Source organism: Fundulus heteroclitus, chromosome 19, assembly GCF_011125445.2.
Source record: "Fundulus heteroclitus isolate FHET01 chromosome 19, MU-UCD_Fhet_4.1, whole genome shotgun sequence".
Classification (NCBI taxonomy): Eukaryota; Metazoa; Chordata; class Actinopteri; order Cyprinodontiformes; family Fundulidae; genus Fundulus; species Fundulus heteroclitus.
In genome coordinates, this window is record NC_046379.1 from 32,965,649 (window position 1) to 33,037,737 (window position 72,089).

Below are 72,089 nucleotides of genomic sequence, written 5' to 3' on the forward strand. Positions count from 1 at the left end.
ATATTGCACAATAAAAGCACGTTATACCTTTATAAATGTGTACTAAAATATTAATCAAAGTTAATACATTCCACAATTCCCCCTTTTGAACTCTTTTAAGAGTTCACCTATAAACTATTGCAGTAGAAAACCCTAAATTTACTGGTTTGTTATGACACCTTTGGTAAATACTTGATTATATTGTAATGGTAATAAGTAATAAAAGAAAAACACATATTTTCCCAAAGACAGTAATACTTCTGGTTAAATCTTATACATGCATCAGCTCAAACCCAGTATCCTCGTTCTCCTCCTCAGGTACTGTGACTAACAAAGACATCATGACTCTGGGGTTCTGTTTCAATGGTGGAGGATATGAGGCGGACCGTCAATGAGCAAATGCATTGCATGCAACAACAATCACATGTAATCAATATTGCTACAAATGCTGCAAGAGAGATAAAAAGAGATGATCAGACTTTTTCACTTGCCAAACTCACCAGTCATCCACCCCTCGAACGGGTTAGAGATTCCGGAGTACTCGTGCATGGTTTCTGAGAGCGTGCGCAATCCTTCTAATGCTTTTATTACTGCAGCGTCCCCTATTTCTTCTCATGCATGTTGTATTTTGCGAAGCTTATTGTATCTTAGAGGTACCTCTTTGAATCTTATTAAAACCCTTTGTGGGTTTATTAAACTTCAAAACATATCTATATATGTATTAGATGAGTTAAGTAAAAAGTAAAATCCCTCATATTAGGAGCCAAATCCGAAATATTTTCAGACCAGAAACTCTTGTCCGAATGCGTTTGACCCTCTTATAGCTCACTAATAACAGCTCTGACTTAAAACAATTAACATAATTATTATTTTTTTTTTATTTATCTGCTCCACTGTCCATAATTAATTTTACTACCGCACTTTACAATATCACAAAGGTGGACCTGAAAGGTAGTTGTCGCCCTCCGACTGTAATTTAATTCCACTCCGCCATATTGTTCTAAGCACCAGTCATTGGATGCTGCTGTAATAGCGCGTCTTTGTGGTCTTCCTAGGTGGATCAGCTGGACATGTTCAGGAATGGAAAGTCGCAAAAATACCACAATATACCTGTAACAATAACAACTGATAATAATAAACCTCCAGCAACACAACCCTTAGGGGGTTTGGTTAATGCTATTTTAGTGCCCCTGTGGAAAAACACCTGTGGAGAAACACACAAATTTCAACAAGAAATGCAAAAATACATATATAAAAACAATTTTTTTTTTCTTAAGTTCTCTGAGTCTCTTTTTGGTTTTCTTCTTCTCTCTGAGTGTAAGAGCTGCTACAACACCAAGTGGTCAGGTAAAAAACACTACTTCCGCCTCTTCTGTTTAATGCTTTTTTTTTTTTTTTTTTTTTTTTTTTTCCTGGAGCAGGAGAGCAGCTCACTGCCCACTTCTTCCGCCTCTTCTTCTTTGTTCTTCTGCTCTGTCTCCTTTGCGCGATTTTTGTGAGTGAGCTTAAGCTCACTGAATCTCTCTACGGGTTTTATTATGACCGTGGTTGAGTAGAGGATTCACCGATAGGCTCCCTTTCACAGCGTTGTGATGTTATCCTGTAAATCCTGGCGCACCTGATGTTTGAGAGCGCTGGGGTTCCTCAGTGGCTGCACACTGACTCCAATGATACCAGGTGTCGCCTTTTCCTTTGAGCCTGACAGCGTGCGAAGTGCGTTCCACCATCTGGTACGGGCTGGTCCACCTTGGTTCTGACCACTTTCTTTTGATGACTTTCCCACTCTGGTTCTGCACTGGTCTCGGTGTTTCCTTTGGCACCCTGTGGTGGCACCTCACGGCTCCGCACTCTGGTCAGAGCACCCTAAATCACAACCCCCACCTCTGTCCTTCGTTGACCATAGCGCGCACTCAGCCGAGGTCTGGGGGTTTGTGGACCCTCCTTCACATTCCTTAGGAATCTCCAATATAATCTGAAACTACACAACAATCTTTAGATGTCAAATTTCGTGTGCTACCTGTGAATCCTGGGAGGTTGACGTCGCAACCCCGAAAATCTCCTTCCAGTCAGAGAGTGCATCCTGTAATGAAATTAACTGAACACTCCAACAAGAAACAAAACTTTACCCCATATCAATTTAGTGCACAGATTTCAGCCAATTATTTTTCAGATACTAATTAATCCTTACCACCTTTTATTGTTCCATCTTCATCCTATCAGGAAACCTATTTTTGGAAATGTAATAGTTAATGAGACATTTTATCATAGTTTCTCTGTTCTCTCCTTTCACAGGCCTCTGGTCATCCTGTAAAAGAATTCACGCACGCACACACAAACACTTTTAAACCTCGGATGTGAATCACCGTGTCTGTGGAATCAAAAGTTAGTTAATTGTGGTTTGAAATCAAAGTACATTTTTTCCTATAACGATGTCCAAATCTTCCTTGGATTAAAATGACCACACATCGCGCACACACACTACTTTACACACGACATTGCTGTAACCTCTATAATGTTCTACTCCGGGTGCTTCAGAAAAAGTTCCTGTTTTAATCCTGGAGGAAACACCACGTTTTACAGCACCTGTTCTACTCTAACGCACCTCTGAAACTGCTCTGCTCCACCTACACTCTTCTTGTAATTAATCAGTGAGAATGCTATACAGCCTTCTCACTTATTGTTTTCCTGTTTTTCTTTATTATTATTATTATTATTATTACGTCGATGTCTAACTACTCCCGCATACTTCAACCAATTTCAACAATTTTGGTGTCAAAACGTTCGGCTCGTTCCCGGCATGCCTGCTATATCTCATGGTTATGCTAACGTTTACACTTTTTAAAATATTTTAAAATAATTCCTTCAAATTCTTCCCATTCTTCTAATTGTTCTTAATCTTCAAATTCTTTCAAGTTTTTTTTTTAAATTTTTCAAATTTCTTCAAGTTTTTCAAATTCTTCAAATCCCTTTAAATTCTTAATTCAATTTTTTTTTCAATTCTTTAAATCTGATTTCAATGTTTTCTGCATCTTCTGCTCAATCATTCTGCAGATTAGCATTCTCACTCGCTGTTACGCAGGAACAGCTTTTTCTAGTTCCTCTCTCAGTTCCTCTTCAATAGATGCCATTCTCATGTAAAAAATCCTGCACCCTGTTTTTCTATTTTATCTAATATTTTATCTAACATTTACTGATATGTACATCCCCCTTTTGGAATCAAACTAGTTTTATTCCAGAAACAACAGTAAAATGTAACGTTCTGTTTTTGTCTAGGTTTATTGTTTGGTGAAGTTAGTTCTCTCCTGCCTCTGGTTTTATTTCTTTTGTAGGTTCTATCTTATTTTAGGTTCCTGTTTAGTCTGTGTATGGTTTTAAGTTTTCCGGTCTTTGTATTAGTCCTTATCTGTGTTCTGTGCTTTGTGTTATCCTCAGTCTTAGGTTTATTCTTCTGTCAGCATTGTTATTGCTTCCACCGTCCTATGGTTAATTAGTTCCCTCTGCTCACCTGTTTTATTTAAGCCTCACTTGCTCCTCAGTTATTTGTTGGTCCGTCACACTCACATGCCCATGCTCCTGTTCCTCCTCGGTTACTCTCTCTGTTTTGGTAAGAGCCCCGGCACCTTGATTCTGTTTTGGATTACCTGTTTCAGTTTACTCTGCCAAGTCTGTTCGCCAGTTCCCGTCCACCTTGTTTGGATGTCTGCCTTAAATCTATTTGGATCCTGTTTATGTTCACCTGTCTTCTATTAAATCCAGTTTAAAGGAATAACTGTTCTGCAGAATATCGGGTTCTGCTCCACACCCATCATTACATAAGAAGCTGTCAATAATAGTCAATTCAACTGCATAGGGTAATCTTTGGTGAAGTAAGAAGAAAAAAAAATTCCTCGAATCCTGAATCCAATTCAAAATCTTATTCAACTTTATCATACCTGATATTTTCCCGAGGTCCCTCAAAGGTTGCGTGAGATCAACGTACCCACCATGTAGTTGTCACAGCAGCCATTTAGTCCCAAAACTATAATGTGTCTTCCACGCGCTGTAGTTTAGGTTTGTTAGAACGCTTTGCTTGTTATTGGGGGACACATTGGTTGTTCCTGCGGAAAATAACACAGCCCACGAAAGACACGTTCCTTGGCAAATTGGTATTTTATCTTTACTAACCTTAAATGTAACTGGAACACATGAAAGTATTCCCACCTCCGTGGACCTTCTGCTGATTAATGATGATCAGTACGTTCCCGGCCATGGTAACACTTCAAACTCATGTTTGAAATAAACTTATCAGTTACATCACAGATAACTTAAAAGGTATGAGTATATTTTAAAGCAACAAACCTGCACGCTGGTAGGAGCCCAATCAGTTGCCTGAAGGGAATGTTTAACCATGCCCCTACTTCTTTTTGGTGCTCAACATGGAGAGAAAGACAAATGTGTGAAATCGTTTCATCCGACCTCATATATCGTTATAAATTGTTCAGCAGTAACAGCTGCCAAACGCTCAGGTGCCACATACATATTCCTAGAATGACTGTCTGTGTTTTACCTTAAAGAATCATGATACCAGTCTGTGCGGTTGCTGTCGTAGAACAGAGTGACGTGTGGCAGGTCAGGTGGGAGGAAGAGCAGGAACCCAGACGTTGCATCTTCCATAGCTGGAGAGAACACCAGTTGTAGCAGGCTCTGTTCTCAGTCCTCCATAGATGCTAGCAATGCTTTCTCCCTCTCAGATCACAAGGGCAGACACTGTTTCTTCTCTCAGTATCATATTCAGTGACAGTCTTAGTCCACAACTCAGAGGCCCATATGTATCTCCAGTGTCCACCAAAAGTTCATGCAGTCTTTTCCGCTGACAGCTCAGAGTCTGTAGTGCTCATGCAGCTGGCCATGCTCAGGGGTGTGTCATCAGACGAGTTATCCCCTTGCAGGGGTACTGACCTTGAGGAGGTGAGGTCATGTCAGGACTTGGTTGCTTCATACCAGGTTGACCTGCTGGTGGGGTGAAACAGCCCACAGGCGTTCAATGTCCAGGACAATCACAATTGTATGTCGATGGGTGCTTTAACATGTCCACCATATCAGCTCCAAACACTCATCCATCACGCCCTGGGTTCAATACTCGACGCCACACTGACCACCAAGCCATCTGCTTCCACGTTCAGCAACCAACAGACCTGTAAATAAATAAAGAATAGAGAAAAGGAGGCAATAGGCAAGCCTCCTCCTTAGAGTTAATTAAACTGAGGTGACACCTTCAGGGTTGAAGATCCAACTGCTGAAACATCACATGTTCACTTTTCATTTTACTCACTTTCTGTTTTGTTCCTTGTAATTGCAATTTAAATAATAGATCTTGTAATACTTTTTTATTATTATTATTTACTCTTTCTCTCCCCATCCTGAGCCACATTGGAAAATGATGTACCAAATGTTTTGTCCCAGCGAGCATAATCACAATCAGCTGTAATGCTGAAGAGGACAAACCCTTTAAAACCATTTTTCTGAATAATTCACCGCTGTTGTGTGCCCCAGTCAAATTAAGAACCACTGCTGGGGTGTTAAGGGAGAATGTTTTATAACTCCATCTTCCAAGTAAGAAATTAGTAAAGAAAACAAAGTTACATCTGGCATGTGGAACGTTCAAGCATCATTTTCAATATAATTTGCAGCAGAAGAGGGCACACAACCATGTGTACCTTTAGTCAAATTATCTAATTTAGAGAACGTGTTTACATTAAAAAAAAATCCTTTGGGATCTGCCCTTTAATTTTTCCAAATCCTTTTTGTTCCTGTTGATTTCTGTCCCTCTGCAAAGTTTAACTTCTGTAGTAAAACGATTTAAACCAGTAACATTCTTCATAAATTCTTAAACATCAGCAACTCCATCTGAGGATAACTGTAAAACTGATGCATGACTAGACGTAGGGCTGATAAAATATGTCTAATCAACCGGGTTGTACTTTTACCAAACAGCTTTAAGTTCCATTTTAACTTTTAACTTTTGTTTCTGCTAACTGGTGATTCCTAGACCTACAATTAGCAGCAGTTGTTAGTGAGCTAATTCCTGCTTTCCTTAGATCAACCAGATTTAAGTCTAGTGTATTATATTCAAACTAGGGCTCTCAAACTATTAAAATTTTAATTTCAATTAATCTCGTATTCTATCTTTTTATTTCTAAAAGTATAAAAGCTCATTTGGGAATTTTAATATGCACTTTTGCAATAAACCACACTAGTTAAAATTATGCTTATACAAAAACTATTTTTCTTTTTAGGTACTTTTCAGAATTGGAATGACAACATTCTGGTGCCATAAAATGATGAACTATAGCCAATAATGAGCTAACTCACAAATTATTATGCCCTGATGTTTACACAATGTATAAACAAATGTGTGAATAAATAAATATTTCATGCTGAAATATATATATATTTAACTCCTAAACACAGATATAAGTTTTATTATTCATTTATTATTTACTCTCTTTCTCAAACACATATTCCTGAGCGGTCCCTAAGTTTGTCAATGCAGAGACAGCAAGTCTGCCTCTAGAGGGGAGGGCTGCGCCCTGAGCAGCAGGCGGGACATATCAACTATCAGTGACCAACCCTCGGCTGTTTTCAGCGAAGTTGGGCTGTAGGTGTAGTAACAGATGACAAGTATGGTTGATGGGTGTTTCTAATGTGTTGTTCCTGGGGGTGTCACCAGGAACCGTTAACTCTCCGCCCAACACATTCAGATGTTTTCATCATGGTCAGTTTTGTTTATCATATCTATTGTCCTGCTTTAGGTCAAACTGTCCCCCCGAGGTTTGCCTCAGCTCAGTGTAAAAAGTCTCCCCTACACATAAACCATCCAGCTCCACTTCTCCCCTATAATCTCCCCATATGCTGTTTGCCAAGTTAATAAAGTTATAACATTACAATCTAAAAAAGACCCTACTCTATTATTTTTACAGCTGTCATGCAATCCATTGTCAAATACAAGCTTTGTGCATTAATAGTGTAACTGAATACTTTCCCCACGGCTCTGGTTAACTGTACTCCATAATTAGGCACCCAAAAACCTTTATCCCCAGTTTCAATCATTTGTAACAAGCCTGAGATATATTTATTTAAGTCATGTTAATATCTACGTGTTTAAATTTAATTTGGGCTAGACAAACTTTTATATTATTAATTCTTAAGTCTTTTTCTCTTACAACCGTTTAGTTAAACCTTTCTGTTTAATGGAAGTTTCCAAAGTGCATTTGTTTTGAATGCTGCAGACATTCAGCGCAAATAAACACTTTTTGAAACCATGGTTTTCTAGGATTTTAATCTGGATTATTTTCCAAAGACGAACAGAGCTTTCACACCAATAACACATACAACAAGACAATTAGACGAACAAAACACACACATGTGTCTTTCCCTTTAACAGTATTTTTCACAGATCATGTTTGAAAAGTTTAGATTGCCGAAATATATTTTGCCGAAATATTATGCTTATTGGCCAACGCGCCTCTGTCACTTCTCGGGGAAGTTTAGTTGGCAAAATTGCCCCGCACCGCCGTAACCGCTCAATTTACCGGCTGTCCGACGCCGCGCCTCCGCAGAAACAAGGTTTAACATCTCGCCACTCGCCTGTCATCTTTTATCTCATTACGTTTCACGTTTTTTTTAGTCATTTTCCCCCACTAGCCGAGATAATCATCTATTCGGTCCATTACTAAAATGTTTCCCCCGCGAAACGGAGCTTCTAAAGTTCCGTTTTTTTTTTTTTTTTTTTGTTTTTTGTTTTTTGCCTCGACTAACTGCTGGTTGCACTCAGAACGCTTTGTTGCGGCAAAAAAGCCACAAATACATCGATCTGTCATCCCATTGATATCCATGCTGCACAATTCTATTTATTTTCACTAATATCCTGATCAAATGCACCTCTTACGCTTCAGTTGCTATTCTCAGCTCTGTCATACGCACAAATCTACACACACAGACTTACACACAAAAACCCATTAGCGCACAGACATCAATCTCCGCGGATCCAAGCAGTCTCTCCCCCACTCACTCAAACAAAATGATCTCATTTCCACAGACACAATATGTTGTACAAGACAGACAGACAGCTTGCGCGTGGTGTTCTGCGAGACGTCTCTCTCTTTTTTTTTTCTTTTTTTTTATATGAAAACTCCTTGTTCTAAAAAACTCCCAGAGTGTTGCTCTGTATTTACCTTTTAGATTTCCCGATTTATTAAAGATAGCTTCCTGGAATTTTAGCTATTTTCTGTTTGTTAAGTCACCTCTTAAACCTGAATTGTATTATTTTACCCATGTAGCTAAATGTTAAATTTGATCAGAGTGGGTCCTGCTGTTTAATATTATGGCTCATGCAAACCCGCAGCAAGTGGGGATCGCTCGCGTTTTGGCGTTCTCCCCCAGTCAAGCACTCAACATTCAAACTGTTTTTTTTTTTTTTAACAAAAGTCTGTCATAGCTGATTGTGTGTTCAGCCAACAGCTCATTCATTTTATCTTTATCTTTATTCCCTGTCCGATTCTCGCTGGGTGTGTGTGTGTCCAGCTCACGGCTCATAAACCGGTCTCCCTGTTTCTACGTCAGGTCACGGTTTGTTAAAAAAAAAGATTTAAAGCTCACAGGACTTTTTCTTGTTGTGTTATCCGCACAACTTATATTTTACTCTGTTCTTAGTTCTGTAATGTTATATCAGAACTTTATTTCGTCTGTAATCGGAGCTTCACAGAGTCCCTCTGTTATCTCCGCATCCATTCAATGTGTGTTGCCTGATCTCGCTCAACCTTTTATGTAGAATTCGAGGTTTCTCACTTCTCGGGCCTCTAACCCAGCAAAAAGACGGTTCCCCGTCGAGAACCGCAGTGAGCCGCCACGCTCGAGAAACACCTTTAGATTTCGGAACTCACAGGTCTACCTCTATTTCTGTTATTTTATGTCAGAACTATTTTTGCCTGGTCTCGTTCTCTTTTCTTTTCTCTCTTTTTTTTCAAAATTCTCAATACATTTCTGAACCACACTTTTTCAGTACTGCTCCAAGGCACTCCAAAGCATTAATTTAGCAGATTTAGTTCTACTGAGACTTGGGACACTTAATTTAGACTATTTTTCTAAGCCGAAAATGCAGATTCAGGTTCTGCCTACCTTGTTTTGTTGTGGCCAGCCAGTGTCCCTCGTCCTTTCGATCCAATCTGAAGTCCAATTCTGCCTGTCACCCCGAATCCCGGACCGAGCCCCCAAATGTTGAAGCCGTCTGCTTCCCCGGGTTCGTTAATTCGTTGTGCAGGACTTTAAAATAATAACTCAGCCATGGACGCAGAATTTCAGTTTCACCTTTGCAAAGGGGAGAGATGATACACCTGCCGATTCCGGGCAACAACTCTCGCTCTCTCTCCCGCTCAGGCTAGTTTTATTAAAGTTAGAACACAGATTATACAAAGTCACACAATGAATGACGCACACATCCTATCGCTATCTTACTCCCTAATAACTATCTTCCCTCATTATTTTCTCCAGCTGCATGTGAACTGGAGTTTCTGTTCTTTCCCACTGCCTCGGACTGGCCTTGAAAGTTCTCCTGATACTCATACACAGAACCTATTCACATTCTCTTCTTCTGGTAAACAGACAGGCCTCAAAGCAAATATATTGCACAATAAAAGCACGTTATACCTTTATAAATGTGTACTAAAATATTAATCAAAGTTAATACATTCCACAGTTTACAAAGTTATTCTTGACTATTCACCAGCTTATGACAGGCACTCAGAAAAATGTCTCTATCGTTCCTTTCTTTTTGGCCTGTGAGTCCTCATGGTTGTTGAGGAAGGAGACCGTGTGTCTCGCTAGCCCCCCATCTCCTCGGGAGCCCCAGGAGAAAGTTGTGGTCGTCTCAGAGTCTGAGAGCTGGTCAGGAGTGAGGGTCTGGTCTTTTGTCTGTGGGGGTGATTTACAGCAGGCACCCTGCTGAGAGAAAGGCTGTCCTTGCCTGAAACTCTCTTCCTTACAACGCAATTTTAATCCTTCCCCATGTCACAGTTCACACTATTTAGCCATGGTGTGATGTGTTGTATTAGAATTATTGGCCTAATTCTGCTTCGCTAATAAAGGCCCTTATTCCCCCGGTTTGAGATTTGACAATAAATGAGGAAAGCATTGATCAGAGGTAAAACATTGTAATATGCATATTTAATTCATAAAAATTAAATATGGAGACAGAGTTTACATTACCAATCAAGATGATTTCATCGCGCGATGGAGAAGTCTGTTTGAAGTAAGTTTTGGAAAAACATTCTTTTTATCAACTTTAGAGCTCTTCCTGCAAAGCTCAGGGGGAGGATGGCAATAAAACGCCCTGTTATTCTACCCAGCAACAGAGGGGAGACACACCTTCTGCCTGACTAAGATATTTTTATAACAATTTCCCTCTGTTTTGATCCTAATGGATCAAACTAATAACTAGTGTAAATGGTAAGATGCAATAATGTGACCCACTTTCCCTTCTGTTGGCGACTTTTGAAATCAAAGTAAGTTCAAATTCACCCCTTAAATGTAAAATAACCCAAGTATAAACTAATAAGCTACTAAACCTATCTGAATCTCAAGCATACTAGATTTAATAAAAGTAAGCACCTTTATCAGGAAGGTGCAGGGCTAAGATAATTTTGTAACCAGAGAGGCAACTCAACTGTGACCCTAAATCTAAGTGGAGCACGTGAAAGTATTCCCACCCCAGTGGATTTTCTGCCCATAATTGTGATAGTAAAGTACACCTTCTATTGTTTAATCATGAGCAATATGGTCCTGGACATAATAGGATCAAAACTCATGTTTAAAAGGAACATATCAGTTACATAGCAAAAAATTTTTATGGATATTAGTATATTTTTTAAAACCGCAAACCTGTGCACTGGGACACGCTCGATTGGCTGCCTTAAGAAATTATTAACTAGCTCCGATCCATCTGCCCAGGAACTCAAAAGGTGGAGAGAAAGAAATAATATGAGAACACAGGCCATTCAGATCACATTCCATTAAATCCGTTCAGTAGTATATGGCTAGAAATAACTGTCTGTGTTTTACCTTAAAGATGTTTGATACCAGTTTGTGGCTCCTGAGATGAACTTGGATTGACATGCAACAGATCAGGCAAACATGAGATCGGAGTTAAGACTTTATATTCAAGGCTTTCATGTGTGGAACTCTACATTTCTTCCCCCAGTGTTGCAGTAGCAGATCACTGTAATGTCTCTGCGACGCACCTCAGTGACAAAGTCCCCTTTTCACAACTCAGATTCTGATGAATCAAGTGGCTCCAATATGTGCAGAAAGTTCATGCAGTCACTTCCCTTGACAGCTTGGTATCTGCGCTGTTCATGAGCGCTGGCCACTTTTCCAGGGTGCGGAAACATTGTTCGTGGGAGCGTTATCCCCTTGCTGGGGTACTGACCTTCTAGAGGTGAGGTTGTATTGGGACTTCATGCCAGGATTCGGTGACTTGATGCCAGGCTGACTGGCTGATGATGTGAAACAGCCACATGCCCAGTGTCCAGCATAAGCAGCCGTAGGTGTTCAAAAAGTTCTGACATGTCCACCTCGTCTTTTCGGTCCTCTGCTCCTTCCCCCGTGTCTGCGCTGATCCGTCACGATGCCATCCGCGTCCATGCGCAAGAACAACAAATCTGGAATCAAATGAAGAACAAAAAAGTGGAGGAGGCACCCCCCCCCCTCCTTAAATTAAATTAGAGACATTGCTTGGTGCAATCTGCTGCTTACTGTTACTCCCGTCCTACTTTGTTTTCCAATAACTGTAATTTTAGTATCTTTTAGTAATTAACAAACTCAAGCTTAGTCTTTCTCCCCTCCCTTTAAGCCACAGGCAAATGGTGTATCAAATATTGTCCCAGGATTTAAGTTCATCAGCTGAGACACTGAAGAGGACACGCTGTCTAACATTATTTCTCCAAATAATCCACCCATAATGGACAGAGATGTTTTAGGATCCACACCAGTGTGTTTGATCTATCCTACTGATTTTTTCCAGTAGATCTTGTGAGTCCCAGTCAAACTTAGGAAGCTCTGCTAAAGTGAATAAAGAAATTGCTGTGTAACTAAATCTATCAAAGAAGAAAGTATAAAAAACACTAAAGTTACATTTTAAAATGGCTCTAAAATCAGTTTTGTGCCTTTGTTTAGAAAATTCTAATAATTAAACTAAAAATAATATTTTTATTATTTTTATATGGTCTTTTTTATCAACTTTAGAGCTCCTCCTGCAAAGCTCAGGGGGAGGATGGTTGACCCCCTCTCCTTCTGACCCCCCCCTCCCCCGGGGGCAACACCGGGGGTGGGGGGGAGATATTTTCTTAACAGATGGCATAACAGATGTATTAAAATCGGCTTTTTCAAAGCACTCTTTCACAGATAAAAAATAAATAATTAAAAATGGAAAACCCTCACTAAACCTTGATTCACTAACACAGGCCAGTAAGAACTTTGTAAAGTTAAAAACTGTAACTATGAACACTACGAGTGCACACCAACCTATTTTGCTGGCCATGTTTACTTTTCAACTCCAACAGAGGGATATGGAATCACACTGGTTTTAGCAGTTTGAACAGCTTTACAACGGCAGCACTTAAACACCAATTCAATTCAATTCAATTCAATTTTATTTATATAGCGCCAAATCATGAAACATGTCATCTCAAGGCACTTTACAAAGTCAAGTTCAATCATATTATACAGATTGGGTCAGATTATACAGATTGGTCAAAAATGTCCTATATAAGGAAACCAGTTGATTGCATCAAAGTCCAGACAAGCAGCATTCACTCCTGGGGAACCGTAGAGCCACAGGAAGAGTCATCTGCATTGTACATGGCTTTGCTGCAATCCCTCATACTGAGCAAGCATGAAGCGACAGTGGGAAGAAAAACCACCCATTAACGGGAAGGAAAAACCTCCGGCAGAACCGGGCTCAGTATGAACGGTCATCTGCCTCGACCGACTGGGGTTACAGAAGACAGAACAGAGACACAACAAGAGAAACAAAAAAGCACAGAAGCACACATTGATCTAGTAATCTGTTCTACATTAGATGGTAGTAGCGGGTGAGCCGTCTTCTCTGGATGATGTCACAGTTAACAGAACGCCAGACCAGGTGTACCTACTATGAAGAGAAAAGAGAGAGAACAGAAAGTTAAAGCAGAAATGACAACACATAATGCATAATTGAAGAACAGTAGAACTCAAATAGAGTGAGAAAATTAGATCCTGATATACTCCAGTAGCCTAAGCCTATAGCAGTAAAACTATAAAGGTAGCTGAGAGTAACATGAGTCACTAGTTATAATTTTTGTCAAAAAGAAAAGTTTTAAGCCTAGTCTTAAAAGTAGACAGGGTGTCTGCCTCACGGACCAAAACTGGGAGTTGGTTCCACAGGAGAGGAGCCTGATAGCTAAAGGATCTGCCTCCCATTCTACTTTTAGAGACTCTAGGAACCACCAGCAGACCTGCGGTCTGAGAGCGAAGTGCTCTGTTAGGAACATACGGGGTAATCAGAGCTCTGATATATGATGGAGTTTGATTATTAAGGGCTTTATACGTTAGAAGAAGAATTTTAAATTCTATTCTTGATTTAACAGGAAACCAATGAAGGGAAGCTAAAATTGGAGAAATATGATCCCTCTTGTTGATTTTCATCAGAACTCTTGCTGCAGCATTTTGGATCAGCTGAAGGCTTTGAACTGCATTTTGTGGACTTCCTGATAGTAAAGAATTACAATAGCCCAGCCTTGAAGTAACAAATGCATGGACCAGTTTTTCAGCATCACTCCTGGACAGAATGTTTATAATTTTGGCGATATTCCGGAGGTGAAAAAAGGAAACTCTGGAAACCTGTTTAATATGGGATTTAAATGACATGTCTTGGTCAAAAATAACACCAAGATTTTTTACTTTATTACCAGAGGCCAGGTTAATGCCACCCAGATTAAGTGATTGGTTAAGAAGTTTATTTTTTGAGGACTCTGGCCCAAAGATTACAACTTCGGTCTTGTCAGAATTTAGATGCAGGAAATTTAAAGTCATCCAGCTTTTGATGTCATCAAGACATGACTGCAGTCGAAGTAATTGATTGGATTCATCAGGATTTATGGATAAATATAGCTGAGTATCATCAGCATAACAGTGGAAATTAATCCCATGCTGTCTGATAATTTTGCCTATCGGAAGCATATATATAGTAAAGAGAATTGGTCCAAGGACTGAACCCTGTGGTACTCCACAAGTGACCCTAGAGTTTGAGGAAGATTTATTATTAACATGAACAAATTGGAATCTGTCTGACAGATAAGATTTAAACCAGCCTAATGTTTTCCCCTTAATCCCTACAGTATGTTTAAGTCTTTGTAGGAGAATATTGTGATCAACTGTATCAAACGCAGCACTGAGATCTAACAGGACAAGTATAGACACAAGTCCATTATCTGAGGCCATGAGAATATCATTAGTGACCTTCACCAGAGCTGTTTCAGTGCTATGCCAACCGGTGGCAAAAAACACACTTCTTTATAGGAGGCCCTGATTAAGGTCTCATTAAGGTCAAAAACCAGCTGCTGGCAGACAAAAGAAAGAGCTAGATGGGCTCGAGTGGGCTTGTTTCGATCGTCTCCATTTACTCTTTCGTTTGGTACCAAGTTTGTGAGGCTACGATGCTCCTTTGCTAAACAGTGGCACAAAACACTGCTTTCTAGGAGGCCCCATTGAGGCCTCCTCAGCAAGGTGAAAAAACCAGCTGCTGGGACACAAAGGAAAGAGCTACATGGGTTCAAGTGGGCTTGTTTCGATCGTCTCAATTTACTCTTTTGTTTGGTACCAAGTTTGTTACCCTTCGTTGCTCCTATGCTGAACAGTGGCACAAAACACACTGCTTCTTAGAAGCAGTGTGTTTTGTGCATCTCTTTTTCATATTTCAAACGGTTGCCATTCTTAGACGCAAGCACCCAGAGGCACAAAAATCACAGACGGCGGTTGAGGGGTGGGCTAGAACTCATATCTGAATTTTGGTATCGCTGCGCATAAATAAACCTTTCTGCCTCAGCTTTTGAGACTCAAATACTGTCTTGAGCCCTTAGGAATTTGGCTGATTTTTTCGGGGCAATCAGCTTTTGTTGTTTTTTTCACAGGAGGCTGATTTTAACATATTTTGTAGGTGAGCTTATGAGGAGCAGAACCTGTGATTTTGAACTCCCTGGGTGGTTCCACGTTGACACAGTAGGGGTCAAAAGGTAAAAATGTGCAACCTTTGATGGCACACAGCTCACACATGGTTTGCCTGTTCTAGCTCCAACTTGGCATACAGGAGCCCCTTTGAGGCATCTACCAACAGGGAAGAGCTCATACCTGTATCCCCTTCCTATAGCTACTTCCTTTTAGCAATGAGATAAGAAGATGTGGTTAGTGGCATGTTGTAGAGCACTTCCAGGAAATGAGCATTTATAAGGTTGGTCCAAATCCATGAGCTGCAAAGGCCTCAATTATCAAAAATCAAATATTGCATAACTCCAGAAACAAAACGGGCCCAGAGTTCCACTGCAGTACCATTTCCCACCACCATTGGTGCTATTGATATTTGGACAGGCTTGTACACCATCCCTCCTTCTGTACACCTTGGCCCCTAAGAAATGTGCATAATTAAATAAGCCACGGTCTCGGCCAATAGCAAAAGCTTCCCCACTTTTCCCCTCCTGTCCGTAGTTGTGTTCGTGCAGTGCACTTTCTGACACGTTGGTGGCGCTATCCTGGGTGGTCTAATAAGCCATTGTAACGTACAGCTATCCTTCCTTTTGTACACACCCCCACCCCCCCTCCGATCCCCCTCGATTTGCTAAATCTAGAAGAGAGCGCCATCACATGGTGCACGAAAGGCAGCGCGCCCGTACGAAACGTCGACTTGAACCGACTCGGACCAAGCGGGCGAAATGTAGGAGCTTGTATTGCGCGCGTACGTACGCTACCGCGTAACGGACACACGCAAAGTGATTGTATGTGTAAATCCGTACGTACTGTATTAAAAAGCATTGCGGCTGTACGGCCAAAGGCAACGTTTCGTACGATTTTTTTATATATGCTTCCAATCGGCAAAATTATCAAACAGCATAGGATTAATTTCTACTGTTATGCTGATGTCACTCTGCTATATTTATCCATAAATCCTGATGAATCCAATCGGTTACTTCGACTGCAGTCATGTCTTGATGACATCAAAAGCTGGATGACTTTAAATTTCCTGCATCTAAATTCTGACAAGACCGAAGTTGTAATCTTTGGGCCAGAGTCCTCAAAAAATAAACTTCTTAACCAATCACTTAATCTGGGTGGCATTAACCTGGCCTCTGGTAATAAAGTAAAAAATCTTGGTGTTATTTTTGACCAAGACATGTCATTTAAATCCCATATTAAACAGGTTTCCAGAGTTTCCTTTTTTCACCTCCGGAATATCGCCAAAATTAGAAACATTCTGTCCAGGAGTGATGCTGAAAAACTGGTCCATGCATTTGTTACTTCAAGGCTGGGCTATTGTAATTCTTTACTATCAGGAAGTCCACAAAATGCAATTCAAAGTCTTCAGCTGATCCAAAATGCTGCAGCAAAAGTTCTGATGAAAATCAACAAGAGGGATCATATTTCTCCAATTTGGGCTTCCCATAATTGGCTTCCTGTTAAATCAAGAATAGAATTTAAAATTCTTCTTCTAACGTATAAAGCCCTTAATAATCAAGCTCCATCATATATCAGAGCTCTGATTACCCCGTATATTCCTAACAGACCACTTCGCTCTCAGGCTGCAGGTCTGCTGGTGGTTCCTAGAGTCTCTAAAAGTAGAATGGGAGGCAGATCCTTTAGCTATCAGGCTCCTCTCCTGTGGAACCAACTCCCAGTTTTGGTCCGTGAGGCAGACACCCTGTCTACTTTTAAGACTAATCTTAAAACTTTCCTTTTTGACAAAGCTTACAGTTAGAGTGGCTCATGTTACCCTGAGCTACCTCTATAGTTATGCTGCTATAGGCTTACGCTACTGGAGGACATCAGGGCCTATTTTTCTCACTCTACTGATTTCTACTGTTCTCCAGTCTACTGTTCTCTAGTTTTGCATTGCATTGCATTGAAATAACTGTTGTCATTTCACCTTTTAACTTTTTGCTCTCTCTCTCTTTTTCTTCATAGTAGGTACACCTGGTCTGACGTTCTGTTAACTGTGACATCATCCAAGGACGACAGATCACCCACTATTATCATCTAATGTAGAACAGATTACTGGATCAATGTGTTCTTCTGTGCTTTTTGTCTGTCGTGTTGTGTCTCTGCTCTGTCTTCTGTAACCCCCAGTCGGTCAAGGCAGATGACCGTTTATACTGAGCCCGGTTCTGCTGGAGGTTTTTCCTTCTCATTAATGGGGAGTTTTTCTTTCCACTGTCGCTTCATGCTTGCTCAGTATGAGGGATTGCTGCAAAGCCATGGACAATGCAGACGACTCTCCCTGTAGCTCTACGCTTCTCCAGGAGTGAATGCTGCTTGTCGGGACTTTGAAGCAATCAACTGGTTCGCTTATATAGAAAACTTTTTACCAATCTGTATAATATGATTGAATTTGACTTTGTAAAGTGTCTCGAGATGACATGTTTCATGAATTGGCGTTATATAAATAAAATTGAATTTAATTGAATTGTGGGCAAAATATATAAGTTAGGGTTGGATGGTCACAAATAAGGCAAGCTATATATTTACTCTGTTCTTGATGGAAACACACATTTAAGGAAGCTTTCTGTATATCACCAAAGCCTAGTTTGTTGTATATTAATTAATTCATGATATTTTAGTATCATGCACCATAGGTGCCCATAGATGGGTTGAGTAGTTGTCTTGCAATTGGATGGTTGTGGGTTCGATTCCAGCTTTCACATGTCAATGTGCCCTTGAGCAAGGCACTTAACCCCAAGTTGCCTCCCAAGCTGCTTATCGGTGTATAAATGTGTGCATGTTAGTCAGTGCGATTTGGTGAATGTGGCTCTAGTGTACAGCACTTTGAATGGTCAGTAAGACTAGAAAGGCATTATAGTTCAGACCATGTAACAAGAATGTAGCACTCATAGTCGTATATCCCAAGCTTTACAAATATAAGTAGCAAATGCACAAAATATACCTGTCATACGTCCAACTAAGAATTTTATCCTCAGATAGCCAAAAGACATCTGCATTACTTTTATTTATACATTCAAATAAGGAACATTTCAAGTCAGTATACAGAGGAGAGTAAAATTCTCTACAGATCTACAGATATCTTGTTTCCCTTGTTTTTTTAAGTCATCAAGAAATATATTGTTTTTGGAATTTATATTAAACTGCAGCTTATTAAAATATATATAGTTTAAATAAGAAGTAGCTAACAGTATAGCAATTTCATTAGCCCAATGATACTTATTTAAGAAATCTTCTTGGTCAGCCTATCATCTGGCAGTTGAATAAGGGGGTTCCATAAACGAAGCATCTCAGGTGCAGGGCACCCATCTTATGTTGCCTTCTCCTGCCAGTTCAGCAGCCCAGTAAGAGTTTCTATATATGGAAACGTTAGCTCTGCAGGTGGACTCACAATTCCGAAAAAGAACTACTACATTCATCTCCATTATGACAGAGTTGTTTGTAATATAGAGAGGTATGCATTGCTGACAGAAAGCCATCATTGCAAATGAGCAGCAGTTTAATTTGTATTTTAAAAATAAGTTACCATAATAATAATAACCCGGTGAGCATTTCTTTTTGGAAAATACCTCTACACAATGTCTAAATTGTTCATCAACGTCCAGGCAAAATTTGGTAAATATTGGTTAAAATTAAAATCTTTGTGATCTCTAGAATTGGCATTAGAGACTTATTATGGGTCAAAATCTAGACCTGTTTTAGCTGAGACTGACTAACACCAAAAAGCTGAGCCTCTAACTTTCTGTCTGTCTTTTCTAATTGAGTTATCTGACAGAATTCCTAATGTTGCATACAAAATATATGGGACCAGGTCCTTTTAACACTTATTATCAGGGTGCCATTTGCAAAAAAAAACAAAACAAAGGGGGGGATCATTTCAAAAGTTTTATTAATGAATAAAAGTTTTCTTAATAATGGTTAGCTAGCAGCTGCTCTTTCAGGTAGCTAGCTAGTTCCAGTAGGTTAGACTGTTGTTTTTAAACTTGCACCATCTACTATCGGGACTCTGGAGTTGGGATTAGTTTACTCTAACCGCTTTGAGCAGAAAACGTAATAATATTCTTTAAAAACAAACAACAAAATTAATTTACAAATGTGAAGGACACAAGACATGTATTAATATCAATTTTGAAAAATCCATAATATTCAGGGGTTAAAGCAAAAATAATCAATTTGACTGAAAACATTTTCTAGTCAGCCCATATATTCCTGGGCCGTAGACGTCAGGCCACCTTAGTAACCTCATTTGCTTATTGTGAAAGTCCACTTTAACCAAACCTCGCAGTTCCATTGACAATTGCTGTCTCTCTCCCACCTTCCAGCTTCAGAGCCTTGGCGCCATCCTGGACAGCCTCTCCATAATCTCCTTCACTTTCCACATCCATAACATCATCTGGTTAACTTTTATATTTGCAGCATCAAGCAAGTTCTTCCTTCGCACTTTTGCCAAACTGGTCCACTGTCCACTCATCTTTCCACTTTGCAATTTCAAAACCCCCCATAAACTGCAGCTAATTCAAAAGACAGCAGCTTGCATCATTACATCATCTTCTTCACACCTGTACATTAACTCCACTGTCACATTCAATATAAATCAATCCTATATACTCTGTGTCCCCACCTCTCGCTCATTGACTGCTGGAGATGGTCAACAGCCCCTCCACGACCTTCTTTGTTACAGAAAAGCGCAGGTGGAATAATATTTCTGATTTTTTTTTTTTTACTTTTTCCGAATCAGACCCAGTCAAACCGGGACATCGTTTCACATTCCGACCCTCCTTCTTCTTCTTTAAAAAAAAGTGCGTCATGCTAAATTAGCCGAGCTAGAGCGTTACTCTTTCAGTTTTAAATAAAACATAGCAGCGACAGACACACTTACCGAGGGATGTTGTTGTCAGCTGTTCTATCCGCTGAACTTTCTGACCTGCTGGTTTGCATAAATTCAAAGAAAACCTTTGACCACCACAACTTTCATTCATGCATCTGTGGTCAGTTTGAGATGTTCTTCCAAAAGTTAAAATGATTGAACACCGATAAACCTCAAACTGGTAGATTTCCGCTTTGCAAAGACCCGCCCTACTCTCCTTCTGATTGGCTAATGTCCTGGCTCTGCCAGATTTCATTTGTTGAGCGCAGCTTCTGTTTAAAATCTTGAATAAAAAGTCTACAAACGGAACATTTTGCGCTCATTTTCCAAATGACGAAAGTCCCTCACAGCGACAGAGAACATTAAACCCCTGTGAATATTACTTATTGAGATCAGAAGGGGGAGGAATGTATCCCCCCAGGGATAAAACATGAATGACCAGAGGGGGGGACATCACAACCAGAGGAGTTGGGGGGAACCCCCACCACCCCCCCACCCCCCAGCAAATCGCACCCAGCTTATTATTTAGGTTATTATTATCGTGAAGACATTGTTATTTTTTTCTTTCCAAATCAAACTGTTCATCATAGGCCTTCTGCTGTCAGCACTGCAGCCTATCTGTGTAGATATGCTTGGAAATGACTATTCTCGCATTTTTCTTATGGGAAGAAACTGAACTCTGAATATTTCCAGGAAACATTATGCCTGTCAAAAAACATTATGTGCACTTTGATTGTTTAAAGGCACTTTAGATAAAAATGTGTTTGTAACCACCAATACCGAGTTAATACATTTAATGCTATATTTATCATTAATCTTTATTTTTCACTCTTAAATTAAAATAACCTTTTGGCTTATTTGTATCTTAACTGCATCCTCACAAATTTAAAAATGCATGAATTTAGAGTAGATCATAATACTAAGGGAAATAAAGGTGTCTGAGCTTTTCTGTATGCTTTCTGACATTGTTGGCATTGGTGGTACAGACCTTTTTTTCTGACAATGTGAATTTTCCATTTTAGCTCTAAGCTTGAACCACTTCTATACCTGGTAGTTTTGCTTGGTGTAAACCTAGAAGAAATACAGTATATAGAATGAAATCAAAGTTTTAAGTGGTTAAACCAGTGAGTTGTGTCTAAATATGGTCTATGTATTGCTTTGATGTTGAAAACACTAATTTTGATTTTTGTTTTGGGGGGGGGGGGGGGGGGGACAAAACCCAAAAGCTAATTCTAGATGTTGACGTTGGAAAGATAATCCCTATTAAACCAAGTTTCTATCAAATTTAGCCAAGACATGAACCATTTGGATACAATTACATAATGAGACAGTCACTGTTGGAGCACTGAATGACAAATTCTAAAGTCTATTATAGTCATCTTCGTAAAATAATGTTGTTTTTTTTGCTGAAAATTATCTTTTTGCCTAAATCAACTTAATAACGTAGGGATGTATTATTTTGTGTGTTTCCTAAAAAACCTGAAAAGAATTAAGGCCATTACTTTAGGAAGGTAGCGATATATTACTATTTTAATGACACATTCTTTGTGATAACTATTTCTGTATCTTGCAACAGATTAAAGCAAAACTTACACTTCTACTGAAGAAGTTATGCTGCTTTTGATCAACTGATAGTAGTAGATTTTCACTGACATAAAACTAGCAGTAGATTTTCACAAGGCAAACCATCCAGGATGACAATAAAACGCTCAATGAAAACACAACATGGCAGACTTATCCATAGAGTGAAAGGAGAGGAACTGAAATGGATTTCCTCTTTGGGAAAACTGTTTTAAAGGGGAAACAAGACTGTGGCCTCCACCAGTAGAGCTGGCAGTAGAGCTAGCTAATGCTTCCCTGTCAGTCTACATGAGCAGCAGTGTGTCTAAATCCTTCAAGTCATTTTGTGGAGCCCTACTGAGCCAGGACCAGCCAATGTCAAAGTAAGCCATCAGCCAGATGAATGGTCTGTAACCTTTTCTTTTCTCTACCTATTAGGAAAGACCAACTGAAATATTATTATTCTCCTGTTCTGAAATATGTCAGATTAAACTGTTACTTTCACAGAGCTATACATGAAAGACACAAACACTAAAAGTGCTATACAGGCAAATTCCAATATGCTTTTGGAATATCATGAATTACTATATTAAAACATTTTAACCTGCTCAGCAACATGACAGCTTACATTGTTACTTTTAGCAGCAAAAGGGAAAAAAATGAAAAAGACAGGAGAATAAAATGGAAGATATTCAGACAAAACCAGCCTCAATTTTGGTTTCTGAGTCCCACTAGTTCACTGCATTATTTCACAAGGCAAATTAATCAAAATAATAGTTCAGCATGTATGCATGCATAAATCACATAAATATGAATGTAATAAATATATTTTAATCCTTTATTTATACAGGTTAGTCCCTTGAGACTTAGTGTCTCGTTTACAAGAGAAACCTGAGAAACACAAAGTCACAACTATTTACAACAGCAATTACAAATTTAAAAGAATCCCAACATTTGGTTTAAAATTTCATGACAAAAAAGTTAAATATGTACAAATGTCTAAATAAACATAAGTACAATTTGCTATAGACCCTATCTCCAGTCCTTTTAATCAAACTCTAAATTCTCCATGTGTGACCAGACTGTCCCAAGCTTTAAGAATATAGGTAGCAAATGCAAAAAATATACCTGTCATACGTCCAACTAAGAATTCTATCCTCAGATAGCCAAAAGACATCTGCATTACTTTTATTTATACATTCAAATAAGGAAAATTTCAAGTCAGTATACAGAGGAGAGAAAAATTATATTCATCTTCCACCACATTATGGTCATGGAAAAGACAGACTTTCTGCTATACAGGGAGACCTTTATATCTACCCACTTCCACTGCCAGATGCAGGCTACCAGTTCTAATCTGGGCACAAAGAGACCAGTTTTTTTCTAGAAAACTTTAGTTTTACATAGGGCTCTGTCAGATACTCTTCCTTAAAATGAACATGTCATTTCCTAGTTTTGTTTTCCTACAGATATCTTTCCAAAAAAATTAAAAAACAAAACAACTGGACTTTTTTCCCCAAAGTTTGAAGACGTTTTGCTTCCGATCCAGAAAGCTTTCTCAATTTAAAATGTCTGGAGTAGTGTGGAGTAGCAAGCTTTATAGTACTGCCCAACAGAGGCCTTGTAATGGCTTAGATAACATGCAAATTGAACCGAAACAGGTCCAACCCCTTAGTAATGGGGAGTAGTTATGGTCGTTTGTAAGACAGCTTCAGGTCCTGCTGAAGTGTGCTCCAGATGGAAGGGCCAGAGAAGGAGAAGGCCTTTTACCCCAGCTCTGTGCAAACTGCTGGAACTCCGAAGGAAACATAGTCCTAGCCAATTATTAAAATAAAAAAAAAAATAAACACATTTGGGTTTATTCTGACAGCTGTTTTTATTATTATTTTTTTTTTTACCAGATAACCAAATGAAGATCATATTAAAAAGACAAAAGTGTTTAAATACATTTATAGTTAAAGTGACACTACTTTAGTTTTTAGATTACCTTAACGGAGCAATAAGGAATTTCATTATTTAATATGGAAATAACTAAAAATAGTTTTGTGAAGAACTGTCAGGGTTTAGTTTTTGTCTTGCTTCTGTTCCCTGTGAGTTTTCAGTCTATCATCCTCTTACTCAGCTTGCCTTCCACTCCTCCAGTAATCAGCCACACCCGTTAGGCTTCAATTAGACAGAATCCATTCCACCTGTCAGCTTCCCTATTTAAGCCTCACTCCGCCTCCACTTTCCCGCTGGTCTGTCTTCATTCTGTTGTTGCCTCAGCAAGAGAAGCTCCCACGTCCTACCGAGCACCACCCATCTGTTGCACAACTGCCAGAGATTTTCCCATGTTTGGTGAAGTGTCAACAGTCCCTAGTCTGGCTAATCGGAGATGTTTCCATGTCCGGTCGTCAGAGCCCCCCGTGCCAACCTGCTGCCCTCCAGCCACAAGTAAGGCCAGCTCCTTTGTTGGATTAATCGGTCTCCTCTGTGTCAGGACTCTCTAGCCTGCTTCGGAGGCTACCCGTTTCTGAGGCGCAGCGTCCGCAGCACTCCAGCGACCTCCAGTCTCACCAGCTCTCCAGCTCCTTCATTCACCTTCTTTCAGAACCACCCTCCCTATAATAAACTTTCTTAAACTGAGCTCTGTTTGTGTGTGGTGTTCGGTTCATCTCTGCAAAAACCTGACAGCACGGACCAGCCAACAGATGAACCCGAACACCACACGGAGCTTACACACAGGACTGGAGGTTATTGAGCTGTTTAATCAGCTCTGGAGCCAGAAGGAGTCCGCGCTGATCTGGGCAGACACCTTGCAAGTTCCTTGCCAAGGTCAGCCACCGGCGCGGTCCTGGCATGTTGGTCAGCGAAGAAGAGGTAATCCTGCATCGTTCCTGGCTGACGCCCCGCATGTCTCCCGTGAGGGTCAGCCACCGTCGCCACCCCCTCTCCTCCACGCCTCTGTTCACCGCCACTCTACAACCCTCACGCTGGCTCCAAGATGCCTGACTGTGCCTCCTCCTCCCTCCGCGCTGCAGCCTCTGTCCTGCCAGACACCGGAGGAGGAGTTCGATGACCTCCCTCCGCTGATTCCACCTGACCGCGGAGCAGCATCACACGCCACGGCACAGGCCTGCGTGGGTGTGCACGTACCTGCACAGCTGGCTGCTTCCAAGTTCCCTGCTCCATCAGCCTTCGCGGAGGTTCCAGCTGCACATGCCACAGCCCAAGCGTGCGTGGGTGTGCACAGCTCCGCACTGCCGGCCGCCGAAAGCTCCGCTCTGCCGGCCACCGAGAAACAAGACCCGCTAGCCGAGGAGAAGAAAGACCATCCCAAGGCCTCCGAGGGTGCTACTCTGCCTCAGCCCGAGGCCTCCGAGGGTGCTGCTCTGCCTCAGCCTCCAAGGGTCCCGAGTCCCGCGTGGCGGTCCAGGAGGACCTGCCTCCTCTCTACGCTCCCGAGTTCCGCGAGTGGGTCCAGGAGGACCCGACTCCTCTCTACGCTCCCGAGTCCGGTGAGGGGGTCCAGGAGGACCCGACTCCTCTCTACGCTCCCGAGTCCCGCGAGTGGGTCCAGGAGGACCCGGCTCCTTTCCAAGTCTCTGAGTCCCGCGAGGGGGTCCAGGAGGACCCGGCTCCTTTCCAAGTCTCTGAGTCCCACGAGAGGGTTCAGGAGGACCCGCCTCCTCTCTATGCTCCTGAGTCCCGCAAGGGGGTCCAGGAGGACCCAACTCCTCTCTACGCTCCCGAGTCCCGCGAGGGGGTCTAGGAGGACCCGGCTCCTCTTCAAGTCTCAGAGTCCTGCGAGGGGGTCCAGGAGGACCCGCCTCCTTTCCAATTCTCTGAGTCCCGCGAAGGGGTCCAGGGGGACCCATCTCCTCTCCAGGTCTCCTAGTCCCGCGAGGCAGTTAAGGAGGACCCATCTCCTCTTCAAGTCTCAGAGTCCTGCGAGGGGGTCCAGGAGGACCCGCCTCCTTTCCAATTCTCTGAGTCCCGCGAGGGGGTCCAGGAGGACCCGGCTCCTTTCCAAGTCTCTGAGTCCCGCGAGGGGATCCAGGAGGACCCGGCTCCTTTCCAAATCTCTGAGTCCCGCGAGAGGGTTCAGGAGGACCCGGCTCCTTTCCAAGTCTCTGAGTCCCGCGAAGGGGTCCAGGAGGACCCGGCTCCTCTTCAAGTCTCAGAGTCCTGCGAGGGGGTCCAGGAGGACCCGCCTCCTTTCCAATTCTCTGAGTCCCGCGAAGGGGTCCAGGGGGACCCATCTCCTCTCCAGGTCTCCTAGTCCCGCGAGGCAGTTAAGGAGGACCCATCTCCTCTTCAAGTCTCAGAGTCCTGCGAGGGGGTCCAGGAGGACCCGCCTCCTTTCCAATTCTCTGAGTCCCGCGAGGGGGTCCAGGAGGACCCGGCTCCTTTCCAAGTCTCTGAGTCCCGCGAGGGGATCCAGGAGGACCCGGCTCCTTTCCAAATCTCTGAGTCCCGCGAGAGGGTTCAGGAGGACCCGGCTCCTTTCCAAGTCTCTGAGTCCCGCGAAGGGGTCCAGGAGGACCCGGCTCCTTTCCAAGTCTCTGAGTTCCGCGAGGGGGTACAGGAGGACCCACCTCCTCTTCAAGTCTCCGAATCCCGCAAGGGAGTCCAGGAGGACCCGCCTTGCCCCCAGCCAACACTCTCAAAGGCCTCGCTCCCAAACCACCGCTCTCAACCAAACCGCCGCTCTCAAAGGCTCTGCCGCATCCAAGCCATCGCTGCCCAAGTTCCTCAAGTTCTTCCAGAGTTCTCTAGTTCCTCAAGTTCCTCCAGAGTTCCTCCAGTTCCTCCACAGGTCCTCCAGTTCCTCCAGAGGTCACTAAAGTTAGTGTTGCTTCGGAATTTTCTCTGGTCCCCAGCTTGATCTGACCAGTGACCAATGACATGTTTAGCCGCATGTCATCATTCAACCGCTGGTTGTCTAGGTGGTGTCCTAAAAACGACGTTGGCTACATTAACTGGAGAACTTTCTGGGGAAAACCTGGTCTGATCCGGAGAGACGGCATCCATCCCACTTTGGATGGTGCAGCTCTTCTTTCTAGGAATCTGGCTGGATTTATTAGTTCTCCAAAATGCTGACAATCCAGGGTCCAGACCAGGAAACAGAGCCGTAGTCTAACACACCTCTCTGCAGCTTCTGTACTGTTACCCACCTGTTACCCTATTGAGACATTGTCTTTCCCACGGCCAAAACTGAATAGATCAAAAACGGATCTAAAAGGAACAAATCATAAAAATGCTGAAATTGTACTTGAAGCACATTTAAGAACTCAAGGATCCCTCTATCATATAGGTCTCCAATAACTAAAATTCCTCTGTGTACCCATCATTTCCCGAGAATCGGGAATTTACCAAAACAAAGTTTGGGATGAAGCAATATGGAGACTTCTGTATGTAGGTATGGATTAAAGTTTAGCAGCTATGCCACTTTTCTCCACATCTCCTGCAGAGCTGACAAGTCTGTGTGTGTCTGTAACTCTGGTGAAAGTTTGGTGGTATGTATATACTATAGGGGGAGTGGAAAGCAGAGAGTACTTTCAAGGCTGAGCCTTGGGGGAACTCATTCTGGTGGCAATGCTCAGTGAATTGTATGCCTCAAACTAAATACATAGTAAAAGAATATAACATTTTGGACACAGAGACCGCCCAGGCCCTCTGGTCATTGCAGCTTTCTGAGCTCAATTCTTGGTTGCCTTTTATCCCAAATGAAAGTATTTTGGTGGAATTTTAAGCTTAAAAGTTTTGGAGCAGAAAGCTGTCAGAAGTAGTGCTTCAGATTTTGACCAGTTAACTTTATGTCCATATGTAAGGGAGAATTAACTAACAACTTTCAAGAGGGCCATTCTGGTGGCGAAACCAAGACAAGAGCATAGTCTGCATAAGGCATCACTTTAAGATTCACATTATGACTTGGATACCTGGGAAATCTGGATCCCTGCATATTGGGAAATGAAAGGGCCATGACAAGGGAAAGGTCACTGAAAGTTTATTTTGGGCCGTCCACATAATATTAATTAGTCTTCTGATGTTGTTGGAACAGTTACGCATACAAATGAGTCCAATCTAGTCAGTGTGTACACGGTTAGTCATAACCTTATCCAATCTGGTCACTATTACCTTATGTCAGGGTTTAGTTTTGGTCTAGCTTCTTTTCCTGTGAGTTTTCAGTTCACCTCAGTTTGTTCCTGGTCGCCGGGTCGTCTTCAGTCTCCACTCTCACCACGCCTGTCTAGTCCAGTACTCTGCCTTGCTGTTTAAACTCCTGTTACCCCAGTGCTTCTATTCTCCAGTTTTCTCCAGTCAGCCTGCTCCTGCACTCATCAACTCCAGTCCGGTAACTGACTCTGGTTTTCACCTTCCACAACTCATCCTTTGCAATAAACTCTCAAGACCAGCTCTCTGTGTGTGTGCTCTGTCCGGGTTCATGAAGACAAATCATGACAGTACGACCCGGCCAAAGATGAACCCGGACAGCACACACACAGCTTTGTGAAGGAGCCGGCTGGAGTTAGCTGCTTCTGGCTCCACGTTCTCAACCTGCTGCCGTTCTCAAGTTCCTGTGCTGTTCCCTCGCTCTCAAGTCCCACAGCTGTTCCACGTTCTCAAATCCCGGCGCTGTTTCTCGTTCTCAAGTTCCGGTGCTGTTCCACGTTCTCAAGTTCTGCAGCTGTTTCACATTCTCATGTTCCACAGCGCTCTCTATGTTCCTGAGTTCCAGCAGCGCTCTCCATGTTCCTGAGTTTCATCTACGTTCTCAAGTTCCTATGTTCCCAACGTTCTCAAATTCCTGTGTTCCCAACGTTCTCAAATCGCTGTGTTCCCAATGTTCTCAAATTCCTGTGTCCTCCAGCGCTCTCAAAGCGCCAGAGCCCTCCGGTGCTCCCAAGTCGCCGGCTGTGCACTCTGGCGCACCCGGGCTGCCGTTGCCAAGCGCACGCTCAAGTCACCAGCGTTCTCACACGCTCGAGTTCTCCAGCGTTCCCATACGCTGTCGAGTTCTCCAGCATTCCCAAGTGTCCTTCGTTCCCATACACTGTCGAGTTCTCCAGTGTTCCCTAGTGTCCTTCATTACCATATGCTGCCGAGTCCTCCAGCGTTCCCATACACTGATGAGTTCTCCATTGTTCCCTAGTGTCCTGCGTTTCCAAGTATCCTGCGTTCCCATACGCTGTGGAGTTCTCCAGCGTTCCCATACACTGTCGAGTTCTCCAGCGTTCCCAAGTATCCTAGTGTCCCCTAGTTTCTGTGTTGTCCAAGTTCCTCTGTTTCCCTGGCGTTTTAGATGTTCCCTGTTTCCCCGGCGTTTCTATACGTCCTGGCGCTCATTAGGTCCAGGCTCACAAGGTTCCTACGCACCCTAGTTTTGAGCTGTTTCACGCTCCTTAGTTTTTGTCTGGTTCTAGTGTTCCTTAGTTTTGTCTGGTTCTAGCTCTCCTTAGTTTCTGTGTTGTTCTGGCTTCTCCTAGTTTCTGTATTGTTCTAGTGCTCCTGAGTTATCCTAGTTCTCCTGTTTCCCCAGCATTTCCATATGCTTTTAGTCTCCCAGCGTTTCCATACGCTCTCCTGTTTCCCCAGCCTTTCCATACGCTTGTAGTCCCCTGGCGTTTCCGTACGCTCTGTGTTTTTTAGGCTCTTTGGTTCCCCTGTTTGTTCTGCTTTGTTTTGATTCTTAACCGCCTCTGATAATGTTGCTAGCAAGCTGCCTCTATTCAGAGCCTCAAACATCTGGAGGAGTAAGGGAGAAAGTTCCTCAGTATAATTTTAATAAAATTATTGAATTTAAACCCATCTAAACCTGGTGCTTTATTTGCTGGGATGTTTTTAATTGCATTTATAATAATCTCTTCATTTAAAATTGGAGCTTCCAAGGATTCAATCTGCACTTCCAAGAGGGTTGGAAGATCTATATGAGGTAAGATCACTTTCAAAATAAACTTGTGCATAAATGCAGAGTTGTGTGTAATAATTTATAATAAACAGCTTGATGTCTCGAATCAAGCTGTGACCGCGGTGCATTCTGGGAAAGTTCAGTCTGAGGAACGCATGCGTGGCTCCTATCTTCGCACTCTGTGCTCGATTAACCAGCCTTGAAACCGTGACGACAGACCACTGTTGTGAATTCGTATTCTCAAGCAGCCACTGCTGCTTGTGTTCATGAAGAGTAAAGCACAATTTTAAATTTGAAATTTGTATTCATTAGTTATTGAAGTTGTAACTATTTAAACTGTTTGTTATATCTTTTGAATGTACAAGTCTATTTTGACAGTAATCTTACCTCATAGTCTAGATGTGAGATAAAGCTGTCAACTTCCTGCTTGTTTGTCTGCAGTTATGAGGAATAAAAGTACTTTTAATAATTTCTAAACACCTCATTCACATTGGTGGGGTGTGCCACAACAGTGTTGTCCTGCGTTCTGACTGCCAGCATAATAGTCTCTGCCTCCATTTGTTCCCAAGTTACACCAGCAGAGAGAGCTGTACTGAATTTAGTCTCTATAAATAAGTTAATTTGAGCTCTTAAGGAGTTCAGAAAGTCAGCATCCTGCAGTACACTTAAATTTAGCCTCCAGTTTAGAGATCTAGGAGAGCTACTGAATGGGCTTGAAAGCAAAATAACTGGGACATGGTCAGAGAGGAGTACCAGTTGAGCAGGTTATAACAGAATTTAACATTTAAAAAGTAATCAATCCTGGACCAAGTGTTATGAACGGCAGAGTTGAAAGTCTAATACCTTGTGTAGAGATTAAGCAGCCTCCAAACATCAAGCCTAGGCATTGATCATTTTAAAAAGTGAACTGAAACCAAACCAGAATTACAGTGTGCAGGGAGGCTTTGGTCCAATATTCCATCCATAACCATGCGTCCCTCTCCCGCCAGTAGAAACTGATAATTACCCATATCGCTAATTCTGCACTCTAGTTATCCAAAGAATGTCCGGTTATCAGTATTTGGTGCTGTTGTGCCATCAAGCCATGGAAAAAATCGTGACTGGATTCGTGGACAACATGAAACATGACATTTTTGCATCCATGCAGAGACTGCCTCTCACAGCAGTGTGTCAATGCTATAAAGCCAAGCTCCCACAAACAATCGGCCTCATTTCCCCGCTGTTCTGTTGGAACAGCATTGGGAGGGAAGCTCAATTCCCGCTGTTTCATTGCTACAGCATTGGGGGGAAACTCTCGTCAGAGCGGAGGACCTGACTGAGTTTGGAGAACTGCCGGCTGGATCAAAGTTGAGTCTGCAGTCTAACTTCTGCGTAACCAGACGCCGGAGTAAAGAATCAGTCTATGCCAAAACCAGCCTTGTGTTTTTTTGGAAGCTGACTCCCAGACGGCACAGAGCGGCCACAAGACCCTTTTTCCCATGGTGAGAGCAAAAGCTGAGCTGAAATCACCCGCTACAACCAGGTCAAAGACCCGCAAACAGCTTGCTCCAACTGCCACATTCTGGCTAGCCCATTGTCCCCTACTACCGCATGTCGCTGATTAGAGAATCAGACTTCACCCTGCATCAACTGCTTCCAACTGGATGCCCAAAGTGAACCAAACTGACACAGAGGCACCGACAGGTTTGGCAGAGAAATAAACAGGGAAAGTTAAATGGTTTATTTAGAACAGTTTACTTAATGCGTTTTCATGGTTGTTAAACATATGGAGCTAACCGTCATAGCTCTTATTAGCATTTTGAAACCATGCGACACTGATGTAATTCGATTGTGTTTTTATGGTTATAACAAACGTTATCTCCATAAGGGTTGTATACATGGATGGGATATTGATATTTGTATTTTCCGGTCCATTTAGTACGACCAAAATTAAGCCGAACCTTCTTAAAATTAGCATTCAATGTCCACTAACATAAATGCTATTAGCTTCCCAGATAACATACAGCGTAACTATGGTTTGTTTCAAACATAATGTTTGTTTCGTTTCGCTCCACCATCGTTCGATAGTGTTATGAGCATTATTACCGCATTATTTTGGAGTATTAATGTCGATTTAATGTGACCCCTAGCATCCCAGAGGTATAAACCCATTAATAAAATGATGAAATGAAGCATTCTAAAGTTTACTGATTTTAGTGAGAAAATCATTCTTTAAAATGCTATTTTATCAAATATCGTTTTGTTTAACTCAGGATTTGCATTGTGAATGGGTTGAAACACATTACAAATGTTCAGCTAATTTAACCTCATTCCATATTTCTTAAGATGAACTTTGGTTCTTTAACTTAGATCTGCAGTGAACTAGAATTCACTGAATTATTTTGATGATGATGATAACCACTTAATTTTGTCTTTTGTTTCTTTTGTGTGTACATAGTTCCTTATCTTCTTTTATCTTTTTCTTAGTAGTTTTAGTTAGACTTTCACTAGCCAAGTAGATAAATTGTTGATTGAAATATAATGTTAATTCAGACATACAGCATTCTATAGTGATGTTCTCTGGATGTTCATTTTATTTCTGTTAATACATTTTTGAACTTGAGGAGAAGTTGTCACTCATTTATTCTATATGCATGCAGAGTTTGCTGTTAAAAGACGCCAGTACTCAAATCATCCCTTTCAACTATTGTCCTGATATCAGGCCAAGGGCTGATATTCACTGGATAATAGAGAGTTATTTATTAAACATTAAATAACTTTAAACAGTGTGTAATAGCACAACAGTGCATATATGTTGGACAATACCATGCTATGGCCCTTAATTTCTGCTAAGATTATTACTAGTCGTCCATCCTCGTCCTTAACCAAGCGAGCAGTTTTAAACTGTAAATGTTTTTTTTTTTTTTTTTAAATGTTTGTGAATGAGTGTTGCTACCCCTCTGCTTTGTCTGCTACCACATGAGTAAAATGCCTGACCTACCCAATCTCGGGAGAGTCTCTCCGACTCCAGGGGCACAAAAGTGTCTAGTGTAGGAAAACATCAGCTTTTTTAGTTTTAATGAAAGTCATTATCTTCTTCCTCTTAAGGGGATAATACGGCCCTTACGGCAAGGTGACACATTCCTGATATCAAAAGGTCAGCAACGAGTGGGTCAGATCCACATGGCCAGTCATAGACAGGGAAGGGGGGGATGGATATAAGAAAATAAACACAAAAACAGGTGAACATTTTCATAGCCACCATCTGGTGTACTAACAGTGCCTCAATTAACACAGAATATTTCTGGTCGGCAACTAAAATCAATCGAACCGTCCCAAAAAGAGAAACTTCCGCCAAAAGCGGCAGCATAAGAGCAAATGTAAAAAAGTTCATAGCAGCCATTCAGTCCACACTTACACCAATCCACATAAGTAATGAGGTAACAGTACATACCTCTGTAAGTAACAGACTTAACATTAATAATAATAAATACAAAAAGGGAAGCAGAGCCAACTGAAGTGAACTGAGCACTTGAAGGGTCTGAACTCAACTTCGCTGGTTTACCTCCACATTCTGCTTTTTATTACTTCTTACACAAGGAGGGTACAGGGGTTATCACTGTGGTGATCAGTCAACTGTAACCGCACAGCTAAATAAGCCAGACATTCCTTATCCAGCAGAACAGTTCACCGATCGTTCTCCCTGTTTGAAGTAAAAAACAGCAGAACATTCCTGCAATCCAACTCCGAACAGACCAATGCCTGTAACTTAAGGAAAATAAAATTAACACATTTATATTTTTCTAACATCCAGATCTCCCAGGAATTCCATCTTCAGCAGTAGCAGGACCATATCGTGCATAAAGGATACAGCATGTGAGCCCTCACAGAAACCCAATGAAACTTAGTTTGTTTCTTCTTCATCTCTTCTCGAGATAGTCTAGTTTCTGTTGCAGAGCATATCTTTCTTGTCTAGTGGCAAGGGGGGTTTCTTCCAGAATGCTATTAGCATCCTCCAGAAAATCTATGTAAGACTTGGCATTGGTTAGCTGAGTAGCCATGTCTGCTAGCTTAGTCTCCACAGCACACATCATAGTTTGAATTACATTGAGTTTGCTCTCCTGTGTCTCAGAGGTCACCTTAAGCAATGCATAAATACATGCAATGTCTTTGGCCATTTGTTCACTTGCGGCAGCTTGACCTGTATCCACATTTGTGGGTGAAACTGGGATGTCTCCCTGCCGAGTCTCGTTAGCTTTAGACGATCACTCCTTTCTAGCTGCTTCTTGGTGCCTCAGCGTGAGCTTTTGTTGGTGGCTTGGCATTGTGGACTTATATATGAAAGCTTTGTAAGTTCTAAGGCTTCTTGCACGACTTTGTGCGTGACGAAGGCACATAACTGGTTTCAAATTAAATTAGCTGCCTCAATGGCAGAACTACCCATTCAAGCTGCCATCTTCAACACTTGCCTCACGGGCTCCCCTTGATTGTTTTTTTTCTTTATTTTGTATTGGTGTCATTTATAACATAACGGAATATCAGTTTTAACACATCTATTTGTTAACATTTTATTTGTTACTTTCCAAGTCTCATATATTGTTTGTATTGTCCTCTAAATGTTGATTATAATTTTCTTTTTTCACGAGATAGAGCTTAATTTATTCTTGTAAACCTTATAATTTGTCTTTATTTTTAAATACTTCAGATAAAGTAGACTCTTCTTATGACAAGAATTTTTGCAGGCCTTTTGGCACCCATGGCTTCTCTATAATTTTGCAGGCCTTTTGGCACCCATGGCTTCTCTATACTGACATGTTTTTGAGTAACTATTTTTACTTGACAGTGTTTGTTGTAGAGTTTCAGCGATTTTGACAAGACTACATCATTTGCCAAATCTGGATCTTCCACATACACTCCATCCCAGTCACAATTTAATATAGTTAAAATTTGAATACCTCAATTCTTTCACATGCCTTAAGCCTCATTGGTTTGCACTTAAGCACTTTAACTTGCATATTTAGCACTTTAGCAAACTCAACCTGGAAAAATTGGATTTGCAACGCAAAGTCAGAAGTAAGGACTTATCTATTAAACTTACAGAGCGACTGTAAAGTTGCAAATATTAACAAACTTGACGAGAGTTGAATGTCACGGTGTTAACACTCAGTACCCTGCTTGTAAAATGTGTTTCCTGGACTAATTTTCCAATGTGCAACAGTGTAATATTATGACTGATAGAGTTAAGTTTAATAACTCTTTTTTTCTGAAAGGAAAACCAACACAAACAAGTTTTAGACACTTCTCAAAGAAAAGAGGGCAGAAGGGCCAGAAACGTGAGGCCGTTTTCATCACAGTCTCGGCTCCCATCTGCGCTGGCTACGTTCTGTCTCTTTGCCTTCATTATCAGAAATCAAAGAAAGGGCAGGAGGAGTCAGGAATTCACAACATGGGTGTAAAAGATAAGGGGGGTTTTACAACATGGGGTTGGTACACAAAGAGGTATAAGATTAACATATATAGCAAGAGACTCCTTGTCTTGGAGAAACATCTGTTTCTCCTGTGTGAAGATAAAACAGTAGAACAGTCCTTAATAAAAAGATAAAAAGAAAATGATTACATTCACATTTCTTCCAACAATGGGCAATAACTTAAAACTACTTTATTATTTTATTTAGTATTATTTGAACAGTTGTTTTTTTCTGTTTCAACCCAGTTACTGAACAATGTATTAACACTTCTCTTTCACTTTTTAACAAAAGTAAAACATGTCTACTTCCATGTCTGGTAAGATAAAAAAAGAGATGGAGCTGATTGGACCAACTTTTTTTTCTACTCTGGCCCGGGATTGGGACGGGACACAAATTTTTTCTGTGGGAGTGGGATGGGACATGATTGAAAATCCACTCCTGTGTCACCCTCTAATGCAGCACTTTAAGGAAGCATATTTGCACATTTCAAGAATAACTGTACCCAATTGATTTTATAAGTTATTATTTCAAGGAGAGAGGGAGGAAAAGGGTTGCGCCCTGATCGGGCACAGCCCGCAGAACCTAACAAAAAAATTAATACCTAAAAATTGTAGACCATGCCAAATTATGTCTCTGTATCTCTCCTTCCACGCCTCACATACTCCAATCGCTCAAGCAGAACAAAGCCACTTGCTGTTTTTTTGGGAATGTTAGTGTAGATGAACCCAGACAGAGCACGCACACACAGAGCTGGTTTTGAGAGTTTATTGTAAACTGTGGGTAGTGGATGATGAGAACCAGAGTCTGTTACCTGACGGGAGTTGAAGGGTGCAGGAGCTGGCTGACAGGAACAGAGCAGAGATACTGACAGGATCTGCAGGTGGACTGCTGTGAATCCCTGTGGTGCAGCAGTGAGTGAGTTCCTTGGATGACGGGGCAACAGATAAATCCAAACTGAGCTTGACAGAGTTCCTTGGACTCAGATGCTGCGGTAATCCCAAAGGGCAGCAGAGAGAAATCCGGAGGAGGTGGGCTGCTGCGGAACCAGGACTGTAGACCAGAAGACAACGAAGACGAAGGAGCAAATCCAGCAGCGCAGCCACACCCGCCGACAGGGTGGGACAAACGGGTCAGTTGTCCCGGGCCCAGGATAGAGGGGGGTGGCTCAAAACTGACACTCTGACTGACCATTTTAATGGTCAGTCAGAGAGTCAGTCAGCGCGCAGCTTCATCCAAAGTCTCCGCGTCTGTGTCACGGCACGTTGCTGCTCCCCCTCCCCTCTCGTACATGGCTCAGCGCCGCCAGGCAATCAGCACGCAGGCTCAGCCTGCAGTTCATGTTAACTTTCAAAGTAGATATTATCTATCATATGTTACTGGAGCCCACACAGAAAATGTAATTAAGACCTTTAAAGAACCCAGTACATATATCCTATTAAAAAGTGTTATTTAAGATAACAATAGCTAATCCTTTATTTATCCCACGACGGGGAAAATTATAGGATTAAAGCGACAGCCAGGTACACACTGCACAGACAAAATTACATAAGGATTGAAAGATATAAGAGGTGGATTAGGGAAAAAACACTATGAACACAACATTATTATTTAATTGTAATATTAAATAAAAATCACAAAACCCGAATGGTCAACAGTTTCATGATACTGTGTGTGTGTGTGTGTGTGTGTGTGTGTGTGTGTGTGTGTGTGTGTGTGTGTGTGTGTCTGGTGGCGGCAGGTGTAGAGGGGGGGCTCAAAAAGACTGTGTTGTCCCGGGCCCTAGCAAAGCTGTCAGCTGGCCTGAGTGCAGCAAACACGTACTTAGCTTGACAGACGAGAAGCAAGACGTGACGGACGAGAACTGGAACTGACAGGCTTGGTGGTGAAGGAGACAGAGGCGAACTGGAGTTAGACAGGCTATGTGTTGGTAATGACTGAAGATGATCAGGGCTGGGAAAGGAGGAGGCAGGAAATGGCCAGAGAGCAGCCATCCAGGCTGCATCATGACAGTTAGTACAAGTGTTATCTATAAGAGTAGAACTTGCTTGAGTTATTCTTCTTTGTTTATTAATTACAGGTCTTAGTCCATAGGTAAACATTTTATTTAGAAAATCATTTGTTAATGTGTCCTCTACTTTACTAAAGCAATATTAAAATCTCCACGTACAAAAAATTATTTCTTATTTAGTTTTCCCAGTACTTTAGACATACTATTTATAAATTCCTCAATGTGTGAGCCCATCTTTGTTAGTTTGTATCTGAATAGTCAAGCTCGCCATTACATCATCTATAATTAAACTATCAACAACTTTACAAGTAAGGCATTTTTGTACATAAAATGTCACCAAAAATCACCACCTTTTTTCACTTTTTCTATTTACATTAAATAAATCATATAATTCTTATGTAGGGGAGTGAAAGTGAAGGTTGACAGAAATTTAAGTACAGATATATCAAAATTGTACTTAAGTACCAGTGCTTTATAGTAACGAAGTAAAAATACTTCACTACTGTACTTAAGTATATTTTGGAGTACTTTATACTTTTTTTTGATAACTTTTACTTTTACTTCACTATATTTCTGAACTTAATTGCATAGTTTTACTCCGATACATTTTCAATGTTTGGTTTAGTTACTCGTTACAAAAAAAGCGACCCCAACTACTGATTCACTGCAACAAAGTCGGGACTTGCCTGGGCTTGTTCATCATCACCACCAACAGGATAAATTTTTATAAGAAGCTGGTTCAGTAGTAAAGCAGGCTAAATTAACCTTGAGGTATAGGTAGAGCATCTAATAGTAGAGCTGGGAGGCCTAATTTTCTTAACTAAATGATACCTGTAGGTGTATCTATTAGTAGGTTTACCACTTCCTGTAGGTTAACTTAGCCTGGTTCTGAGATTTCAGTACTTTATACAACACTGTTAAGTACAGTAAAAAATATTTCTTTTTTGTTACAACTAAATGGATGGATGGATGGATGGATGGATGGATGGATGGATGAAATACCTTGCATAATGTATTTCTTTAAAATAACAATGTTATGTATTCAAACAGTGGAAACTGTTCCAATCATTTTACATAATGGTTGTACAGATAAGTAACAAAACAGAAATAACTATTTTCTTCATTTAATATAAATAATGCTACAATCAGCTAACTGATAATTTGTTCTGCTTAAATTTTAAAAGAACTCTAAACATAAATAGATAATATGGATAACACCTGGAAATACAAATGCTAACATATTGTATCCTAACATACTCCTCGTTTATTTGCTGCAACATTATTATGCCTGAACAGACTGACAAGAAGCAAGTCAACCCTCTTGGCACAAAACTATCAACTCTAATAGCAGCTAACACGCTATTAATGACTCACACAGACATACACACACACACACACAGGTATGCACATCAAACTGACAGCTCCATTATTAACCCCAGGATTTAACTGTAACCTCACATAGATCACAGCAAGACATTCATACTATATCTGTCTATCTCAGTGTGATTATGCATGTGTATGCATGGCCAAGAATGACAGAATCTCTTTATCTCCAGTTTGAAAAAACAAAAACAAAGTTAGTAGTTGCAATGCAGTTTTATTACTGATATGCAATATTGATAGATACAGCAAAAACAGTATATCTTATGATTCGAAAAAGTGGTATATGTTTTAATAAAATTATTAAAATGTTTCTAATTTGTAGGGCTGCACAGTGTACCTTGCAACATGAATGTCCGTTAAAATCTTCGCTTTGGGTCTTTCCGGATTAAGTTTGCATGTTCCTCCTACAGTCCAAAAACATGACTGTTCGGTTAATTGGTCTCTCCAAACCGCCCTTAGGTATGAGTGTTTGCATGGTTTTCTTTCCTGTGTGTTTCTGAATTGCCCTTTGATGGACTAGCACCCTGCCCAGGGTGTGCCCTGCCTCTCGCCCAATGACCACGAGATAGCCACAGCGTATCCTATTTGATATTCGCCAGAGGTTTTCTTAAAGTTCAGCTGACGTTTTTATAAAATGTGGGTTTACAAAACATCTATACTACACTTAGGTACTTCACTTCAGAAGGAATGGCCGATCTACCCTCAGTAGAAAGCAGCTACTCTGAGTATTTCTACCTCACGCTGTCATACTCTGTTTTCCATTTCAGAACAGGTGATATCAATCAGGTAACTAAACTCAGCATCATATTAACCCTGAGATAAGCACATGCATGAAAGAAGCCCTCGTCAATGGAACGTAGATAACAGAATTCACCATGGCCACACCAGGAAGTAAGTGTGTATTTCCCAAGAGTGGAACAAGAAATCTTTAATGAAGGCATCTGAAAAATATTAAACCATAACTACCAAAAACAAACAATGCTGGTGCTGCTGAAAAAGTGAATTAGCGGCAGAGAATTATGGAAAAAATAAATGCATGAGTGGTATTTGATGGAGAATTAAAGCAGTATTTTCAAACTACACTCTGTCATGATGCAGTCTGAAAGCTGCACTCTGAACATTTCAGGCTCTTTCTCCACTGCAGCCCTGATTAGGCACACCTGTCAAGCTGCAATCAACCTTGGACTCATTCCACCTGCACACACCACTATATAAAGTCTCCTTAGTCTGTCCCTGGTTACCGGTCTCCTGAACATCATGCATGTCCTGTTCCTGCTCGTGTCCTGGTCCTGTTCCTGTGTGCTCCGGTCTGTTCCCGTCTGCCAGTTCCTGTACCCCTGCAACCTCCGTCTGGTAAAATGACTTTGGCTTTCATCGTCCACTTCCTGCTGCTTCAATAAACTGTGGAAACCAGCTCTGTGTGTGTGTGCTGTGTTCTGGGTTAATCCAAGACAAATCATGACACACTCATTGTTTCTTTCCTACAGACAAAAGGGGGGGCATAGGTGAAATGTGCCGCAGCCCTAACAGTGTTAGAGGGAAAAATATGAATGGAACATCAAATATATGAATGAAAAATTAGAGCTGGAAGTCTCAAAAATTGATACAGAATAAAATATTGCTTTCATTCTGTGTAGTTCTTTTATTAATCTTGTGGGTTTCTGACTATGGAGAACCATTAAATTCTAGTATAACTGACTGCAACAGTGACATTCCTGACAGCGCGATAATACAGCTGCCTTTGAAATATTTTCCGCACCACCTGTGTTATTAAAAAGCTGTTATTGGCATAAAAACAAAGAGCAGCACAAATAAATTGTTCAGAACTTGAGAGCATCCCATCGCTATGTTAGAAGAGCGATGTGCGGGCTGAGAATATTGAGGTAAATCAATGATAGAGTGACACTTAAAAATATATTAATACAGAAATGATGAGACAATTGTGGTTTTATCAGCCTCTCCAAACAGATTATTGTGGAGTATTTGCGCTCCAGCATACAGGCTTCTCCAGAAAAGGACACACCTTTTCTGACACTTCCTTGTGCAGATCTCAGCTTAGAAGTAAGAAAAACTCAGAGTTACCCCTAGCAACTCTGCTCGGTAGCAGAGTTGTTTCGTGGAGTAGATTGTTATGTAGTGCCATGATATTACAGCCATGATGAGAGAATGAATGAAGTCAGATTGAATTCTGATCATGTACCATGGGTGAGGAACCGAAAGGAATTTCACCCATCAAAGCAGAGACAGCCTCCACGCAGGGGTGCCCCTACTGTTGAGCCAGACCACTTCCTACAGACGATCCCTTCCGACTACACCTCTATCTTCAGTTCACTTCCTGCGTGGGACTCTGAAGGAGAGGGTGGCTGGACAAGCCAGTGTTAAAGTATTATTCTGAAGTCACTATGGCTTCACGCCACTCGGACATGTGAGCATGGGCCTGCTGATTGCCAAGGCCAAATGCTGCGTAGCTACTGTGCGGGAAGTTGATTGTCTAGGATAGACTGTCTTTGTTTTGTCTTATGCCAAGGCCACTGTCGAGTATTAGGGAGAGCTGTAAGTGAGGAGGCAGAGACAGGGCAGACGCAGACCATGGCAGTGTGGGCTCCAGTAACATATGATAGATAATATCTACTTTGAAAGTTAACATGAACTGCTGCTGAAGATGACCACTCTGATCTACCTAGATATTTTCTGGAGGACTGAGACGCCTCAGTCAGTGACGTCAGTCTGTGGGTCTGGTCTGTCGGGGCAATGAGAGAAGTTTCGTCTCCTCTCTTCTGTTTGTCGCTCTACGTTTCTTGCCCATGGTTTTTCACATGCTTAGATACATTTCTTGTGTCTCCACTGAATTTAACCGGCTTTTTACAAAACATACAGCTTGATTTCATTTACGGTATTAAAATAGAGCCAAACGGCGCTTCTGAACCCTGCAACTCCAAAATACGTATGCACTAAGTTGGTAGCTTAGCGCTGTCAGGATTTGTTTACAGATGGACCCAGAACCACAACACACGGGACTAAAATTAAGAATTTTTATTGAAGGATTGATGGGTGGTGGATGACGTGACCAGGGAGGCAGGTCTGCACAGGAACAGGGGTGTAGGTGATGGCAGGAGCTGACGGCCTGGAGCGAGAGTTCATAGAGCCAGAGACAGGCAGTGATGTCCACAGCTTCTCAGAGACGACATCAGCAGAGAAACTGTGTCACCTCCGGGGTGGTATCTGATAGATATGTGCCAATCTTTTGAGTCAGTGCCATCTAAGTGTGCCATGCAGCTCTGGGATAAACAGCTCGTTCCACTTGACCTCGTTGATATCCTAACAGACCCCCTGATGATGTGCCTAAATGGCACATCACCAAAGATGATCAACCAGTGGAACGACAGCTCTCAGGCTGTCCCTCTCCCAGAACAGTTGGTCATTCCGTCCAGTCCAAGCAATCCAAGCACGTCAGCTTCTGGCTTCCAGAGTACATCCATCCGTGATCTCCATGGCAGTCGATAGTGCGGCTCAGTCTCTGGGGTCACACAATCTCTGCTGGTGTGTAAAAAAAACACCCCCCCCCCCGTTGGTGTGCCCCAAAGGCACATCACAACGAAAACAGTTCCAAGAACGGGGCCAGACAACCCTCAATGGAAACATCTTAGCATCAATCAGCATGAATACTTCATAATTCAGCATTTTTTAGTCAAGACCACAGTCCAAGCATTTTATCTACAATTTAGGGTTCAACTATTTGAGCTAGGCTTGTTTTAGGTTCCTATGCATACATTATTTTAAGTTTACTTTAGACTAGGTAAGCTAAGACTGTTCATTAATCAAGGCCAAATTTGTCTACTCTACCTCCACCCCAAGAAACCTCCTAGTTGGTCCTCCACTCTCCATTCCCATGGACAAACATCCATCACTTTGAAACCTAACAAATCCAAGAGTACAAGTAGGGGGCATCACAGGGCGGGCTGAGCCTCCAGCAGAAAAACCCCATCTCTCTAAGAAATGGTAAAAAACCCGATAGAGCCCAGTCTAGGGCACTCCCACTCTGGGCCAATCTGAGCGAGAAGACACCCTGTATTGAATCTAAAAATTAGCCTTACCGAGTAATTTATGGATCTGTGATAGCCATCAGATCCTGGTTCTCTATATAACAAAGCAAAAAGATTGCAAGAACTATAGGTCTTGGTGTGTGTGTCTGTAACAGAGAGTTTCCATTCTTAATCATAAAACCATAGCGATCAACATAATGCAACATCACAGTATAAACATTATAACACATAAACCCAAACATGGTGATGGAAGTCAGTGGAAAAAAGAGAAAGGAAAAAAGAAGAGAAAAAAATCTGTTTTGTGATATAAAAAGAGTCTGTACGTCAATAACGCAAGTGAAAAACGTCAGGCCAGTCTGAGCACGTGGCAGGCATGAATCTATTTGCGCATAAGTGGTCAGCTCAGAGTTCTCAGGCAATTGCTCCTTTGTGGCAAAAAGAAAGAAGAACTTTTTTTTTAAAATCATAGTTCTCTGGCATGTTACTCCCAAACTTCTTAAGTCCTTTTCTTGTTCCTCAGCATGGACAAAAACGATTTAGTTGGATGGTAATAAGCGTTCTGTCCTTTTTCAGGGAATAAGCATTTTATCCCAAGTAAAATGCTCTGTGAAGATGGTTGGCAGACACCAGGCCTTGTTTACTGTTGAAGAACAGAAACAAGGTGTAATTAGTGTTATCAAGACTTCCAATCTTGTGTCATTTGCCTTCTTCAAACACTTTCACATCCAGATATTTCCGTTCACAATTATTGTGAAACAAGATTGTATAGCTCTTAGCTTAACCTCCTTTACTGTAATCATTAGATATTGCATTAATCTTATATAAAAGGAGAAATCTGAAAGTTCAACTTTATCTGCAGCAACATTTCCCTATAATTCTTAACCAAAAATGTTCCTATGTGTGTCTCACCTTACAGTGTCCAACAGTTGAAAAATCTCTGCAACAGAAATTTATCATCATATGTTTCATGGCTACTGTGACACGGTTCATCTCAACTTATTTAGCATACGAGGAATTGTATTAAAACCTTTCAGAAACTTCTTGCAGAATCAGCTCTAAAATACTTCACATTTTTCTAAAAAGCCCAACAGAAAAACCCTTAAGTTTGTAAAAGAAAGCTCTACTGTATACATTTCCAGAATATTGTTGTGTTGGTACTCAGAAGCAACCCCATGTACTTCTTGTCTTATTTTGAAAAACTCAGCTGAGAAAAAGGAAATGTTGTGCATGCCTCTAGCGCACATAAAGCCGTGATTGGTTGCTATTCAGGAAGTGGGCGTAGCCCAGGGCAGAGACAGGAAGTAGTTCTTTGAATCAGTTTCAGCTTGACGTGCATCAAACCAAAAGACTTCTAGTTGAATACGCCTTTCACACAAAGCGAAGAGCAATTCTAACCCCATTATTTTCTTATTTTTTAATCATTTCTGCTTGTTTTAACAGATAGCTTCTGTAAGCAATCCTGGTTGTTTTTTATGTCCCCCTGTTTGAATCTTGTTTGAAACAAACCTTTAAACTGTAGTATGCTGTGAGCAGTAACTCATTGTTGCTTATTAAACACATCGCCCCCTGACCATGTAAGAAGCTCCATACTGCTCTAGGCAGTGTTTTTTATGAGTCTTTAAACTTTTTTCAGTCATTCAACATTAGTTTAATTGATAATACATCCAAGCATAATTTTATCCCCAAGTAAACCAACCCTTTAACAGGTATCTTGTTCTTGTTCTCATGTATTTAGTTTACCCTTGAAAAACTTTAAGCAGACATTACTCCGAGTGATTTTCTTACATTTTCATTTATCTATTATTATTATTAACTATTTTTCTGCGTTCTTACAAATTTAGGATATGTATCCGTTAAATTATAATCACCCAGTGATCTATGAATCCTTATTTTATGTTTGCACTGTCTTGTCCCAGCAGATTAAAAATCCCCATTCTAGAATTTGCCTTTTTGTTTCATCAATCACTGTCTGTTGTGATTATTGAAGGAACTGTGCAGTTCCTTTAAACCCTCTTAAATATTGACCACCCGTTGGTAAATGATCAGCATTAAGTTTTGCCCTTCTTCTAATTCTTTGTTCAGCCTTAGTATCTGCATTTTAATCCGTGGATTATAGGAATTCTTTGATTGAACACGTCTCTGTGTCCGTATTGGTTTAGGCCTGTATAATTATGTTCTTTGTGTTTAAGTGTGAACCTGGTCAGGATAGAGAAAGTCATCTCCGATGCTCCTCTTGGCAACCCCAGCAACCCAAAAACAAAAATGTTCACAGTCAGCGTTAGGTTACAGGTAATCCCTGTGGGAACACGACATCATCTCCTTGATCCAACCTGGTTCCAAGTGCCTGGGTCATCGAAACACTCCACCACCTGCGACAAATCTCTGACATTTTCAAACCACAGCAGCTATTCCTGGGTGTCCCACACTCCCTGTCTGTGAAATGTCTCTCGTCGTAAGCCCAGGCTTTCAGTTTATCTCTTCTTTAGTGTCCCGCTTTCGAGCCCATTAACCCAAAGTTGCATATTGTTGAATCCCCATTTTCAAATGTTCTGTCATTAAGAGTCCAAGAGTGTGTTCTAGGTGCGTTTCCTGAACGCCAACCTCTCCATGTCATGTTTGTGAAACCTTGTAGTTAAATTCCATCACCTGTAAAGCAAAGCAGTCATGCATAGTCCTGTTCAAGATGTTTTGTAGCACAGCAGGAGTTTCACTGTCGGGTGCCATTGCAGCTCTGATGTTCCTCAGGGCCAACCTTCATGCATTGATATCATGTTCAATATCATGTTATCCTCCTATCATCATCTTGTGTCCAGGAGTCGCTTCTGCTGTCTTGACCAGATACCAAACGTCCAAATAATCTAATTGACCTCATTTCTTTTCTGTATGTACGCAAGAGGATAATCATTAGATTATCCTGGTCTAAAAAACCTCTAGGCTAAAAGATGGCTAAACTATGTTTATGTGTTTTTTCCTTCTGGATGTTTTAACTTCTAGTTAAAGGACAACTATTGTGCTATTTTGTGTTCAAACAGAGAGATGTTAAGTCTCCTCAAACCTTTTTGGTAACTGCGTACAATTTCAAAGTATTTTCACCGGTGCTTTAATCCCTAATTTACCCATATTAGTTAGTAGAATAAGTCATTATTCTAATATTGCAGTTTTAGCCATTTAAATCTTTAACCTTTGTGGTGCTTTATTGATGTCTGCCGGAGTGGCAGATTTTACAGGCATCCTAATTATTTGGTTCTTATTTGCGCCTCTGCTTACTTTAAGATACCCAGTAAATGTTGTGCTCACAATTTCTCCTTCGCTTGAACAATAAGGTTTAGAGTTTATTCTGCTTATATTGAAAAATTGGCTTGCTCACACGTTCATTCATTGATTAGTTTATGCTATTAACTGTTGCTGTAATGCCTACTTCAGCTTTTTTTCGCCCTCTAGTTTTCTAGTTCTTCACCTTTACCCCAGATCTTGATCCCTTAAAAATTTATCCAAGCAAAATATTTTTAGATAGTTCAACCTCTTTGTTTAAGTTCAATAATAAAAAAAACAGATTTTTCTTAACCTTGTAGCATCACATTCCCCATTAAACCTCTATGCAGCTTCTGTAAAAATTGCAAATTTTTGTCCAAAATTTGATTAAAAACTGGATTAGGCAGGAGTCAAGTACATCACCTTTTTTTCTCCGTCCCCTGGACCACTGTGGCACCGCTTGGTACTAACTTGTCTCTGAGAATGCCTAAGAAAAGAGACTAAAATCTCTCTGTTAGCACATTCCAATTATATATGACCAGGTTTCTTTGCAAGAAAAAAGGCAGTAAACAGGATAGAAATGTTAATGTGAGTCAGTGGAGAGGGCAGCAGTGGGAAGGGGTACATAAAAAATTTTTAAAGCCACCTTTCTACCGCTAGAAGGTCTCCATATTACCTGGTGTCTAAGTTGATTAAAACTTAGCATAATTTAGTCACCTTTGTCAATTCCTGCATTTCTATTTTAGATCATGACTTCTTACCATACGACCTGAAAGAGCTCACTTTCCAGAGTCTTCTGTTGGAACAAAGGTGGCTTTGCAGCTTTATCTCCCATCATTGGAAAGAAGTAACTCAGAAAAAAAACAATTCTGTTAGTGTATTAGGTGACTAAAGAAAACCTGGTCTTTTTAGTGTCTTGGTTCTTAACATGATGTCTAAGTTCTTGGTTGGTCCAGGGGAGGTAGGAATCTCTTGTTCCTTTTCTTTCAGCGCTTTGTATTAAAACATCTCCTTCTCTTGAATTATCTGCCGAGCAACCTTGAATGTTGTCACTGTTTTGCCACTGGTGATGCAAAAATGAATGCAAATGAATCATTTAACAAAGAAATAACCAATATATATATATATATAAAACAATAAAAAAAACAAAAATAAAATGTCTCCCAAGGAGCATAATCTGTCTTGTTCCAATAGATTATTGTGTTATAGCATTATTTTGATTTCTTTCTAGTCCTTTTGATCATGCAAATTTAATTATTAATGCTTTTCAATATATATACACAACATCCCAAATCTCTACTGATCTACTTCCTTAAAGTGACATGAGTTAGTTATTTGTGAGCACTAGCAATGATTTTCTCTTTAACTTTATGAACTTCTAGTGTCTCTATCCCCGTGATTCAGATTCAAAAATACCGTCCAAAACAAAAACAAGATTAGAATTACAACTTTAACCCGTTCAAATCTGGAACTGCCCTCATTTTTGTTGATATTCTGTTCGTGCCCCAGAAACAATACACTGACCAAGTTTCAAAATCACATTTCGATGTTTACATCATGGTCAGATTTGTTTTATCATATCTTTTGTCCTGTTTCAGGTTAAACTGTCCCTCTGAGGTTCGCCTCAGCTCAGTACTAATAACATCAGATGATTTTGTAACTGATTATGCACTAAGTGTGGCCTTCATGATATTCTCTAAATGTCTCTTTAGTTGCATTCAAATTCCAAGTAAAAAGGAAATAAAATAGATAAATAAATAGAAAGCCCTAAGAAAAGCAACCATATTTAGTTCCAGACAGTTTTCTTCAAACCCAAAGCACAGTTTTTTTTACATCTATTTAATTTAAAGATCATGTGTATCTAAACTCCTTTCAAATGGACTGGTTTGTGATGAATCATTATAATTACAAGCAATGAGATCTCAGTAATTTTATTGCTGTAGGGCTGAAAACAAGTGATAGGATCTAATTTCATACAGTAAACTTCAAGAAGCTTTATGTACGGATTATTACCAGTTTCAATTTCTAACAAAGCTTAAATATTTTTCGTTCAAGCCATGTTAATCTTTCAGTGTAACAATTTAATTTGGCCAGATTTTTAATGTGGGAAGAAAACAAACTTTCTTGTTGAAGTCTCCCTTTTCCTTTCCCGTTTAGTTAACATAGTCCATGCTTAAAATGTCATTTGAATTACGGAGCTGCAGTTCTCCCAAAACAAATGAACATTCTGAAACCATGAACATTAATTTTAACCGAATTAATTCACACAGATGAACGTTTAGCTACATACGATACATACACACGTACAGTTACATACAAACAATGACATTCAGACAGACAAACACATGCAGGCCTGTTTTTTTTCACTATCTTGAATAGTTCTGTGTTTTCATAATTTTTAAATGTCTGTGGCAACGCCAAAAGATGTTTTCAATGTGTTAAGTTCCCGCTTAGTTTAAAAGTGGAAAGCGTACGCTGGCTACGACGCCCGAATGTTTCGTCCAAACACGGTTTTACTCTTCAGCCCCGCAAGGATACAACTCTTTGTTTTGCAGACACATGGACGCTTACCAATTTTTGAAAGTTATACGTCGCATTTAGTAGTTACGAACAATTTTATCCACAACGGAAGTCCTAGTCGGTCCCCACGTAAACGCTTCCCCGGTGCAACGCCCTTTTAGTTCTATTTCCGTTTCCTTTTTTATTAATTTTATTAAATTTTCGCTTTTCTTTTTCTTTTTAATCCAACTGCCCCGACCAACTGGTTACACTTTGAACACCCTCCTGCGCCAAAAAACACAAATACATCTCTGTCCTCCCATTGATATCCATTTTGCAAAATCCTATTTATTTTCACTAATATTTTGATCAAATGCTTCCTCCGTGATGAACACGTTTTACTTGTTCCTCAAGAGTAACCTCAGTTACACACAAAGACCCATTTGCGCACACACACACACACACTCTCAATATCCGCACATCCAAGCAGTCTCTCCTCCACTCACTCCGACTCAATGATCTAATTTCAACAGACACAATATGTTGTACAAGACATGACGAAGACAACAATATCAGACAGACAGCTTGCGCGTAGTCTTCTGCGAGACGTCTCTGTTTTATTTTTTTCATTTTATCTTTAATCTTTCTCCTGTCTTGCTGGTTGTGTGCGCGTCCAGCTCACGGGTTTATTCCGGTCTTCCTGTTTCTACAACTGGTCACGGTTTCTTATAAGAAGCCAAGCTTCAGTTAACTCTGTACTTACCTTTTTACTTATCTTTTTCAAATATATTTGGATTAGCAGCTTTTAAAGTTCTTTAAGAGAACTTTTTGGAACCATCGAAACCAAAAATCCAACTCTTACGCGTTCTATAGGTACATATAATTGGATTAGCTGCTTTTAAAGTTCTTTAAGAGAACTTTTTGGAACCATCGAAACCAAAAATCCAACTCTTACTCACTCTATAGGTACCTATTTTTAAATATAATTGGATTAGCTGCTTTTAAAGTTCTTTAAGAGAACTTTTGGAACTATCGAAACCAAAAATCCAACGGCTCTTTGATCTTTTAGAAGCCACGCGTAATGGCGTGCCTGTCAGAATGGCTGCTTTTATGCTAGACACAGAGGAAGACTTATTTTCCTCTGTACCTAACAAGGGGACCCTCTAAACCCGACTTATCAAGGTTCACAGTATTTTCAGAGACCTGGCCAGGGTCTCCCGGACTTTCACCGCTGTGACCGCACGCAAATCCCAAGTTCTTATCGACACGTTTGCAAACAATTATCCTCAAACTTTTCTCTGCCTTTAGGAGTGCAAAAAGTTGGCCCTTCCAGGAAGAAAAAGACACTAGGAGATAAATGGAATCTCCTTACCTTTTTGTGTGTTTTTCCTCTGGAATGACGTCCTGGCCGGAAAACGGAAGGTGGTACGCCGCCTTTTGGGTCCGGGCGGAGACACCAATTTGTTATTGTTTTCACCGTGCCCCGTCTACGGTGAAACACCCTCGGTGGACCCAGCTCGTTTTACCCAGTCAGGCGACCCCCACTTAATTATTACCTTGAATGTCGGACGCATAAAACAGGCAAGTATACTTTTAGTTATATTTTATCTACGTAAAGACAGAGAAACAGTTACAGTCACACCAGCGCTGATGGGCTCTTGATCGGCAAGAAGCCCCGATTGCTCATCACACAAAAATTATATAGGGATCTAGGTACATACCCATGCAAGGGCTATACACATCCAAACTGTGACATCAGCAGAGAAACTGTGTCACCTCCGGGGTGGTATCTGATAGATATGTGCCATCATTGGGTCAGTGCCATCTAAGTGTGCCATGCAGCTCCGGGATAAACAGCTCGTTCCACTTGACCTCGTTAATATCCTAACACAACACAACAGTAAAATCATGCAGTAAAACAAGAGAAATCATGCACACATATTTACATAATCACACTATCAAAATAAAACAAATTTCCACTGTGTGACACATATACACCCTTTCTGGCCAAACTTCAGTGAATTCTGTATGTACCCTCTTTTTTTCCCAGTGCGTCCGAGTTGGTAGTTTTAGGTCTCTTTAGGAGAAACTATGGACCGTTTAAGCTGAAAACTTGACTTCGGCAATGGAGCTTATTGAATCCGTCCTCGTGGACTTGGGCCTTTAACCTTAATGCCCTTCACGTTCCATTTTTCGAAAAGGCTAGCTTTTTTTATCCCGTGAAAACGAAGAATTTTAGGTTGGCTTCCGTGCAATAAGGGACTCTAAAACCCACTTTTACTCTTACACGATACTTCAATTTGTGGGAACCAACACAAATTAGGACATTAACCTTGTATACCCACGTGGGAAATTCACACGGTACTCCTTGACGCCTTTGCAACCGGCTTATCTAAACCATTTCTCTGCCTCAAGTAATACAAAAGGTCGGCCTTTCCAGGAAGCAAAACACACTGGATATATTTAAAATGGAATCGCCTTACTTTCTGTAGGGCAATTGTGTGTTTTTCTTCTAGAATGACATCCTGGCCGGAAAACGGAATGCGGTATGTCGCCTTTTGGGTCCGAGGCGGAAACACCAGTTTGTTAAGAGCTACCGCACCCTGTCGGCGGTGAACACCCTAAGTGGACCCAGCTCTTTTTACCCGTCAGGCGACCCCCACTTACATATTACCTTGGATGTAGGACGCATAAAACAGACACGTATACTTTTAGTTATATTTTATCCACTAAAGACATAGAAACAGTTACACATTAGCGCTGATGGGCTCTTGGTTGGCAAGAAGCTCCGATTGCTCATCACACAAACATTATATAGGAATAGGTACACACCCATGCAAGGGCTGTACACATCCAAACTGTGACATCAGTAAAGAAACTGTGTCACCTCCGGGACGCTATCTGACAGATGAGTAATTTCCTTGTGTCCGGTGCAATCTAAGTGTGCCATGCAGCTCCTACGTCAAGCTGGTCGCTCCACTGACCCAGTTGATATCTTAACAGTAGACAGGGTTTAATGCCTTTAATGCGTTTGCATTAAATGCATTATGCATTTAATGCAAACACAAACAAGACCTGCTGTGGGATACAATAGAACAGGCGGTAAGACACGCCCTTAAAACTACAGTATCAGATGACACAAATTATATAGAATCCGATGACACGCGCTGCAAGAGACACGATTACAGGGCAGAAAAGGGCGATAACGCGACACGGAAGGATTTGATAGAAATAGAGAGAAAAAGATTGGAGCTGCAGCTACAGTTTGACAAACTAGATACTGAAAGGAAACAGGTAAAACAAAGGGTTGATTAAAGCAGGGGGTTAAAAGAGGAAAAACGGGAAAGCATATCAAAGAGTAAAGGATCAGAAATGCTGCTTGACCTTGGGGCAGCAGCCCAGCATGAGACTAACATGTCTTCCAGAATAGATTAGTGCTCCGATTTAATTGATCAAATACTCGTGTCCACAGACGACAGCATCCAAATACCTGAAAAAAACAGAACAAGCAAAGGGAAGGGGGTACAATATATATCCTCCAAACATGCTACGGCAGAAAAAGGCAGCCTACTCCCAGCCCATGGATACATCGGGTCCCAGATACCATCTGCGTTCCGATAAGGAAACGGGTCCTTCAAATTCTGTTACAAAGTCAAATGTGCAGATGCCGTTAGTTCAAACTTATTATGCTGCAGGACAGGTGCAGACAGTCACAACTCTTTATCATGTGCTGATGGTGTTTTGTTGAGGAACAAGCTCCCTAATCCGAGGAAAGGGGCACACGTTTGGATAATGGAGGTTCTGAAGCTTTTTAGCGGACATGTGTTAGCTATTGGTGGTGCAAGAACTGCTTTATCAGCTTACCAGGAACCGCTTGAAATATACGCCATTGAGGATTGTGTTTAAACTAGTAACCTTGGAGCTACTCCTCCTTTGGATCCGGTGGCATATCGACTTTGGAACATCCTTAGGATGTTTTATCCGGTAAGGACGGATTCTAACCTTTCAAGTGACACTACACGTCATGCAGGAGAGGCAGCTGAAGCATATGTAAACAGAATGTTGAAAGTATGGGAAGAACAGACAGGATCTTGTCCATTGTCAAACACGCTGCAGAAGCTGTTTAAGCAGGCTGTGGTAAAGGGCCAGACCGAGGTTGTTAAAGAAAAAATGGAAAGGCTTGTTGCAGGTGAAGCTATGGCGCTAAATCAGTGGATGGTCACCTTAGTACATTACCTGGAGAGGGCAGATAAAAATGACAGTGTTGTATAAAGTACTGAAATCTCGAAGTCAAGTAAAAGTATAAGTACCTTTCCAAAATATGACTTTGGTAAAAGTCCAAGTCACGGACTGAAATGTTACTTGAGTAAAAGTCTTAAAGTATCTGAAATGTCTTGTACATAAGTATAAAAATTACTTTAAAAATAGATGTACTCAAGTAATTTAATAAAAAGTATAAGTAAAAAGTAAATCAAAGCAAATGCAGTTTGAATTACATTTTTTGGATGTTGGTAAACCTTGAAAGTCAAATTCCATTAAAATAATATAAACAACCAAGTGCAGGAGAAATTTAGACCAAGTTTAGACAGAAAATACAACCTTTTTGTAAGTTTTCAGTTTTCCTTCTTCAAGTAAGGTCAGTGCTATGCACTTTAAAATTGTACACAACCAGGTGCAGGCAAAGGGGTGTATACTAAGAACATGGTTAAGTGATAAAGTGATAGTTAATCTACAGGAAGTGGTAAACATGCTAATAGATACACCTGCGGTTGCAGGTATCATTTAGTTCAGAAAATTAGGACTCCCGACTCTACTATTAGATACTCTACCTATACCACAAGGTTAATTTAACCTGCTTTACTACTGAACCAGCTTCTTATCCTGTTGGTGGTGATCAGGGGCAATTCTAGGATCTGACCTTTAGGGGTGCTCAGCTCCCAGTGTTGACTGTGATTCCTGGCATGAACAACAGGCTTTCCATTTTTAGTCCAGATGTAAGATTCTTAGAGTTGACACACTTTTGAGCTAAAGCTCGTCAAACAAGCTACAATATAGGCCCATCCAACAGCAGTGACAAACAGATTGAAATGTTTTCACTCGATAAAACCTTGTGCATTTGTAAAACTTGCATGATGGCAATAGTTAGTTTAGCTATATTGATAAAAGTGAAGAATCATTTCCCTAAAGACACAAAACTAGGGTTAGGGCACTGATGCCATATATTATGGCAGTCTCATGACCAGTCCATGTCTTCTGTCAAGCAAATTGCTAATAAGTTAGTAAATCCCTACAGATATCCTTTATGAATTTAGATACTGAACTTTGTTTTTTTTTTAAACTCAGATTAAGAGAAACAGTTTAGATTTAACTTTTCAGACAGGCATTCTGAATCCACGACTGCATCTACTGAGCTCATCTGTGGTCCCATCATGGTCTGATTATGAAACAAAGATGCAAGGGCATAGGTTTGATTTGAACTTTGGCAGGGACACCTACAAACAAACCTTCCCTGGTCTGATGTCATTGGTCCTATGCAATATGCATGCTCCTAGTTTTTGATGCTTGACTTGAGCGTCAGGGCGCGTTTTGTCTGTCTAAAGAGAAAATCAGCATTTCCTGCAAAATTTTATAACCACAACACACACTAGATGCTGTTTGTTAATGTTTAAAGCATCACAGGATCTGGTGAATGTCGAATTGGGACTTTTTCCATTTGAACAACCAGCAACAGAGACAGGCGGCCAATATGTGCCTATTAATCCAAATATAGTCAAAATATGTCTGTTGTCTAGATTTATCCTATATTTTCTTTAGAATATATAGAAATGCACAGATATAAACCCCACCCTTTTTTTATCTAAGATACTCTGTCTGAATTATAAAACAGCAAAATTATACATTCAATTTTACATTTGACAGATACATTTATTGTATTTACTCTGCACTGGAAGTTGAAGTGTAACTGATACTAACAGCATTTCAAATATTAAATTCAAATTTCAACAAATGTACAATTGGGTTGTAGTTGCTCTGTGTAGCCCATTTCATGTAATTTATCTTAACATTCCAAACGCATTTCTTATATCATATATCTGAAATGTATATAACAGCTTCTCCTTACCTACATCTTCTCAGACAACTAATTATTTCCCTAACAATAGTGAGTTGTCAATGTTTAAATGTGCAGTAAATCTTAATATATAAGCAGCATGGAGGACCCAATACTGTACGTTGAGTAAGATGGGTCACACCAAAACTGAATTGTTACATAAGTGGCTGTCCATTTCATCATTGAAATAAGAACATATTAATATACTATTGGAATATACTAGTACGACTATTAAAGACCAAAAACATGACTGTTAGGTTAATTGGCTTCTCCAAATTGTCCTTAGGTGTGAATGATTGTTTGTCCTGTTTGTCTGTTTGCCCTGCGACAGACTGGCGACCTGTCCAGGGTCTACCCCGCCTCTCGCCCAGTGAACGCTGGAGATAGGCACCAGCATCCCCCGCGACCCCATGAGGGATAAAGCGATTTGGAAAATGGATGGAATGGATGGATGGACTATTAAAGAACAGCAGATTAAACTTTAAGATATGTAAAGGCCTATATTAAATTCATTTTGCGACCACATCAACAGATTAAATAATTGCTTAGTTTTTTGGTGTACCAAATTACTCTTGTAATGATGTAATATTTTATGGGCTAAGCCCCTGATGATGAGAATGTCTACCTCTGCTTCTGGTTTGTACTAATTTACTAATGGACAGTGTGGAAATCTATGTACAATAAAACCAATGTAACTCGTGTTCCTCTGTTTTATTTGTCTTTATCCTAATTCTAGAAGTAGAAATTGTCATGTTTTTTAGATGCTTAGCCAACATGCAGATACGAACGGGAGACCAAAACACAGTTTTAACATGTTTATTAAAGGAAAGTGCAGACAAAGGAACGCGGCTACAAGTAGCCTGGACGAGGCCTGAACGTCGGAGCGGGACTGACTGTAAAAGGAGAGGGGAGATAATGAGCAGAAGGCAAGAACCAGGAATGTGTCCAATAGTGTGTTGCTTACCATTAGCTGGGGAGATCTAACCGGGAGGAAGGAAACGCAGAGGGAACCCTGTGAGCCTACGCTAGCAGGTGTTGGTGGTTGGTGGCTGGCGAGAGACCCGAAGCAGGCGGGAGCGACAGACGGATTAACCAGAGTTCAGTAATTTCAGGTGTGCCAGTTGAATCCGGTAGGGGTAACCTCAAGCCCGACTTGGTAATGCCAAGGGAGTATGAGGGGGAGAGCCAGAGCAGAATCTGAGCGAGGAATTTCCCCTGGGACGAATCTTCTGCAGGACTCCGAGACAGGTGAGTGCATCCACACACAATAACTGTGACAAAATAGGAGATCCAAAATTAGTCCAAAGTCGAAAAGGCACAAAGACTTACAAGCAGGTTTCCAAGAGCTTGGTCAGAAGCCACGTCGTACCACAACTGGTTTAAGGCTCTGGCTTCTTCCATCTGTCTTTGCTCTGCTTAAGAAGCCAGAGGAAGCTGCTTCTAACGAGCCGCATGCCCCCTCAGCCAGCACAACCATCTGTGGAAAAAACCAGAGCAGGACAACACAGAGAACCCTGACACTATCCAGAGAGCCAGACCCTCTGACCGGGTTGGTATTGGGGGGCTGGTCTTCGGCGTCGGTCGGCGAACCTCTTACTCCGCTCTGCGTCGCGGGTAAGAGCTGTGATGGTGGCTTTTCAGATGTCTTGGCAGTGGGCTATGTATTAATTTACGGAGGTGAAGGGGATCTTGAGTTCGTCAGTGGGCAGGAGTGGGGGTTGGTAACCAAGGGATACTTCAAACGGGGAGAGACCTGTAGAGGCGGAAACGTAGGAATTCAAAGACAGTTAAATTAAAAGACAGACAGGCAATGACTGAGCTGCAGTCTGCTGAGTCGCTGTATCGGCAGCATGTGCAAATGCTGACTAATCAGCTGAAAAAGCTGTGGCCCAGGTGTCTGTGTTAACAAGGAAAAAACAGGGGAAAAAACCCCGCCGTTTTCCTCCAAAAAAAGTCTGTTCGTTTGTAGCTGGATTGGGGTCTGGGTGGGATCCCGAAAGCTGGGACGGTAATATGTGGGACGATGAGGAGGACAGTGATTCTGGAGGTCCTCCAGATCCACGTCCTTTCCCTCCATTGGGGGTTAAACCCGTCGTCCGAAGGAGAAGAGAGCAGCAGCATATACCCGCAGCCTTCCGGCAGCGGCTAGATTCTCAAGGTAATGATGTGCTTGATGCTGCGGGACAACCTGTTATGGAATGGGTGGAATAGCCGCAACCGCCGGCAGTTTCACAGACCATAACAGAAGATTACTCGCAGGATGAAGATGCTCATATCACTAAAAAACTAAGGCAGCATCCGGGTGAACCCACTGATCTATGGGTGGCTCGATTGCTGGATGAAGGTGCAGAACAGATTGAAATAGATCACGGAGATGGCATGACATTTGGTGGCCTGAGCACTGATAGGAATGTAAATGCTAATTATAGGCAGGAAGTGAGAAATTTGGGGGATCAGGCGAGATTATTGTTTAACGTGTGGTCTGAGGCAATACGAGCAACATGTCCCTATGTATCTGATTGGCCCGAAATTTCTGGACAATGGTTAACATTAAAGGAATGTGTGCAGAAGCTGACGAGGCTGTGTGTGCGTGATCTGTTACCAGTGGGGATGGTGGCTGGATATCAGCAAGTGGCTGTTCCGAAGGTGGTGAGAGATCAGTTGATTATAACTGCCCCACAGCATTATCGGGCAGTTATGCTTACTGTGATGCTGGGAGCTCCAGATACCCCGATGAAAACCATTAAGGCTCGAATCATGGAGCTGGGGAATCTGGGAGAATGGGGCAAGCAGGAGGAATGCAGACCACAAGTTCAACAAACTCCGGTCCGCAGGCCGCAAAGGGAGCGGGGAAGAAATGAACAGGGTCCACCATGTAGCATGTTGTGGAGAGCACTGATTAATGCTGGGGTGCCTGCTTCAGAGATACACGCATTACCTACTGATGAGTTGAGACAGATGTGTCAAAGGAGAGGCTTCAAAGTTAACTGTGCAGGATTTGGTGCTGAGCTGGACCCATTAAATTCTTTGATTCAGCTGTTGCGAGAGGTGATTCATCCCACACCATCGGCTCCACCTGCTGAAGAATCTGATTCTGTTGTGCGCAGAAAACCTGCTAAGGTGGTTGAGATTAAGGTGTCAGAGTCTGAGGAATCCTCGGGCAAAGAGGTGAAAGTAAGGAGAGTGAGAAAAAGGAAAAGAAAGAACAAAGATAGAAGGAGGAGTAACATGTACCCTGATCTGACGGATCTGATGGAGTTTAACTAGGATGAAGGCCGAGCCCCGCCAATTCGGATCACAAATTGGTCAACTGATGATATAAGACCACATGTTGAATTGGAAATTTATTGGAAAAACACAAATGTTCAAAAGGTAGTGACCCTTGTAGACACAGGGGCGGAGGCCACATTGATTTATGGAAATCCAGATAAATTTAAAGGGCCACTTGTACCTCTCAGTGGTTTGGGAGGAAGAGTAATTCTGGGAAAAGCTGTAACCTTACCGTTAAAGGTAGGACAGGTACCTATTAAAAAGTATTCTGTTCTAGTAACACCAGTGAAAGAGTGGATCCTTGGCATGGATGTGTTGGCAGGGATGACATTGCACCTTCCACAGGGGAGGTTTGAGTTTGGAACAAAGCGTCCTTTGGATGTTAAAACAGTGCTGGTTGAAAAAGTAAAGATGAAGCCTTTTCAGTCAATACCAGTAACAGTAACTCATGTTTATGCTCATACCAAAAACACAGACTCTGGAGCTCTACACAACCGGTATATCGATCGGGTTGTCAGGGGAATGAAAGCTGACAGAGAGTCTAGTGTGGGATTGGCCACTTGGGCACATCAAAAGGCAGGACGTTGGGGAATCCAAGGAACCAAGCAGTGGGCCCAGGACAGGGGCATTGATTTGCAAACAGATGATGGCACACATTTTACTGGGAAACTAGTAAAAGACTGGGCGCAAGAATGACATGTGGAATGGATTTATCACATTCCATATTATCCACAGGCTGCTGGGCTGATTGAGAAGATGAAAGAATCATTGAAAAAAAAAATTCTGATAATCATGACTTAACAGATTGGAAGCCTAAATTGATGCAAGCATTGGCCCAATTGAATAATAGGCCAATTGCTCCAGGGGCAGTCTTACTGTCTCTGCATTTGACAAACTGAGAAACCGCTCAGGATTATATGTGTGTATAAGAGAAAAAATAAATGAATAATAAAACTTGTGATTTTATCTGAATTGAAAATTTATTAATGTATATGTAAATGCTTAATACAGGAGTTAAAAATATTTCAGCATGAAATTTACCTACATTTATTCACACATTTGTTTATACATTGTGTAAACATTAGGCATTTTATGGCACAAGGATGTGGTCATTCCAATTCTGAAAAGTGCCTGAAAAAGAAAAATTTTATTTGGGAAGAAGCACAGCAAAGAGCATTAGATTTGGCTAAGAAAGCCACACAACAAGCTGTGTCAAAGGGAAAGATGATGTCCGGGCCTGTGGAGTTGCAGGTCTCAGCTGTTAATGACAATAAAAGTGATTGATGGGGATTATCAAGGAGAAAATCCCTTGGTAATTGAGAAAGAAGAAAAACTAGCACAACTGCTAGTGGAACCCTGTGAAATGACACAGGTTCAAGGGGTAGCTGCCCCCACAAACATTACTGTAAGAGGAACAGGGGGGTTTGGCTCAACAGATAAACCAGGAGCCAAAGTTTGGGTGAGACAGGAAAATGGTCCACCTAGACCAGCTGAAATCATTTCTCAAGGGAATGATGCAACAGTGTCAGTATTTTACTCAGGGGAGGAAAAAATTGATAAATGTTATGTAGTAGAAAACTAATCAAATTCTTTTGTCTTATAGCAATAATAATTTTGATTTCAGATCCATGTTTCCGTGGGATCTGCTGATTGGACGACCCGAGGGACAGCGCGATGGCGGACGTCCCAAAGCGTGGGAGGCACCACAGGGCTGGTGCAGGATTTGGGGCCATCATCCTCCGTGTCCTCGCTGCCATGGTCCTGCTGGCACACCTCTGTTGGGCAGAAGCAACAGGCCGGATCCTGAAATAAGTGGTTCAGCCGTATCAACTGTGATGGGGAGACAGCATGTGCAACGGAATCCAGGATGACTACACATGCTCTCGGTGGCGTGTAGGAAGCATACCAGTAGTCTTCAAGGGATGTAACGTTAAAGTGGTTTCAAGGAGAGGTTTGTCCCAATATAAATCATCTACAGAACGAGCGTGTAAGAAGACACACACTCAAATTGCACCTGCTGCACACACTTGTCAACAAATGGCACAATCGAGGATAACAAATAAAGTTTACTGGAAAGTGAACTGCCAACATGCACTAGGACGAAACGTGCATGGTGGGACACTTTGCTTGGTGGAACAGGTACTGTGTTAAGTGTTTCCAACGCTTTTTGACAATAACATAACAAGAACTATGTTATTAAACACTGGACAGCATGCATCAAGAGCTGTTCATCAGGTTGGATTATGGATGCCTACTGTTGTAACATCACAGGAGGAAACTGCAAAGGTCTTCTTTAAAGAACTGAACTGGCAATTAAAAATGTGGAACACGACAGCAGAAGTGTTATCAAACATTTCTGTAGCTTTGAACTGGACTGTATGTAATGTACAAATGATACATGCTCATACGCAACAAGAACAGTTTAAGCGTGTGGTTATTATCGGAAATTTCCACGAATGGAGACAACTATGGAACATTAGTAGTAATAGTTGGTTACAACTACAACCACAGAAGACCTATTGTAATGCTACTATGTGTGAAGGTGATTGGACGCAATATGATGTTACCACTAGTACTACTGTCTGTCATTATTATATATTGCCCGTAGTGACTGTACAGAGGTATTGGTATTTGAAACTGGATGGTGATTGGTTTGGCCCACAGACATCCATGTTTAACCGGAGACGAGGTGTTATGTGATTGGACTCATGAACCTGCTAGAGAAACAATAAAGAGTCATCCTCAATTACCTCAGGTGCCTTTCGTTGGGTGTTTTGATGTATACATCTGGAGTTGGAATAACGTGACCTATCAATTAACCAATTTCACTATCTCCCTGGATTGGTTCAAATGCGCATTGAATCAGTCTACGGAACTAAATTGCTTAGTTAAATCACACAGGTCCAACATTTCCAGCTTAAAGGTGTCTACATTTATGGCCCAAGGCAAGGTTTTGCATGCGGCTAAATTAATAGAGCAATCATCTGCACATCATTGGTGGGACATTTTTAATGGAATGTCTGTTACTACTCGAAACTATGTAGTAGCTCCTTTGCTTTTGCTTATAATTGTTATTATAGTGTTAACCTTATGTAATGTTTGAAGATTATAATCAAAAAGTGGAGTGGGATGGAAAGGATAACTTTGCTGATGAAAATAGACCTTGGGGATGGTTTTTCCAAAATTAGGTTTTGTCTTTGACAAAACCTAATTTTGGTTTTGTCTTCAACGCCCTCAGTCGTTGAAATCAGCCGTGGGTTGTATGGACGCCCGGCCGCGTGGATTGCTCTCTAACCGGACTGATCGACTTCCCAGTCCTAACCATGGTAAGAGATGGAACAACACGCCTGTTTGAAAGCTTGCCAGGCTTTAAGTGCTTGCTACTTTGCTTGTGCGAAGTGCTTGCTGTTTTGTGTTGCTGTGTTCTGTGGGGATTAATAAATGTTTGCCTTATATTCTAACAGAAACAGTGTTTGAGTCCTTATTTGTGTTTGCCGATCTCTCCCGATCCTGAAATAAACATTTCATTAAACACAAAGTCAGGGTCTAGCCGTAGGGCCTGGTTGATCCTGTACTCTAAGTCCCACTGCAAAGCCCCAACAGAACATGAGGGAGGTAGTATCAGTTCCGGCTCCCTTTCCTGTTCATGAGGAGAAAACTGGCGAGAGAGGGCAAAGGGTTTGATGTTTCTAGATCCGGGCCTGTAGGTTATTGAGAGATTGAATCTTGAAAAGAACAGTGACCAGCGGGCTTGACGAGAGTTGAGACAACGAGCAGACTGTAGATATGAGAGGTTCTTGTGGTCCATATAATGATGGGCTGCTCGGATCCCTCAAGCCAATGCCGCAACTCCTCTAAAGCCAACTTAATAGCTAACAGCTCACGATAACCAACATCGTAATTACGCTCTGCTGGGGATAGGCATTGCGAAAAGAAAGCACAAGGATGGAGTTTGTTATCTGAATCTGATAGTTGAGACAAAACCGCGCCTACCCCGGTGTTAGAGGCATATATCTCTAGGCATCTATCTCCCCAACATCCTGCCTTTTGATGTGCCCAAATGGCCAATCCCACACTAGACTCTCTGTCAGCTTTCGTTGCCCTGACAACCCCAACCCCATGTTGGTGACCCCTGTTCTAATGGGTTCAAGGTTTGTAGAGAAAAGTTGCAGTGTTGCTGTGCCAGGGTCATTTTTCTTGGAAGAATTATCACAGCCGCTGGTGTGGGGATCACAGACAGTCACAAACAGAGTATCCTCGCCCATCCAAAGCCGCACACGGTACGTGAGATGATGTCCTTTTTGGGCATGGCACACTACAGCACTAAGAACTATGTTCCTTACTACACTGCACTTGTAGCCCCCATGCGGAAACTCACAGAAGCAGGACACGGTCATCTGAAAGCACCATTATTTTGGACAAATGAGGCAGAACAGGCATTAATTTTTCTGAAACAGTACCTGAATGAGGCTTCAGATTTGGCATCCCCTAATTTAACAAAGATGTTTGAGCTTGATGTGTAGGAGGAAAATGGTTTTGTTTCATCGGTTTTGTGGCAACCTGGTACTATGTCGTTATAGCACTAAGTTGGAACCAGTGGAAAAGGGACATCCAACATGCACCATGGCTCTGTGTGCAATCGCTAAAGAATTAAAGGGAACATCTCACATCACTCGTGGCCAGGGTGTCAGGGTTCACACTAACCACGCTGTTGTCAGCTATATTTCTAGCAGCAGGTTCACATTAGGCAAGCAACGTACGGGCGTCTGCAAAGCACTGGTAAGGGATGAAATTAACATCTTCCCTTCCTTTTTGATAGAACCCGTTTCAGGCACCATTGACATTTTTACGGATGTACACAGCCACTCTACCCCACCAGGGGGTATTGTTGCCTCTTATGCTGTTGTCTGAAACTCTGCTGACCTCAACCCTGTCGCTGGTGACTCATGGCACATCTTGGAAGCCAAAGTCATCCCATCTGTGGCGGAAATAATCGCTGTGATCCAAGCTTATGTTCTGCATGAAGGTAAAAAACTAAACATCTACACTTGTTTGGCCTACGCAGTAGAACAATGCATGTTGACTTAAAACATTGGTTAAGAACAGATTTTTTAACCACGGCGGGTAAACCTGTTAAACACATCGATTACATGCTGCGCTTGAAAGAAGCCTTGGCAAAACCTGACCGGGGAGCCGTCGTTAAGTGCGTGGGTCATCATTCTGGGACTTCTAAAATAGTTATGGGGAACAACGCTACTGATGCGGCCACAAAAGCAGTGGCAGGTTATAAGAAAACCGTAAAAGCTACAACACAGCTGGTTCAGTCTCCCGTTATGGGGCATTGGAGGTCATTGACATGCAAAAAGCTGCAGCAACTGAAGTGAGAAAGGCATGGATCGAAATGGGCGCAACACAGGATAAAGAAACTGGTGTGTGGAGGTCACATGATGAGAGACTTTTGGCCTCCTCAGCGCTTTTGTTGCTTCTTTGTGAAGAAGCAGATCATAGGGGCCACCAGTCCAGTCACAAGATGTTTGGACTGATAGGTCAGATATGGTGGCACCCTTTCCTCACTAATGTTTGTAAATATTTTGTAAATACTTGCCCCATTATAACCCAAAACTAACATTGAAAGTTGGAATGGGTGCTTTTCCGATCCCCAGCAAACCTTGGCAGGAGGTTGTTATTGATTTTGTGGACATGGGAAAAGACAACAGGGTGAAAGGATGTAGATATTTGCTTGTTTGTGTTGACACTTTCACTACTCCCACCAAAACAGAATCTGCACGAGAAGTCATTAATTGGCTAATTAATGACCTGATCCCACGTTATGGTGTTCCATTTTGCATTCGTTCAGATAACGGAACACATTTCACATCAGACTCCTTAAAACAAGTGTACAAGTACTTTGGGATCAAACAGAAGTTTGGGTCATTGTATCATCCAGCCTCTCAAGGGCTTGTTGAGAGGACCAATCGCACAGTCAAAGATCATTTGGCTAAGATTTGTGCTGATAATGGGATGACATGGCTGGCAGTGCTGCCCTTGGTGATTCAATTCAATTCAATTTTATTTATATAGCGCCAATTCATGAAACATGTCATCTCGAGGCACTTTACAAAGTCAAAATCAATCATATTATACAGATTGGTAAAAAAATTCCTATATAAGGGAACCAGTTGATTGCTTCAAAGTCCCAACAAGCAGCATTCACTCCTGGAGAAGTGTAGAGCTACAGGGAGAGTCGTCTGCATTGTCCATGGCTTTGCACCAATCCCTCATGAGCAAGCATGAAGTGACAGTGGAAAGAAAAACCACCCATTAGCGGGAAGGAAAAACCTCCAGCAGAAGCAGGCTCAGTATGAAAGTTGTGATGTGGGTGATGTTCTAAATTAGATCATCACCGACTGATCGCATGGGATTGTCTCCCCATGAACTTTTGACAGGAATGACTATGCCCTGCCCTTTCACTTCCTCCATCCAGCCCGGCTGTCAGCCTAGTCTGGATTCACAGAGGGAGGAACTAACGCATTATGTCCAACAGTTGCAGTCTGCTGTGAAGTTTTTGTCTCACAACATACAGGAAGCCCTGACTAGAGAACCAAAAGGAGAGGCTCCGGAGCAGATTGCCCTAGGAGAGTGGATTTACAGAAATGTGTTCCACAGATCTTGGAAAGATCCCAGGTGGATTGGACCTTTTAAGGTGGTAAGCTCAACCACTTACAGTTTGAAGGTCTGGCTTGATGAAGCTCAGACCAAGGTACACAGATCTTGGCACAAATCACACTGTAGAGAGGCCACCCCATCTTGGAGAGGAACCTCAGACAAATCGGAAAGTTTGAGGGACATTGGAGAAGACATTGAGGAGTAAGAATGTTGTTGTGCAGCAGCAAAACACTCATGGGAGGTCTGTTCGGTTTGATTTAAATTTTTGTTATTTCAGGTTTAATCTGTGCTGATCAAGTTAACTATGATAACACAACCTCCCACGTGGTTACTTCTGTGCCGATTGAGCATAGAGCAAAGCGTGACGCTTCTCCCTGGAAGACATCTTCTGATCCCTGTATCAAATATTATGGAGGTTTAGAGTTAAACTACACCCTAGGTAGTTTGGTAACTTTCCAATTTGATCTCTGTGACGTCATCGATTGTGGGGAGGACCCTACATCCTAGAGGGGTTATGACATCTACATGTGTCACTTCCTGTATGGTGCTACTACTGGGGGCACATGATGTCCTTGGTGGAGTTATGTGGGCTGGAATACTGGCCCAGGGGGAGTTATCCGTCATCATGTCAGAAAGTGGAAAAATTCCTGTTCCTCGGCGTGTTAGGACACCCTCCGTTCCTGTTCCCCGGCGTGTTAGAACGTCCTCCGTTCCTGTTCCCCGGCGTGTTAGAACGTCCTCCGTTCCTGTTCCCCGGCATGTTAGGACGCTCTCCGTTCTTGTTCCCCGGCATGGTAGGACGTTCTCCGTTCTTGTTCCCCGGTGTGTTAGGACGCCCTCCGTTCTTGTTCCCCGCCCTGTTAGGACGCCCTCCGTTCTTGTCTCCTGGCATGTTAGGACGCCCTTTGTTCCTGTTTCCTGAAGTTTTAGATGTTCCAGTTTTCCGCGCGCCCCGGCGTTTCCCTCATGCCCCGGCGATCTCTTTCCTTGCGCCCCGGCATTTCCCTCACCCCGGCGATCTCTTTCCTTGCGCCCCGGCATTTCCCTCACACCCCGCCGTTCTCTTCCCTCGCGCCCTGGCGTTTCCCTATTGCCCCGGCATCCATTTCCCTTGCGCCCCGGCGTTTCCCTCACGCCCCGGCATTCTCTTCCCTCACGCCTGTGCCGTTAGTCGCCTATCTTGCCTGTTTTGCTCTGTGGCATTAGTCACCTATCTTGCCTATTTTGTCCTGTGGCGTTGATCGCCAATCTTGCCCGTTTTGCCCTGTTGCGTTGATCGCCAATCTTGCCTATTTTGTCCTGTGGCGTTGATCGCCAATCTTGCCCGTTTTGCCCTGTTGCGTTGATCGCCAATCTTGCCTGTTTTGCCCTGTGGCGTTGGTTGCCAATCTTGCCTGTTTGCCCTTGTTGTTCAGCTGGCATCTGTTGGATGCTCTTTATTTTGGTTCACCCTGGTTTGATCAGTTTTTGTCTTTTTGTGTTTTGTGCCATCTCTGAGAAGCTGTTAACTCTGCTACCCATCTCTGTGAAGCTTTGGACTCTGTTACCCGTCCCTGAAGAGCTGTGGACTCTGCTAGCCGTCTCTCAGAAGCTGTTAACTCTGCTAGCCGTCTCTGAGAAGCTGTGGACTCTATTACCCTTCCCTGAAGAGCTGTGGACTCTGCTAGCTGTCTCTGAGAAGCCGTTACCTCTGCTCCCCGTCTCTGAGAAGCTGTGGACTCTGTTACCCGTCTCTGTGAAGCTGTGGACTCTGCTATCCGTCTAAGAGAAGCTGTGTACTCTCTCACCTGCCAGTCAGCTCCTGCATCCTTCATCTCCGCCTGGTAACAAACTCTGGTTTCACTTGCCTTCATCATCCACTTCTTTCAATAAACTCTCTTAAACTCAGCTCTGTGTGTGCGTGCTGTAACCGGGTTCATCCACGACAAAATCCTGACACTATATTTCTTGCCATGATTGAATGTTAGATTGTTTATTATGTATCATTCCTTTTCAAGAAGGTGACCCTGCCTGGTTGGAGGCCAAAGGAAGGAACTGAGGCGGATTATGAAGACTACCTTTAGGGTCTACAAATTGACCCTGTTAAACTCCTGGGTGCGGTAGTTTAAAAGAATTAAGTGTATTCACAGCACTTTTAAAAACAACAGTTGTTGGTTAATGTTCTGCGGACTAAAATGACACATTACAACAATAATTCAAAGCTAAAAACATAAAAAATAAAAACATCACATGACTAAATAAGACCATAACTTAATTCACATTAAGTGAACACATTAAAAACTTGCAACTACCAAAGTATTGAAGCTACTAAGTTTACATCTGAATCAGCTCTGGGTTTTTACAGAGAAGAATTCTACTGTGTCCTAGACAAAGGACCAGGCATTCAAACAATAAGATAACTAGAAAACTCCTCCCTGACCATCATTACAAATGTTGCACCAGGTTACAAACATCCTTATAAATTTTGTTTTGTTGATGATTATTTAATACCCAGAAATAGTTTTAGGTGAGGAATGGATCTTTTCTAATTCTACATTTTGTGCTGTAAATTATTTATTTTTGTTGGGGCTTTTTTATTGTTGAAAAGACAAACAGTGTCCCAAAATATAAGTAATCCTGCAATCAGACCAATCGCTTTTTGAGCATCAAGGGAATCAGATTTACATTACAATCAGAGAGACTCCATTATGTGACATTGTTATGGACTGAGCAGTAAGGACAGTCAGGCACAGGTGTATGACCAAAAACAGGGTTCTTTTATTTCACCCAAAAAAGATAAAATGTAACAAGTACAAAAATGGATCCAGAAAAGACGTCAAAGGAACAAAACTACTCAACATAGCCAGTAACAGAACAGAACTAACTCAAACAAACTGACCTCCCAAGACAAAGGGGGACTTAAATAGTGGCTGATCAGTCCACAAAAGAAACATATAGGGCAAAACACACACAAACCTAACTAAACTAAATGAAGCAAAACCCCATTTTCCTCCATAGCATCGATGTGGTATGGTCCAAATCAGTTCCGCCTCTTGGCCACCTGCTGATTCCTCAGCTAAGGGACTACGGCAACTGAAAAACTCAAACAGAATATAAATTAAACAGAGTCCTAACAAAACAGGGCAAACCAAAATGTGCACACTAATTTTAAAATACAGTGTAATGGTGATAAATAAATTCCAAATAATTAAATACCTCTGTAAATGAAACCCTATATGAAAAAGAAACTAAATTACATAAATGATATTTGTTACCACATCTGTGTGGCTGTAACTGCAGCCATCGCAGACATATTGGAAGATTTTTGGACAGGAAAAAATATTTTTACTTCTTATCACTGATAAATGTTAACATGAAGCCTGCTGAATGATGCCCACTAACCTGAAAGAGGGGGACAGATGCTCTTTAGCTGAAATGGGGTGCCTGTAGTTTTCCTGGCTGGAGATGTGAGCACTGATGCCAGTCAGCAGGTTGTCAAACTGGGCTTAGGTGAGATGTAAATAGCACTGAAAGTGACCCTCATGCACGTGCAGCTCTTGCAGTAGGTGGTGAAACTCATAAAAATTAAACCACCTCTGAATTATCTGGTTAATCCAGACAAGGTGCAGAGGTGTCCAACGATGAGATTCTCTTGCTTTATTCAGTAAATAAAGCCAAGCCACTCTCTCATTTCCATCCGCAATTTTACAAAGAGTCCGGCAAAGGAAAAGAACAGGGTACTTCCTCCCAACGGGAGTAATTTTTTCATAACCTAAACACTCTGATCGACCTTTATGTCCAAAAGCATCCAAGTTGAGGCGTTGTATGTTTTTTATGATGCTCAAATAGCATTTTGTCTGAATGGAGCATACTTGTAAAGATTCAGCCTTGGCTTTGGCCTCATGGAGCACAGTCTTAGTCCTGGCCTTGGCCTCGGAGGGCCTGATCTTGGCCCTGGTTTCAGAGGGCCCAGTCTTGGTCTTGGTCTCGGAAGAACCGGCCTTGACTCCATCACTGCCTGGTAGATACTGATAAGATGGGCTCTAGTTCTTCCTGTTCATTCACTACAGCCCATCTCACCCGGTTCGGAGAAAACAATTATCAGAGACAAAACACTTAAAATATATAAATATAAATATATGTATTTATTACAATTGGAATTCCAATGGGAGCACACGCTGGTGGGCTGGGGGTTTTAGACGTGGGAGAGTTGAGGGCAGGGAGGGGACAGTGTGAGGGGAGTCAAACCGGGTGAAGAACCTGTTTAACTTTTGTTAATTTAAAAGTACTGGCCTAATCCTGCTTAGCTCTGAAGGCCCATTTTTAGCCTGGTTTAAGATTTGACAGTAAATGAGAAAAGAATTGATCAGAGGTAAACATTGTAATATGCATATTCAATTCATTAGGAATTCCTAATGGAGACAAAAAGTTTACATTACCATTTTGTTGTTTTCATTACAAGCTGACATCCTGGCGATGTAAAATATTTCTGTCTGCCTTTCCCTAGTCGGAATACATCTTTTAAAGGCTGCGTCCCTCCCATGCTTGGGAGGAGGGTGATCTGTTCTTAAAACAAAGCGGCTGTTCTACTCTGCCAAGGATCAAACCAAATGACCTACCCCCCTGCCATAAAACTCATATAATGTTTATCTTACCCTCAAAGGGGGAGACAGTCAAAACTCATGCATTCATCAGCACTCCCATACAAATACAAATAAGATATTTATTTTCCTCAACACAAGCCAGGCCTGTCGCCTAGCACCAAGCCAACCTGTCGCCCTGTGCCAAGCTATGTCTGCCACTCAGCTCCGGGCCAAGTCTGCAGCTGAGATCCTGCTCCACTGAAGTCCGCCTCCGGGCTGATCGTCAGAGACCCTGCCACACCAAGGTACACCTCCAGAGATCTTGCTACAGCTGAGACGTTTTCTGGGACCTCCACCTGAACTCTCGGTTAACCCTGTTGGGTTCTTTTTTCCTTTTTTGGGGACTTTTGCCCTTCTTCCGAGGCCCCCTCCACCCGCCCTGTCTGGGTTGTTTTTGGTTTTGGTTGGGCTTTTTTAGGGGGCATCTAGGATGTGCCCTAGAGGAGGGGACTGTCATGATTTGGGTTTCTTTGTTTGTGTTTTAGGACTGATTCATCCCTCCCATTTACATAACCATGTCTGCCTCTATTCATTTTCCATAATGAGCAACATCTGCTCACATTAATCATCCTAAAGTCATCCCACCTGGTTTACTGCCTATTTATACCTGTCTCACTAACTTCTCAATGCTGAAACGTCTCCTCTTCATGCTGCCTGCATGTGCTTTTTCGTGTTCGTGTTTCCCCACCTGCTGTTCCTGTGGACCTGTTCTCTCCAAGTCTGTCCCTGCCTAGATCACCTAGTCCGCCTGCTTTGATCATATCCTATTATCACCAGTCATTTCTGCCTGCCTGTCATCTTCATCATTATAAATAAACCTTTTTAAGGATAAACTGAACTTGAGTGTTCTTGGCTTAAATTTTGATTTCCCACCATATACAAACATTACAATTTAATATAGTAAATAAAGTCTGTCTGTCTGTATAAGTACTGTAGAGTAAGATGATGGAGAGAGGCTTCACTTTATACTGGTATGACATCTAAACCTCATTTGAGCACAGAGCTATTCTTGGTAAAAACTTGTACAGTGGCCCCACATTGACCTTTGATCCTGTTGGTGTTCACAAACATGAAGTCAAACTTAAGTGAATTTAAGAGCAGGGCTGGGAATTGATGGAATAAAATGGCCCTCATCAATATTGATGCTGTTCTGGTAATTAGACTTCACATCTCAGACTCACAGAGACAAACTGAGGGCACGGTGATTGGATAGCAGCCACGATCACTGTGTGTGTTAGGACAGGCTGAGGGAAATAAGCATTGGACAACAGCCACCGTGTGTATGAACCAGTGTATGCACAAATGTGTATGTGATTTTATACAAAACTCTTGACAAACTGCAGTTAATAAGGAGATTTCTATGTGCAGAAGTAAATCACAACATGCTTGTGTGTTGTATGTATGTGTGTGTTCATTGATGAATGAATCCAGGCAGGTCCATCTGTTTGGCAGCAGAGAAGAATGTGAGGCCATCTGTGCTCTCACTGTGTGTATCTTTGTGTACGTGTGTGTATGTGTCAGCCCCGAGGTGCAGTGTGTATGAGGCTGAGGTGATAAGAGCATACATAGTCACACACATGCACACACTGTGATCCCAGCTTGTCCTGCAGAGAAGTGAGAGCTCGTCTTCGTGTTGTTTCACACAGAGATGTGGTTAATGGTGTGTTTTTGTGGGATGTAGTTTGTGTTTGACAGTGTTTGCCTTATAAAATACAACATGGTTAAAATATTTGTTAACAGCCTTAATTTGGTGAGAAAACAACACTAAAACCACATAAAAAATAATATTTTAAATATTGTCTTGCGAGCTTGGAAATATTAAAGGGGCCCAGTCACATATTTTGACCATAAAAAGAAAACATGAAAGACTCATTCATTCTTCAACTAAAACAATATATGGCACGTGTTCATCCTGATAGTGTTTACTTAGTCCTTTTCAGCCTGAATATATTTTTTTCTAAGATGGTGACGATTGACACAGCTACTGGAAGAGCCAGTAGACTGTCTGGCAATGCCTTGCAGTAAAGTGGCTCACGTGATCAAAGACCTACCTGATCTACAGGGTCAGGGTTACTTAACCTATTTCGTTTTGCACCTCCGCTGGGCATTGCTAACTCACTCAGCTCTATTGCTTCTCGTTTTTTACTTATTGCATGCATGTGCAATATCGTACTTAAGCTCATGTGGTCTTCTTGGGATAAATATACCCAAAAGTGTTTTGTTTCTAAGATAGCAAAAACAAAGTGTAAAACACAAAAAATAAATATAATAAGTGATCATTTAATCTGAAAACCTTTGTAATGTTATGGAAATATATGATTAGTTGTTGTATTAATCAGGCATTTTTATGAAAAACAATAAGAGTTACCTTTTAATCCCTAAACTGTGTCTTGGATTTTACTGAAGGTGGGTTTGTTTGCTGACCCACTTGAAAACAGTAGATCTGTTCAAGCAGAGACCAGGTACGAAGTCAGGATGTTTTATGGTTCTTAATGTTTTCTTGGTTAAACTTCTAAAACCAGACCTGAGCTATAAATTACGATTGTTTTTTGTAGCTAGCAGGCAATAATAGATTTCCTATGTTTTTGGGGAGATGGGCGCCTGAAGACTGTCCAGGAAACCCCCCTCCCTCCCTACACAATCTATTAAAACATGTGATTAGGAATATAAGAGCAGACAAATCACTTGCAGCACCATGGGGTAGGATGTCGGGTAAATATACAAAATGAGGTGGTATGAAACTTGTAAGTGTTTTTGTCTCCAATTGGAAGCAATTCTAATTGTAATAAATGTCAGGGTTCAGTTTCACTCACTTCACCCTGGACAGTTCCAGCACCTTCCACCTCACATGCAGCCCCGATTCCACTCTCCTAATCGCCTACACCTCTCAGCCTCTAATCATCCTGGACTGTTTCCACCTGCAAGCCTCCCTATATAAACTCACTCCAGTCAGCTCCTCACCGCCGGATCTTCTGCAGTTGTCCTCTCAGAGTGTCCTCACGTCATCCTTACCCGATCCTTGCCTTGCCTCACTGTTATGGGAGTTTTGGGTGAAATTCTAAACAATAGTAACTGAGTTCCCATCTTTACTAAATGACGAGACGGTGGTAATGACGTTCCAGCACTTTTATTGAGAAACAGAGCAGAGATTCACATAGATGGTAAGTAATCGCACCCCGCGGTCCCGCTGCAGTCTCTGTCTGCCCTGTCTCTGCCTGCC

General features: G+C 41.6%; 1 long non-coding RNA gene across 1 annotated transcript; it reads right to left on the reverse strand.

Moving 5' to 3' along the window:
- Window positions 1-1,251: 1,251 nt before the first annotated feature.
- LOC118566967 lies at window positions 1,252-11,659 on the reverse strand. The gene is made up of 2 exons (XR_004933401.1): window positions 11,074-11,659; window positions 1,252-2,204 (listed from the first exon to the last, which is right to left on the reverse strand). It is a non-coding gene; the product is annotated as an uncharacterized LOC118566967 (long non-coding RNA).
- Window positions 11,660-72,089: the final 60,430 nt, after the last annotated feature.